Source organism: Marmota monax, unplaced genomic scaffold, assembly GCF_021218885.2.
Source record: "Marmota monax isolate L192 unplaced genomic scaffold, Marmota_monax_Labrador192_F-V1.1 WCK01_AAM20220418_F8-fsc00030, whole genome shotgun sequence".
Lineage (NCBI taxonomy): Eukaryota > Metazoa > Chordata > Mammalia > Rodentia > Sciuridae > Marmota > Marmota monax.
In genome coordinates, this window is record NW_026691988.1 from 2937369 (window position 1) to 3009457 (window position 72089).

The 72089-nt window shown below is 37.7% G+C and overlaps 1 pseudogene; it reads right to left on the reverse strand.

The window, feature by feature from the left end:
* Positions 1-38572: 38572 nt before the first annotated feature.
* Positions 38573-39174, reverse strand: LOC124095694 (small ribosomal subunit protein eS25-like; annotated as a pseudogene).
* Between the last annotated feature and the right edge of the window lie 32915 nt (positions 39175-72089).

Genomic DNA, 72089 nt, shown 5'->3' on the forward strand with positions numbered 1-72089 from the left:
AAAAGCAATAGCAGAATAAAGAAAATGGAGTTCATTATGAATCCATAGATTTATCAATTGCATAGGTACCTTATAAAAGCAAGAAAATTCAATTCTTACCGAATTTTAACTAATTTTTAACTAATTGTAAAAATCTCCAACTCTAATTTTGGTCAGTCTATTAGTTACTATAATTAAATAACTGAGAGAAGTAACTTATATAAAGAAAGATTTTTTTTTTTTTTTGGCTCATGGTTTTGGAGATTCAGGTCCAAGATCTGGTAGACCCATTGCTTTGACCTCTGGTGGTTGTGCCAGATGACAATGACAGGGAATATGTGGCAGAATAAAATGGTTCATTTCATAGTCAGGAAGCAAAAAGGAGGAAGACAGGCCAGGCTCCCCCAAACATTATACCATCTCCCAATAGCACCACCCTGGAGACCAAGACTATAACACATGGAACTTTGGGGGACATTCAACATCCAAACTGTGCAGTCAGTTATTTTAAATTCTTTCATATTATTTAATTGCTAAGTATTTCAGCTCTATAGTGCATATGTACAATTAAAGAGAGTTATTAGTTATAATGAATGTTATCACTTGTTTTCCTCTAAATTTCACTCTGTATCAGTTGTTTTCAACGTGTGGTCCTTGAACCAAAACTACCAGCATTATCTAGGAATTTCTTAGATATACAATTTTAGGGCCACAAATCTACAGAACCAAAAACCCTGGTTTCTGCCCCTATAGGTGATTCTGCTAAATTTTTAAGTTTGCGAACCACCATTCTATACCAGGTGGATGACTTCCAAATCTACCTGTTGTTCTCAAGTGTGTGATAAACAGAGGATTAGAGTCAGCACAACCCAAACATGTTTTTTTTTTAAAAATCAAATTTGTCATTTACTTAATGAAACTAGCTCTTAGTTAATGGGATCTGACCAATTGCCCTATATATTCATTGTTGTTGTATAACAAATCCCCCAAACTTAGCAGCTTAAACAAGAAATATTCTCTCAAGAAACATTCTCTCATTCTCTCACATTCTCATTTTCTGAGGGAAGTTTTCAGGACTCTGGACACAGCCTTGATGAATGGTTCAGGCTCAGGACATCTCTTGGGTTTGAATTCAAGATCCCAGCTGGGGCCATAGTCATAGAACACTTCTTAGAGCTGGAGAATCAACTTCTAGGCTGGCTCACATGGCTGTAGCCAAAAGGCCTTGGTTCCTGGATATGTGTGCCTCCCCCAGGGCTGCTCACTAGGAGGCCATTGCTTCCCCTTAAGCAAACATTCAAGAGCGGACAACCAAAATAAAAGGCACCCTGACATCGTGACCTAATATTGAAAGTCATAAGCCATCACTTCTGCCATATTCTATTGGAAAAAGAGAACAACCCTGGTACAATGTGGAGCAGAAAACACAAGTGTAGGAAAGCCAAGCCTTTGGGAAATCTCTAGGGCCATCTTCAAGCTGTCTACCATGCCAGGGCAAAACACCAGGTGATTTATAACTCCCTCTCACTACCATACACAATCCATTGCCAAGACCAATTCATTAGACATTGGCTACTTCCCACAGGTATCCTTTTCTTTATAGAACAAATAAAGTTTCCTAACTCACCCTCCTGTCTCTCTCCAACCTCTAGACTTTTCAGATATTCCCTCTTACAGATGAGTAACAGTCCTAAGGTACAAGTCATATCCACTCACAAAACCTTCAAGACCTCCGTGTTAACAATCAAGTGAAGGCTCCTCAACATGGCATTCGAAGTCCCCTATTCCCTAAGTACAATCCATCTTCCCAGGTCTACTTCCCACTCTAACTCTCCATCCTCTGCTCACTGTCAATGATAGCACAGCTCTCCTGAATCTCCATTCCTGATATAGCCCCTCTGTTGTTATTCTTTTCATCTGGAATATTCTTTTTCTACCCCCCAAGACCCAGATCAAATGCTGTTTTTCCTAATGCCCCACTCAGAAGGATTGGCCTCTTCTATGTATTTTATTAATCCTCCAATACAGAAGTAGTTGCCATTAGAGTTAGTAGTTGAAGAGTCCCTACCACACAAATACATTTTAATCTTCCCAGTGGGAAGGATTTTTAGTCTTTATAATTACCCATACAATAAAAGTGTTTGTCCAATTAAAATATATAATTTCAGCAGGCTCTTTCATCACCAGAGCTGCTTCACTCTATTCTCAACAATACAAAGGGAAGATATTTGAGGGTGAAATAATCATGACTAATTCCTCTGAAGATTCATTCTTCCTGCCAAGTTTCCCTTTACAGAAACTGCCTGTTGTATCCAGGCTGTTATTTTCATCTGAAAAAAGTTTTCCTAAGGACAGATGGAACAGTCTCCTGTACACAGCATAGAACCTAGAGATGTCTATGGAGATGGAGGTGGTGAGGCCCCACAAGGTCTGGCTCATATACAGGTTAACTAGGGTGATGGGAGCCTCTTCGGGGGGTTCACAAGAAGTGCACCTCATCAGATTTTAATCTGGAGAATTAACTCTGAAACAACCAATCACAGGCTGCCTGCCTAAATTGATGAGGTACACCAGCCAAACCAAGGGGTGATGGTGTTAGACTTGCCTTTGGATGGCAGAAGAAAAGGAGAGAAGAGAGTTATTGAAGGAGTAGAACTGGTTAGGTATGCTGACCGACTGATTGTGAGGGACAGAGGTGAAGGCCTCAATGGATGCCCAGGTGAAGAGTTTGTGAGTCAGGATCCTGTAGCAGCACTAGGTGGGGAGAACACCTGGGAGCATCTACTTTACTTGGCACCAGCATTGCTGTCATGTGTGGAGGACAACTCATTCTATGGGGAGGCCACAGGAGATCACAGGAAATTACATTGACCTTTCTTCACAAATGAATAGTCTCAAAATTAGATGCTTGCACCAACTGACTAAAGGGAAAGCTATTAAACTGTCAGGCAAGAGCTCACCATGGTTTTTATGAATTACCATGATTCATCTTTCCAGGAGAAGGATCTGAGCAAGAATCATTTCCGCAGCTTTTCAGGAGTTCCTGAAGGAGCATGCACTAAAACATTAGATCAAGAAGAATGATTCAGGAGAGCAATATCAACATTCAGGTTGGACATCTAAACACATAATATACATTCTTTATGTCTGATTTCGATTATCAAGCATGGTCATGTGGCTTTACTAAATCAACTTGACTTTTCTGGATAGAATTATGAATGTTCTTTCATTTGTGAGCTTAGGGATTATGGAGATGACAAAAAAAGCCACATGTTAAACAAAATCTTTATAAGTAAATATGAGCAATTGACATCAATTCTGAAGGCCTCACATAGTAACATGCTTTATGTTATGAAGAAGCAAAATTCTTATATGGCCTATTATATTTGAGAGCTAGTGGGAAAGGGGCCACTAAAATATAATATGTTGTACACAGAGCTTTTTGTAAACATTTGCATTTGAATGCTGTCAAAGGGAGCAAGTGTCTTGCAGTCACACCAACAGACATCCTTAATTCTCTCATTTATATTATTATCTGGCTTCCAAGTGGGGAATTCTGAAAAAGAATAACTGGGAGAGCTGGGAGTGGTGGTGCATGTCTGTAATTCCAGCAGCTTGGGAGGCTGAGGCAGGAGGATCATGAGTTCAAAACTAGCCTCAGCAACTTAGCAAGAACCTGTCTCTAAATAAAATTAAAAAATGTGTGTGTGTGTGTTAGTTAAAGAGTCCCTAGCTCACAAAATATATATATAAAACTCCACATATATATATACAAATAGATAGATATAGATATAGACAAAAAAAGGGGTTAGGGACATAGATATAGATAGAGATAGAGATAGAGACCAAAAAAGGGGTTGAGGACATGGCTCAGTGGTTGAATAACCCTGGGTTCAATCCCTGGTGCCAAAACCAAAGAAGGATAACCAGGAGAGCTAAAACAGGTGTCCTTGAGAGCTAATACAGATTACTGAACCAATTTGTAAGGGAGCAGAGGTATACCAGCATGGTCACACTGCAGCTTGCGGGTATCTCCTCACCCAGGGTCTGCATTGTTGGCCTGAAGTCCTGGTAGCCTTTACCTTTCTTAATCCCCTCAACTGCTTTTCAAGTACAGTTAGAAATCCCTAAGGAAACTTAAAAGGCCCTGAGTATCTGGCTCCTGCCCCAACCTCCAGCCAATTGTCCTGCTAGTTATTCAATCTCTAGGCCTCCAGCCATGCATAGCCTCACAGGCCAATGAGCAGGGCTGCTGCTGCACTCGTCTGCCCCATTTCCCATTAGGCCCAAAGCACTCATTTCCCAACTGCTAGGAGTTCAGCTGCTAGGCTCACAATTGATTCCCGCTTCTCTGGAAATTGCGCTCAGTGTCTCTCCCAAGGTCATGACTGCACTCCAGGACATAGAACTGGCCCCACGTAGGCATATAGAGGCCACTACTGGAAGTATCTCTAAAGGATTCTGCAACTCCAAAGCCTCCCTCACCTCCTTACAGATATAGTTCCTGAATGCACCCAATAAATATCTGACAGCAAATTATCGCAGTCTGATTCAAGGGAACCCAACCTAAGATACAAACCCTTCTCATGCTGCCCCAAAGCCTCTGTCCCCATTCTTCCTCTGTATGGAACATTGTTGAGTCATCCTCTTCTTTCTCTTCCTTTGAGGGTCTTACCTACCCCTCTTTCTTAGCTTTGGGATCACTTTATTCAGAATGTCTACCCTTAAACCCCATCTAAATCAGGTCCCTCTCTCCCATGCTTTCATGGAAATCAATTCCCTTCATCCAAGGGACTCTATGTGCAATTATACAGGCATTAATTTGCATGTTTGACTCATCAGTCTTATCTGCTCCATAGTAAACTTTGTAAACAGAAGGAGTTCAGTTCTTGCTTACATTGGCCTTCCAGCCTGCAGCACTAAATTTGGCTTATGTTTGGAATTTGACAAATATACATTTATTTAATGGATCAGTTGGTTGGTTGGTGAATGAATGGCTTCTGCTATCAGAGCTCTTTCTTTTTCTGAATCACCTTCCTGCTAATAAAGAGCCCCATTTTTTGGTGACCCTTCCTCACTATGAGGTTAAAGCACAGCCACATAATAAGCTGTGATCACTATCTTTACCAAGGTCACCTTGGGGGTTGTATTTTTTTATCTGACAAATGCTAATTTTATAAGGATGTTGAGGCTGAATATCAGGGAAATGTATCTCAATCCACCTCAACACTGCTTTTGTGGAAAACTTTAAATGGTTAATAGACAATAAGAAGAAAATTGTTTAGGATTAAAACCAACATCAGTATTTCATCAGGGTCTTTTAAAGATTTTGTAGTAAAACGTTAGGAGATGGATTTCTAAAATGAGGAGGAAAATAGCTCTCTTTACTTCTATTTTCAGAAGCTTTTGTTCTAGAAATTATTTTTAGCATTGGTAAATTATGTTAATTGAGACAACTAAACTGAAAAGTTAGTATATTTGGAACCAAGAGAACATATTTTACTAATGGATAATGATTTCCCAAAAGGATTTAAAATTAGACTTATTTTTTTTAAAAGATTTGTGTGTGTGTTTATCTAGGCAAAAACACCCTAAAGGTCAAGCAGACCAGAAAGAAAATCAACCTCCAGTCAATGCTCACTAAGCACACTCATTGAGCAAGGTGTGCAAGGCCAGGGTCACAGGGATCAGGAGAGACCTGACCTTAGCCTGCATGGCTCTAAAATCTGATGATGGATTCTAAGAGAAAACCAAAGCCTGATAGCTGGTAGCTGGCCTGGCACTACCATGAAGGCCTTGGTGCTGCTGGATGCTGGCCTGTTACTCAAAGCTCTGTTGTAGTAGTCTCTCCTACTGAACATAAATACTTCATAGAATAACCACATCAGTCAAGGACTCTCAGATTTGATGGGTCGTGACAAAGTCAAGACCACTTCCCCCAAGAAGTCTGAACTCAGATGAGAAGAAGAACACTGTCCAAATCACAAAAATGACTATTCAGCCCCTGGCCTGGCTGATATGAGAGCTGCTTCTTCACCATTTATAGCTTTAGCTTCACTTCGTTCCTCCTGTCATCTAGATGAGATTTATTAGATACCAATCACAGAATTGTCACTGCTGCCTGACACCATCCACTTCCTTGAACCATCTTTCAAATCATCTAACACAAGCCCACATCCTATAAGTCCTGACACCCTTTTACTGGGCCACCCACAGTTCTACTTCATTGTTTTACTTTATTGCAATGAGTCAATAATCCCCCATTAGTTAAACTACAGATGTAATACTGGTGGGTTTTGACTGGATGTCATTGACAACTCCTAACAAATAAAAAAGTAAAATTTAGAGAGCTATATAGGCATAGTCAAATAGCTTTGGTAAAGATTTGAGCTCAACATATATATACATGGGGTACACGTATATGTGTGTATTTCCACACCTTTACTCTGACACCAAACCAATAATTTGATAGTGTAGTAACATTGGGAACAAAACAACTCAGGAATCAAGTCCTCCTTTTATCTCAGTTGGGGAATGATAAAGACAGAAAGTCAAGAAATTCATCATTGAAGGATATAAAAGATCTGTGATCGTTTAAGCAGCAATTTTCAAGAACACTAATAAGAGTCTGGCTAAGCATAGTTGTCATGAGTAAAAGTAGGGTGACCCTTGAAGTACAATATGAGCCCTCAAAGATTTGGACCAATGCTTAGAGAGAGAAGTAGCTGAGGTGAGATACTTGCAAGGCCTGGGCATCCTGCTTTACTGCATAGCCCTTTATCTAAGCAGCCTGTGCTTTCTTCTCCATCATGGAAAGTGTTACTCACTTATTCAAATTTCATCTGTTTTAGTTTCATAGTACATAATTTTCTTTTCAGTCTATACATACCTTTAAAGGCAATAACATCTGAAATTCAGATTTGTCTTAATTTTTAACCAGAAATTTCAGAATTATGTAAGTGAAATAAATGCTCTTATGTATATTCTTTAAGGAAATATCAATGAGAAATCTGATTTATGCAATAATTGCTGATGAAATATGTCCTTGTATTTTTTTATGAATGACATATTTAATATGAGAACATCAGAGCATTGCAGCAATGGCATTAGCATTACATGCTACAGTCAGAGAAACACAATCGAAAAGGTGCCAAGTCTAACCAAACTGGCACAGTAGGCTATATTGCTCCACCTTGTAGCTCCAAGAAGTGGCCTCTTGCTTTCTATTTTTCACAAGGTTAAAGTAAAATGTTAGATTTTAAAAGGCAATATAGTTTGGAGGTTAAAAGCATAGGCTAAATTTGGAGAGACTTGGGTTTTTAAACCAAACTCTATTTCCAGGATCACACCTTGGACAAGTTGTTTGACCTCTCAAAACCTGTTTCCTCATCAGCAAAATAGGGAAAATAATAATAGCTACCCAAGAGAGCTCTTGTCAGCTTCAATGCACAATAACTATAAATTGTTCAGCTCAGTTCCTGGCATGATTATAGTTGCTATTGTGTTATTAGTGATCTGTACTCAAGTACAAAAAAAATCTCAGTTTTAAATAAAGGATTTTGAAGGCTCAAACTCTACTAGCTGTTTGAAGAAAACCCTATTTTAAAATATACATAAATATATTTTAACATTAGGTTTTGAACTCTGGTAGAAGAATTTAATAAATTCAATTTTTAGTCAATAAACATTCATTTTATACTTGCTTATCCTTGTGCCTAGTACTTGGGCAGATGAAGAGTTAAGAGAAAAAAAGAAGTCAAATAAGAAATGATTTTACGCTCATGTTAACAATTAACAAACATGGCTGACTTTGATAAATGCAATAATCAGTTTCCAATAACCTTTTCCTAATAACAGTTCACTTATGAGTGAAGCAATCCCAGTGGTCACATGGAGATGATCATTTTGAAACCAGAGTGAGATTTTCTTAGGAAAAGACTGGAATTTTGAGTCTGGAACAGTAATCTGAGTAGACAGATTAATATAACAGAGGAATAGACACAGAAAGGTATGAAAGATGTCAGGAAAATTGGGTATAGAAATTTATACTGGGAATGTAGAGAATGACTAAGGAATTCATGAAGCTCCCTCCCATCGTGGAGGGCCTCTTGTGTGCCCTATTGTGTTGGTGAACTTTTTGCTGCTGTGAGAAGGAAAAGTTTTTGGATTCAGGGTTTCAGAGTTCCTGTCCATGATTGGCCAACTTCATTACTTTGGACCTGAGGTAAAGCAGAACATCATGGTAGAAGGGTGTGGTAGAAGGAAGCCTCTCAGCTTATGGTAGCCAGGAAGCATATTTTTAAAATTAAAAATGATCATATTTCATACCCCATCTTGTCACGTCTTTTTTCACCTTACATGTTATGGATTCCTTTCCAGGTAATTAACTATAGTTCAATATCATCATTCAATAATTCTTGAGCAACGGGGCCTTGTGCTAGAATATACTAGGGAAATAGTAATGAGTAAAACTAGGTGGAAAATAGCTCTCACGTGGAGCATGATCAATGTAAAAAATTTCTTGGCACACTATTATGGTTTGGGTCTGGAAAGCCCTCCAAGACACATGTGCTAAAGCCCTTGTCCCTTGGTGCAGCAATGTGTAGAGGAAAGGATTTTGAGAAGGGATTAGATCCTAAGGGCTCTGACCTCATCAAAGGATATAAAAGTTCTGTGATCTGTTAAGCAACAATTTTCAAGACCACTAATAAGTGTCTGGCTAAGCATAGTTGTCATGAGCAAAAGTAGGGTGACCCCTGAAGCACAGTGTGAGACCTTAAAGATTTGGGCCAATGCTCAGGGAAAAAATTGGGGAATTCAAAGCTGGGTGGCATATTGAGAGGTGGTGGAAACTGTGAGAGGTAGGGCATATTTGGAGGAAGTAGGTCACTGGATAATGCCCTGGAAGGGTTTTCTTGTCCTGGTCCCTCCCTCTGTCCCTCCCTCTTTCCCTTCCTTCCTTCCTCCCTTCCTTTTTCCCTCCACCCGCCTCCCCTTACTTCCTTTCTCTCTCTCCCTTTCCTTCTCCCCCTGTTTCCCAGGTGCCGTGAGATGAACAGCTTTGCTCTGCCGTACCTTTCCACCAGGATGTTCTGCCTCATCTCAGGGCCAACATAATGGAGCCGGCCAACCCTAGACTGAAATCCCTGAAACCTTGAGCCAAAATAGACTGATCCTGCTTTACGTTGTTTTTCAGGTATCTGTCACAACAATAAAAAGGTGGCTAACCCATGCTCAGATTTTATTTATGCCCACATTTAAAATTTTTTTCTATCATATTATGATAAATATCCTTATTAGATTATCTCTTTATAAACCCTTAGACAAATTTCCTAGAAACAAAATTTCTGGGTAGAGGAGCTACATGTATTTAAGTGTTTTGAGGCATACTGCCAATTGTGCCCTTCAGAAAATTGCAGCAGTTTATATTCTTTTCATCAATGTTCTCAGCATACGCCTGCTTTCCACAACTTTATCAACCAGGATTTTAGCTTTTTTTTTTTTTGTCTTGGCTAATCAAGAGGTAAATTCTGATATTTGATTGTTATAAATTGTATTTCTTGATTACTGTGAAGATGAATATGTTTTATGTTTATTAGCTACTTATTTATAAAATATACCTATTTTATATAAATGTATATTTGCACATACATTTTAAGTTTATATATTTAAATATATGTGTGTGAATATATATAGTGTGTGTAAGTGTTACACACATATACATTGGTTTTCATTCATTCTTCACCTATTTTTCTATTGGTATATTTGATTCAAATGATTTTTAAGCAATCATTTCCCCCATTGAGTTCCAATGTTAGTCTTTTTGAAACATACAGAAATTCAAAACAGTCTCTAGTGGCAATTGGTATTTTATATCAGCAGAGTTTCCTATAATAAAGTTTGATTTACTAACCCTTCTATGAAAATGTCTATGGAATGTTATACTCAAAAGAGAATGTTACTATTAGCTTTAACTACTTGAATCTATTTTAATAAATCTGAAGACATCTTATACAAACAGCAAAACAGGATGTGCAGTTTCCATGGAAACAGAAGCTAATACTATTAAAAAAAAATAAGCCAACAAGAACTCTTCCTCTTGGGGATCCTCATTTGCAACCAGTTCCTTGAATAAGTTGTATATGAGAATTATACCACCTAAGACCAGTTAACATTGGAGATGCCTAAGAAAGACTTCACCAGGCATTGATCATCATGAGGGAAAGGTTGCTGCAAATTGCATAGCCTAAAAATTTGGAGTTTTATTTTAATTGAAATTTAAAAATAAAACCATTTTATCTGGGCTTCCAAGAGAAACTTGTTCATTTTCATGCTAAAACTAAAATACAAATTATAATGTGAGTATATGGTTTCATTTTCAATTTTTAAAATTTGTCTTATAAAGAAAACTTTTGACCAAACTTGGTGGCACACACTGGTAATCCCAGCTATTTGGGGGGGGGGGGCTGAGGAAGGAGGATAGCAAGTTCAAGCCCACCATGTCTCAAATTAAAAAATATAAAAAAGGATCTTAAGGTACTTCCACTCAGTGGTCAAATGCCCCTGAGTTTCATCTCCAGTACTACAAGAAGAAATTAAACAAATAAAAATAAATTAAAAATAAGAGCAAACTTATTTTGTAGAATCAATATTCTTACTGGCTTATATTATCAGAAAGTGGCCTTGAAAAATAAAAATTTCATATACAAAAGCACCAGGACCATTTTTAGAAGAATTTGAAATAATGATACAATTCAGGCTGTCTGAGTTCATAATCACCATTCAGAAATGCAAATTTTCCTATCCTAAAGAACATCTGCTTGGGTCCAAATCACCTAGAGCATGATGTGTCGTATATGTTCCCCAGATCCACAAATAAAGTCGATGATTCAGTTTTTAATTCCAAATTCCTTTTCAAGACTGTTACCTTTTCCATATGTTATAAAATGTCACCCTTGCCTGTGAAACACCTCAGCTTAGTGCTAGTGGTGAGTCCGAATTTTATATGCTTTCCTTTCATGCGGTAGAAAGAGAATTAACTCCCCTTCCTGTCAAACAAGGGGCAGGATATTGTAAAAAATAATTACTCCTTCACTTAAAAAAGTAAAACTATGTACTTTCTCATTTGACCTGCACCACTGTGATATGACTTCTACTATCACTTTATAGACAAGGAAAATGAGACTCAGAGAGCTGATGCCCTTGCCAGGTCTCCTGTCCCCAGGTGGAAGAGCTGGAACTCAGGCTCTCATCCTCAGTTTCTAAATCCTGAGATGCTTCCACTGAGTGACACTCCCACCCAGAAGTACAAAATCCTTACAAGTGCTGCCTTCAAGCAGGGGCCAGATACAGCAGCCAGTCATTCAAGGTAAAAATGACATCCTTCATGGGCAAATAGAAGAGTCACCTGTGTGCATGTGTTGCTGATGCTCCACCCTCAGTGGTGGTGGTGGAGATGGCAAAGGTGGTGCTATTGAGTTCATGGCCTGTAAGTTCTGATTGAGTTCTGATCTCATTTTATGTCACACATCCCTGTGTTCACTATGATCCATATGATAAAATGATTTCTGTTTCTTCTAATAATTTCTCTTCTAGAAACAAAGGGAAATAATTCAGGAAAACTCTGAAAGTAGCTCTTTCTTCAAGGTGATGATGCAGTTCAAGGGGTTGGATTCTAACTGGTGAATGACTGGATTCAAATCCTGGCTTTTAGATTTCAACCTAAGTTAAATTGATTCCATTGCTAACCTTCCTGTGTCTCAGTTTCCTCATCTGCAAAATTGATAAAATACAAATTATCATGGGGCTGTTGTAAAGATTATATGAGATGTCCCTCTAAAGCACATACCTGGTAACAGAAAGGACTCTCTAGTAGCTTATAAGTGATCATTTTTTAACAATAAAGCACTTGACATAAGCATTCAATGTCAAAATTGATCAATATGGGAAGAAATCAATGTTGAATCAAGGAAGGTGAAGGCAAGCATGGAAAATGTTGTGCAATCCTCACAATATGTCATAGGTATATATTATTGCATGCATATGTAATAAATATGATATGCTACACATAAAGTATTTTAACCGAAAGGTATGGTTTGGCTTTTCAGAGAGGAAGGGAAGGGCAGGCTGAAGAAGGGATAGTGAAGTGGGGGGATTGGTGGGAAAGCAAGCAGTATATGGGGTGGCGGGAGGCTAAGCTGATGAAACCAAAGGCTTCTGCAAGCCGACTGTGAGAGACAAAGCTGGAAACACAAGAAAGGACCAGGTAAACAAAGACTTTGAGAATTTCATCATTAATTCAATTAGCAGCATCTTCAGGAGGGAAGCCATCATAGATTCCTGGGCAGAAGAACTTCAGCTAACAGAGATCCTTGGTCTGCCTGGTTGTCTCCCAATATTCACTGAGGAAGGCTCACAACAACTTTTCTATAAGAGTTCCTATTTGATGGTAGTCAATGTACCAGGAGTTCATGTCTTTTCACCTTCCATTTTAATGACTCTAAAGAAGACTCACAGTTAAATGTTCAAGGTCATATGACTAGTAGATAGCAGAGCCAGAGCTCAAAGAGTGCATTGTCTCCAAGCCCATGTTTATTCTGCTATCCTTTTTAAGTTAAGCACTATCATAAGAAGGTCAGGGCAGGGATGGTATATGGGAAAAGAAACAGAAATTTGGAGTAATGGGCAAAGCCATAAATATAATAACCCCCACATCACTTAAAGGATCTAACTGCCATGGACAGAAGTTTTCATGAGAACAATTAGAAAATAACATTTCCCTGGAAATGGCTATTAAAATTACAGTAATATTATGAGTGCAGAATAGCTATATTATTGGCAAACAATGTACGAGGAGTCCATCCTGCCTGGTACAAACAGAAGTAAGGCAATATTAAGTCTCCGAGAAAAATCCTAAGTGGACCAGAAGAGCCAAGCATTCAGGATGGATACTCAAACATCCTGACCAGAGTGAACCCACCACAACCACCCTCACTGGGCACAGAGGCCACTGGATGCCAGAAGCTGCAACCCTGTGAAGCAGTGGGAACTGGTTCACCACCACATCACCAGAAGTGCTTCAGGGAATGGGCTGCCTTTCCATTTACTTACTGCCAATCTCTGATGGTTTGAATGTGAGTTGTCCCCCAAAAGCTCACGTGTGAGACAATGCAAGAAGATTTGGAGGAGAAATGTTTGGCTTATAGCCTTAACCCAATAAATGAATTAATCCCATTGGGGATTAACTGAGTGGTAACTGGAGCAGATGGGGTATGGCCAGAGGAAATGATTCACTGGGGATGTGGCTATGGAGTGTATATTTTGTGTCTAAAGAGTGGAATCTCTCTCTCTCTCTCTCTCTCTCTCTCTCTCTCTCTCTCTCTCTCTCTCTCTCTCCTTTCTGATCACCATGTGAGCTGTTTCCCTCTGCCACACTCATCCGCCATGTTGTTCCTGCCTCACCTGAAGCCCTGAGAAATGGAGCTATATATGGGTTCAGACCTCTGAAACCATGAGCCCTCAGTTGTTTTGGTCGGATCCTTTAGTCACAGCAGCAGGAAAAAAAAAAAAAAAACTGACTAAAACACAATCCAAGCCTCCATGGGTATAGTCTGATTAGTAGAACCCACATGCCTGTCCCAAGCATAAGCAAATCTGGGTTTGGAATTTTTATTCCATTTTCAAAAGACTTCAGTAACTAAAACTCGTAATTGGGGAAATTCTCAAAAGACACATCCATTCTCATTACATAAAGGAGTTTTGCAAAATTAAGAATCCAGCAGTATGTGTCCACCACTCTTCAGGGAAGAGGTATGCTGATGTATTTAGGTCTGCTTGCTAGGTATGTTATTTTAGAAAGGGAAGAGTGACTCACCAAATTTAATGAAATTGTCCATGAAACTGACACAACTCCCTGATTTAATTTATGTTCACCCAGAAACTTCTTTGTAGCCATTAAATTTCTGAAGTAAAATTCTCTACTGGAGATAGAATGAGCTTACCAACTACCAATAAAAGAATGTTCTGGTCTCTTCTGAATTTATATTTTATTGTGTTTTAATAGGTTCCTTCACTTGACAATGTAACAGGCACTGTACTTGGATATTGGATATCCAATGGCAGTCCAGTCTCCATCTTTGCCCTTTTGGAGATCATAACCTGGTGAGGACAATAAGTTGTCCTGGGGTGATAAATGTAAAGCTGACAGAATGACAGGAGGAGGAACCCTGAGGCCCTGCCTCTCCCAGCTGTCAAAAAGAAGACTGCATTCATTAGTAAAGAGTTTGATAATTAGGAGTCAACCAAAAGAGAGGTGGGAGGAGACACTTTAGGCTGAGGCAAAGAGAGGAACTTTCACTAATTCCATTCATTAACAAATATTTGCTGAGTGCCTTCTACGTGTGCTAAAGGCAGGGATATTACAGAACATGAGAGCGGGGGCGAGGGAGAGAAACAGGGATGGGGAAGGCCATAGCATTAAGACTGAAAGGACAGATGGGATTAACCAAGCAGGGACATATAGGCCAAGTCAAGAAGTTTAGAGTTTGCCCTAAGTGCTTTAATTTAACTTATTTATTTCCTGGTATTAGGGATTGAACCCAGGTCCTCTCTACCACTGAACTATATTCCTCCATCACCAATCTTTTTTTTTTTTTTTTTTTTTTGAGACAGGGTTTCACTAAATTGCCCAGGCTGTCCTTGAATTTGGAATCCTCCTGCCTCAGCCTCCTGAAAAGCTGGGATTACAGGCATGTGCCACCATGCTTGCTGGTGCTTTGTCTTTTTAAGTTGTCAATGTCTGGTTACATTCCTAGGAGTTTTCTACAAAATAACTGTCAGATATTATATGTGTTATGGCAATGAAAATTTGAGAACTGATACTATGAGATCATTAATTGCTTTTTTCCTAAGTCTGTATTTAAGTTCCTGAAAATTAAATGATTTGGGTTCATGGTTGAAATTACCTATCCAGGGAAGTGTGCAGTAATGAGGACAGGAATACCATCATTTAATCTAATTGGTCCTCACCATAAAGTAACACACTGACAACTCAGTTGACAAGCAGACCTCAGGTGAGTTCCTCCAGGGAGAACCTGGTTTGCTCCTGAGCAAGCTGACAAGGGATTCTCAGGACAGGCAATGCTGTGGGTCAGAACCACATGACCACAGACAGTGGTCTGCTTACCTCCTGATTCTCCCTTGCTTCTCTCCATGACACCTTTCAACAGACAATGATTGGGAACCCTGAGCATTCTTTTACATGAAAGATTTGTCCCTTTGTTTAAATCAAGTATTTGCATTACATGCAAAGGTAATTGTATTTCACATGTAAGGCCCTGCTGGCTCAACCTTATGGACTGCAAAGTCCTTCACATTGTCATGACTGCACAGCGAGTCTGAACATCAGTTAATATTCCTGCTATCATATCTTCCCTTCTCCTTATTCTTTCCAAAGTCATGAGGTTTTAACTTGGAAACAGAGCTTTCAACCAGCACCTTCTCTGAGTTCTCTGCAAGAGACAAGAATATATACAATATCAGGCATGCCATCATGGGAGTCATCCCCTGTTGAGTGCAGCTGGCAGGTGATATGTTTCATGATGGTAGGTTGCACCTAATGACAGTGTTTAGATACACAAATGTGTGCGTTACTTCTTTTCTTTTTCTGTTGTGTCTATTTTTTTCTGTCTATTAAGGATATATGGGTTTACATCTAATTTGCTTCTGCCCTATTAATCTCCCATTATCTTTATGCAAATGCCAATGCTTAATTATTGTTCAACTGGATGATTCTTCAGGGAGATGAACTACACAAAACTTGTGCTGCAGCCAGTATTATTCACTGTTCCCTGGATACTTGCCCCTCTGCTTCTCTTCAGGCCATTTCACTGTATGCCACACTTGACTACACAGCCATGTGGACCTGTGACCCTGAGAAGCCCAGCTTTAGCCAGCCTCCTCCAGAAAATCTTTCTTGTATTTCCAGCTCAAATAATACTCTCATTTCTCCACCTACAACAAAACATCTCTAAATAAATTTTTGTTTTTTTCTCTGTTGTGTCTAAATCTCACATGTTCTTTAAGACATAACTCCTATGTCACCTCTTCAATGAATCCTTTCCTAATTCCCCAGCATTACCAGGTCTCCACTGGACCTCCAAAAGCATGCTATGAACATTTCAATATCTTTCTAAATAGGTTAAAATCCCTCAAGGGAATACATGTTTTATTCTTTGCATTATCTCCAACTATCCAAATCACTTGCTAAAATAATGTGAGAGCACCATTGTGCATGCTTGTAATCCCAACGGCTCAGAATCGCAAGTTCAAAGTCAACCTCCCCCAAAGCGAGGTGCTAAGCAACTAACTCAGTGAGACCCTGCCTCTAAATAAAATACAAAATAGGGCTGGGGATGTGGCTTAGTGATGGAGTGGCCCTGAGTTTAATCCCCAGTACCCCCCAAATAATAATAATAATAATAATAATAATAATAATAATAATAATGTGAGAGATCTTGACATGCTTGTTATTCTGTGGTAATTATTGTACCAAGATATACCTATAAGAAGGTTCATTTCAGTTCTACTTGCAATGTCAAAAATTAGAAAAAACTAAATGTCTGCTTTAGTCCATGTGTCCTGACATAAAAAGTACCATAGACTAGGTAATTTATGAATAATAGAAATGAATTTCTCATAGTTCTAAAATCTAGGAGGTCCTAGACTAGGACATCAGCATATTTGGAATCTGCTTCCACAGTGGGCCTTGCCACTGTGTCCTCTGGAATGGACAAACACTGAGTCCTCATGGCAGGAGGAATGACGGCCTCATAGTTCTCTATAGCTCCTTTAGAAAACACAACACGAATCCATGAAAGAGGGAGAGATCTCAAGACTTGGATTGTGTCCTCAAAGTCTCCACCTCTTAACACTACCACAATGGGATTAAATGAATTTTGGAAGGAACATAAACATTTTAACCATAGCAATGTCCATTAGTAGAGAAAAGTTTAAATCAACCACCGTTCACCCCACTTTGGAACATATTGAAGTCAGCATAATAGAAACAAAAGAAGAAGTAAATAGATCCACATGACAATGAAAATATGTTCAAGATACATTCCTAAATTTAAAAATCTGGTCATAGAACAATTCATTCAGTGTAATTTAGTGATGTAAAATCATATTTTATTCTATGTGTACATATGTGGATGTCTTACATAAGAAAATGGGTGAATGGATTCATAGAAAACTGTTCACAGTGGTTACCTTTGGAGAAAGAGACAGATTGAACATTTTATTCAACAAAAATTAAGAGGCTATTTCTGTTTCAAGGACTGGACTAAAACCAATATTATAGAAGCTGTTCAAATTTGCATGAAAAAAGCAGTTATTAAAAGCTGTTCAATTGCATGAAAAGCACTTATTAAAACAGAAACACTTCCCTCAATAAAGTGGAGAAAATATTTTAAAATGACCAAGTTTCTACAAAATTTGAAGTTTCACACAATATATGTTGAGACTGATTTTAATCCCTTCTTATACAGATTTTCTTTTAATTCCTACAAAATATAATGTTAATTTTTTTAGCAATTAGATTTTAGTTATCATGTTAGAACTTTAAAGTTGTTTTTCCCCAAGAATAAGATTTCAAAATAGTGTTGATGAGCAATATGCCCTGGGCCTTGGTGATATCATCTTAAAAAAAAAAAAAAAAGAGGTTAATGACAGTGGTGGGCTGTTGGGAGGATCAAACGAGATCAGTCAGAAAGACTGTGTGGGCTGTGACCCAACAGGAAATCAGTAAAATGGGGGATGCTGCCAATTTACACTGATCAAGTACCTGATCTGCACAAGGAGATCCCCTTACTCCAGTTGCATGAGTCTGTAACATCTGGACAGAATAGTTCAGCTCTTTTCAAAGAACGCTTTCAAGTTTTAGGTGGAACATATTACTCTCAATGGATTCTGAGAGACAAATGCAAAAGGAATTTTGTATGAGAAAACATCTAAATAATTCAGTGGTTCAGGAATGCTAAACCACCATTCATTTTGCTCTTTGTGTTTCTGAATCTCCAAGACTCACCTGTCAGCTTGGAACAACCTTTCAAGAGAAAGATTAATCAAATTTAACTTTCCTGTGTGTAACAGGCTAGAGGCAAATGCTACATATATTCACAAGATTTGTTTCAGCATTGGTAGCAATTCTGTTCTGTACAATAGCATTGGATTTTTTAAAATAAATAGATCATGGGTGGAAATTGAGATTTCTTATTATTCTAAAATGAAACATCCTAAAAAAAATCTTCATGACAATCCAATGCTTAAAATAAATTCAAATAATGACTATATCACTTTTCAGAAAGGTTATAAGAAGAAAGCTTCCATAAATTGCTCCTGATATGATCAAACTCAGCTTTAAAGTAACACCAAGCAACTACAATGCTTTGGTATTTATGCCAGGGGAGAAAAATGGATGTAAGGTTGAGATCTGGTTTCATGAAAGAACATGTTTGCAAAAAGAAGAAACCCTAATAAAATATAGTTAACAAAAATGGTCAGATAGAGGGTTTGGGGTTTTTTTTAAGGGTTAAATGTAGACCACTTGCACAATGCCAGGGTTGCTGGAATTCAAAGGGAACATATGATAGAGTTTTTGCCCTCTGAAAGATGGCAGTCTAAGCAAAAAGACAGATTGCACTCCTATGAAATACAGAATTACACAACTTAGAAGTAAGCACTGAAATGTGTGAGGCATGCAGTCAATCCTATGGAGAAACAGGAATTGGGCAAGACCAGAGTTATAGGAGCTTTTAAACAACAGATATTTTCATTAAATAATTTTATTTTTAATATTAAAAATTTTCATATTAAAATATTTAAAGCAATTAATACTACTTATTAATTATTACCAATTTTCTAGCAAGTAATTTGAGTATCCTGAGCTTCCACTAATGCAGAGGTTCCCACACTTTTGAAATGTTGAACCTCCTCCTTCCGAGATGATACAATATAAATATCTTCCATTTGTTTAATTTACTATGTTAGAGATACAAAATTGCTTTATTTCTTTGAATATAGTTTGAATATAAAGCAATATTAGCCATAGTTTACTAATTTTTAACAAGGCAGAAAAATATCTAACCTGGTTACCATTATCTGAAGACCTATTCAGGTCCTTTTTCTCAGCTGATTCAGGGAATGTACCTCTTTTTGCTAAGTTATAATTATTTTATTATAGAAAGAGTAGAGGCTTTGGTAGTTTGAAAAAATTCATCCTTGAAGCTGTCTAACCTCTGTGACATTGAGCAAATGACTTAACTTCTTTGATCCTCAGTTTCCTTATCTACAAAATGAGATTAATTACTCCAACCTTGCAAGACTGTTCTGAGGGTCAGATGGGGCATATGAGAAGCACCTTACAGAAATGGAGACATAGATCAAGGAAGAAAGAATATAACTCACTAGCTAGCATATGAATTTTATATCAGTACTGATCCTACTAGCAAAATCTTCACCAGCCAAGCTACACAGAGTTTGTCAAGATTCACAGTACCATGTCAAGAATTTTCAAATCCAGCTGGGTGTAATCTCAGTTACTCGAGAGGCTGAGGCAGGATGATTGCAAGTTCAAGGCCAGCCCTAGCAACTAAGTGAAAGCCTATCTCAAAATAAAATTTAAAAAGTGCTAGGTATATACTTCAGTGGCAGAGCACTTCCCTAGCATGCACAAGACTCTGGGGGAAAAAAATTCTCAAATCCCAAAAGCTCAGAGATCTGTAAGGTTGTTGTTCTTTTTGTTTCCCTTCTTTGGTGGTAAAATTTAACCTGAACTAATGTGTGTTATTTGTTACCTTCATTTATCCTGTTTAGCATGAATGCTCACAGGCTTTTCTGCAGAAATACTGGAGTACTTGATTATGGGACTTTGCTGTAGAGCCAATTGACAGTGACCCTAGTACATGTTATATGCACCATAGTCTTCCTTAAAGTTTTCAATATAAGCAATGCATTTGTTCTAGGGATTTTGGATAAAGGATTATAAAATCCTCATATTTTCCATTGATTTTGTCTTACATTACTATAATTTAGATGTTTTGCATTCACCTTCTGTGTTTTTCTTTCTTACAATTTTTAAACCATTTTTTGAGGTATGATTAACATACAAAAGAAAATGTACACCTTTAATGGACACGACTTGATGAGTTTGGAGATTAGTATACACCCATGAGGCTGTCACCACAATCTGTGCCACAAACAGAACCATCACTTCCCAAAGCTTCCTTCAATGTTATGTATGTGTGTGTGTGTGTGATGATTTATGATAAGAAAACTTAACACAGGATCTACTCTCCTCACAAACTTTTAAGTATACAATAAAGTGTTATTAACCATAGACACTATGCTGTACTGCAGATCTCTAGGAGTTGTTCTTCTTGCACAACTAAAACTTTGAGTCCTTGGACTAAAGAAACCCCAAGTCCTGCTTCTCTCAGCCTCTGACAACCACTGTTCTCCTCTTTGCCTCCATGAGTTTAAATATTTTTTATTCTTTAAATAAGTGGTATCATATAGTATTTGCCCTCCAGTGTTTGGTTTATGCCACTTAGCATAATGCCCTCAAGTGCCAGTATTTCAGAAAACCAGTGAGGGGCAATGGGGGATGAAGAAGAGACAGACACATAAAGAAAAGCTGGAAGCAGGTGGGCAGACAAGCTCTGATGAAGCTTGTCTGACACAGAGGTAGTTCAGCATGTTTATTATATAGGTTTTTTTTTCATCAAAATGTTATTTGTGAGAAAGTTTCAGAAAAGCAGACAGATTTGAAGTTCACAGTGAGACATCAAGGTCATCTTGTTATGCCCAGAATTCTCAATTCCTGGGAGTTGGTTACTGAGCTCAAGGTTCTGACTGATACGGCTGCACACCTTTGCACATGGCCTCCTCTGGCCAGATGTCACTGGGCCATCTTGACCTGCACCTTCATACAGGCAGTTCCCAGCACAAACACAGCCATGAGGGAATCAGAAACCATGGCTCAAGTCACTGCTCTCCACACTCTAGGTTGATTCCAGGTTCATCCATGTAGTCACAAATGGAAGAATTTTCTTCTTATTAAAAATCAGAGTAATTGTGTGTGTGTGTGTGTGTGTGTTGTCATCATTATTCAACTGTTCATGAACATTGCTTCAGTGTCTTGGTAATTGTGAATAATGCTGCAAAAAACAAAGGAACATAGATACCTTTCAAGACCCTGATTTCAATTTCTTCAAATGTGTATCTACAAGTGAGACTGCTGAGTCGTATGGTAGTTTTAGTCTTGATTTTTCTAGAAACTTCCATATTGTTTTCCATAATGGCTGCACCTTATTTATATCCCTACCAACAGCATACAAAAGTTCCCTTTTCACCACATCCTAACCAACACTGGTTATCTTTTGCATTTGATTTTTTAAAATTTCTTTCAACTTTTATTATATATGATAGCACAATGCATTACAATTCATATTATACATATAAAGTACAATTTTTCATATCTCTGATTGTACACAAAGTGTAGTCACACCATCTGTGTCTTCATACATGTACTTAGGGTAATGATGTCCATCTCATTCCACCATCTTTCCTACCCCCATGCCGGCTCCCTTCCTCTCCCTCCCCTTTGCCCTATGTAGAGTTCATCTAATCCTCCCATGTACCCACCTCCTGCCAACCACATAATAAATCAGCATCCTTAATTCAGAGAAAACATTTGGCATTTAAATTTTTGGGATTGGCTAACTTCACTTAGCATTATATTCTCCAATTCCATCCATTTACCTGCAAATGCAATGATTTTATTCTCTTTTAATGCTGAATAATATTCCATTGTGTATATACCACATTTTCTTTATCCATTCATCTATTGAAGAGCATCTAGGTTGGTTCCACATTTTAGCTATTGTGTATTGTGCTGCTATAAACATTGATGTGGCTGTGTCCTGTAGTATGCTGTTTTTAAGTCCTTTGGATACAGAATGAGGAGTCAAATTGTGCTTTCGTCCTGAGTTTTCCAAGGATTCTCCATATTGCTTTCCATATTGGCTGCATCAATTTACAGTCCCATCAGCAATGTATGAGTGTGACTTTTTCCCCACATTCTCACCAACATTTATTGTTGTTTGTTGCCGAAGTCTGGCTGGGCAAATAACCGGGAGGTGACAAGCAACTTGTGAAGGTTGAAACAGTGGGAGCCGCTTTATTACGGGACAGCAGAGGTATATATACCTAACTGATTATACACAGCTTGTTTCAATTAACATCATCTAGTTACAGCAATCAGCCAATAAGGAATCTCCATCATCTTAATGGCTCAGTGGTGTTAGCTCACAAACCACTCCTCCTGGCAAACTGCCAGGTGCCATCTTGACTTGGTTGTGGCCCTCAACAGTTTGTATTCTTAATAGCTGCCATTCTGACTGAAGTGAGATGAAATCTTAAAGAAGCTTTGAATAACATGTCTCTAATTGCTAAGGGATGTTGAAAATTAAATTTTTACCATATGCACATCAGATAGGGCACTAATCTCTGGGATACATAAAGAACTAAAAAATCTTAACACCAAAAAAAAAAAAAAAGCAATCAATAAATGGGTCAAGGAACTGAACACTTCTCAGAAGATATACAATCAATCAACAAATATATGAAAAAATGTTCAACATCTCTAGCAATTAGAGAAATGCAAATCAAAACTACTCTATGATTTTCTTTTTGATAGCCATTATAACAGATATTAGGTGATATTGCATTGTGGTTTTAATTTGAATTTCCCTGACAATTGGGGACAATCAGCATAATTTTCTATGCCTGTTGCCCATTTGTTTATCTTCTTTGGAGAAATTCTATTCAGGCCATTCACCATTTTTTAAATTGAATTTTTTGTTTTTTTTTTTTAATTTTTATTTTATTTTTATTTTTAGCTATTGAGCTATTTGACTTCTGTATTTTAGTTCTTAACCCTCTATCAGGTATATTATTGCAAATATTTTCTACAATTCTGTAGGTTGCCTTTTCATTTTGTTTATTGTTCCCTTTGCTATGAAGAAGCTTTACAGTTTAGCATACTCCTGCTTGTCTTTTTATTAGTTTTTCTTGTCTGTGCTTTTGGTATCATACCCAAGAAATCATTGACAAAACTTATATCATGGAGCTTTCCCTCTATGTTTTCATCTAGTAGTTTCATCTAGTAGTTTTAGTTTCAGGTATGACTTTTTAGTTTTTAATTTATTTTGAGTTTTGTGTATATTGTCAAATAAAGATCAATTTTCCAGGAACTGTGGTACATATACATACCTGTAATCCCAGCAGCTCAGGAGGCTAAGGCAGTGTCGCGACCCCTTGCCCGCAAGGAAGACGCAACTCAGGAATCTTCTTTCAGCAGTTTACTCAGGCCCTTGATATTTCTTCTTCTCTCCTCGGATGCCCCTCCCAGCCTTAATAAAGCATCTCAAGCCCCAATGCGAAGCTGCCACGTGGAGCTTTCTCATAGGGTGGTGAAAAACCATGCGCCAACTCTCCCAAATAAGGAGTTGTTTGTCACAGACCACAGCGGAGCCAGCGCCATCTTGTAATGGCGACCATAGTCTGCAGAAACGGCAGAAGCGGCTCACCACAAGGCAGGAAGATTGCAAGTTCAAAGCCAGCCTCAGCAACTTCTGAGGCCCTAGGCAATTTAGTAGGACCCTGTCTCAAAATTAAAAAAAAATAAAAATAAAAGGGCTGGCTTATGGCTCAGTGGTTAAGCACCCATGGATTCAATCCCCAGTATCAAAAAAAAAAAAGAGAGAATAAATAAGGATAAATTTTATTCTTTTGCATGGGGATATCCAGTTTTCCCAATACCAGTTGTGATAATCTTTTTACCCTTGTGATTTAACTCTTGTAATCAGTTGACTGTATATACAAACCTGGGTTTATTTCTGTGCTCTCAATTCTGTTTCATTGGTCTGTCTGTCTGTCTTTATGCCCATACCATTATTGTAGATTTAGGATACATGTTGAAATCAGGAAGTGTAATGCCTCCAGCTTCTCTCTTCTTACTCAAAATTACTTTGAGTAAGAAAATTAGCTATTGAGGAATTTTTGTGGTTCTAAATGAATTTTGAGATTTTTTTTTCCCCATTTCTTTGAAAAATGTCATTGAGCTTTTGATAGATGTTGCGTTGACTCAGGAAACTGCTTTGGGTAGTTATGGACATTTTAACAATATTAATTCTTCCAATTCACACAAGTCTTCTACTTCTTTGGTTAAGTTTATTGTTATTTTATTAATTTTGTGGTTATTTTATCTGGTACTATTTTCTTGAATTCTATAAGTACCCAGTCATATTTAGATTACAAACAGATAATACCACTAACAAAACAGATATTACCACTACAAAAAATGTACATCCTATAACAGCATTTTTCTATACATTCCAAAGACATATATCTATTTCATTTTCACATTTTAAGCCAATCCTGAGCCTAGAAAAAATCAAGTATAAGCCTACTTGAATTTCCATGTTCATTCCAACTTAAAATTTTAGGCTTCTCCTGAATGCAGCACATAATCAGAATCCTTTAGGCTTTTGTTGTTGTTGTTGCTGCTGCTTTTAAGGTAATAAATATACCAGAAGTAAGAGAGTACTTGCATCCAATCAATTTTTCATGACCAGCAAGTTGCTTGAAGCAAGATTGATGAGTCAACTGCCAAAAGCAAAAGTAAAAAAAAAAAAAAAAAAAAAAAAACACTTTCCCTGCTGGTGAAATAAGCTAGTCCTCAGCTGGGGGTAAATCCCTAACTGCCAAAAGCTTCTCTGGGAGTCCTTAAAGGATTTAGTATCTCTCAGTGATACTATAAGCAAGACAGTAGAGAGAACAAGCAAGGATGTGCACATCTTTCGGCAAGTGCTAATCCATTTTCAGCTATGGTGTTCAAACCCTTTGTTTAGAACAATTCACAACACATTTTATTAGTATTTCATAAAAGAGACTCTGAAGTAATTGGAGTTAAATAGCAAAGTCGCTAATTATTTTGGACATTAAGCAGGTATTTTTTCCCCCTCAGAAACTGGAACTCTAGGAATATTCTTAAGATATTTAAATTGTCTAAAATAGAGTGGGTAGTAGGGAGTGCTGAATATTAGAAAGAAAACTAGAGTCTGCACTAGTTGGGTCTTTTCAAAGATCATCTATACTAACCAAAAAGAAAGTGCCAATCAATAAAATAGTCATTATTCTGCCACTTTTAGATTATAGCCACATAAAAACAAATAAATTGACTCAAATATTTTGTCTTCATGACACCTCACATCTGCCTGTTTAAAAGTGCCGGGGTTTGCCCAGCACCACAAAATTAATTGATTAATTGAAAGTGACTGGGCAATTGAGTGTGCATTTCACTTTTTATCCAAATAATGGAATGCTTCCATGCCTTAGGTTTATCTTATTTATCAGGTTGTCATGGCCACCTACCTGGGAATAAAAACAAAACAAAACATAAAAGAAAGTTCTTCACAAAATGGTGCTGTCATTACCTGCCTGAGACCACTGCCCAGCCTTGCTCCATCTGTACATCAGGCATTGTACAGCATTGTTGAGGACAGACCGGAGCTGGGTCTTAGCTTACCAACAAAGAAAGCACCTCTTGATCTGAGCCATCAAATCATAAATCTAGTTACATAAAAAATGTCATCTTCAGTGATGCTGGTCCAAAATAAGCCTAGACCTATAAAATTCTTGTTACAACAATTTCAATTTCCAGAGAAAAATAATTCAGAAGGCAAGCAATATTCTTTCTACAGATTCAAAATAATTTTGAGAATTTTACCACCCTACAATTATAAGGTAAAACAAACAAACAAACAAATGAAAAAACCATTTTTCAAATTCTTAAGGCAGTGAGACACTAATTGTTCACTTGCGGAAAACTAGAAGTCCTTTTTAAAAGAGCAGTGCATCAATTCTGAACTTGAAACAGCTTTTGGCACCCCGGGTGATTCATTATTCTTAACCCCTGTCACAGCACTTGCCCACTGGGCCTCAGATTAAATCTCAGAACTCAGGCAGCAGCACTAACTTCTGAGGAGAAAATGTCACTAGAATGCTGTTTCATATCAGTGACAGTGGCTTCTTCAGAAAATTAAGCTTCATTCCATGTCAGCAAGCACAGTGACCATTGACCCACCTCTGAGTTAGTTCAGCTAGCTCCCTAACAAGCAGAGAGCTTCATTCCAAAATCAAGTGCAACTGCAAAACAAGCTGAGAAACAGGACTCAGGCAGAGCACATTATAACCACCCTCACGGTTATTATACTTCAAAGCTATCATGCTTCTGAAGATCTGGAGAATATGGACATAATTTATCTACATGCCAATGGTGATTACTACTTAGTCATTCATTTGTGAAAGGTTCTCCCCTCCTTTGTACATTTAATTTTTTTTTTTAAATCTCCTCTCAATAGGTTTGCGTTACTTGAGTATTCAGGGGAAAAAATATAAGCCCTATTTTCAATCTGCAAATATATTCTCTCTTTAAATTTTAAAAACACATACCTGTGACATTTGCACAGTAGTGGCAGAAAATAGATATGTTTTGAACAACTATAGATAGTTGAATTTAAAAATAATTTGAAGAATATATGCTTATTATACATGATGAACTATTCATTATAGAAGGTGACCGACCGTAGGCCTGGGAAAACATAGAAAAGCATAAGAATAAAGCCTGGAAAAGTCAGTGGTCCATGATTGTACTCATTTGTATATCCAGACTGTGGGCCATCCTGTGAGTGATGACATCATGGAAAGATTTGTGAGGCAGATGGAAAAATAAAAAGCATAGAGACCATTTCCTTTGTAACGCCTTGGCTACTTGTGATTTAAGATCCCACCAAGACTTCATGGGAGGGAGGAGAGGAAGTTAAGAATAACAATAAAGTTTTCTGTTTTTTTTTTTTGGGGGGGGGGGGTTCCTGTAACCCCCTTTCTGGAGGGAGTAATTAAAAGCCATGTGTACACCCTCCAGTAGGTCAATGAAGTATGCGACTTCTATGTGTGATTTTGCTTTGAACATGACAGATTTGATTTTATAATAAGCTCCCTCAAAACTGTTTAAAAAGGCCAAATGTGTATATATCTTAATTAACCTTACTTGGACAAATGGCAAAAAAAAAGAAAGAAAGAAAGAAAAGAAAATACTAATGGGAAAATATTTTCACAAGAGACTAGAAATTACACTGCTTTAAGTTAGCAAGACTCATAGGAAAGGGTTTAGATGAAAGGCAAACGTTTCCTAAAAACCTGTTTCATACTTGAGACTCCTTAGATTTCTTAGCTTAGGACCCAGTCCCTGTGTGTCTGCACCCAGCATGTGCAGGTCCCCACACACTCCAGCAACCGTGAACGATTATCCTCACACTGATATTTTGCCTCTTGTGCCCACACAGACAGCAAGGGATTCAGAGAGGAATAAAATAATTTGTTAACAGAAGGCAGAATGTAACCATGCCTGGGAGGGAATGCAGCTCACTCAGGGACCATAAGGGTGGGAAGGATCAATTTTGACAGATCAGGCAAAGCCCTAAGGAAAGTGTGAAGTTCTAATCCAGTTCTGGTGGATGGTTCCCAGGATGCCAGGATGGCAGTGTTCAACTGCAATGCCTTATTTCAGTCTCTGATTAGGTGTAATCCTAATTTTGTTCCAACTGTTATACTCAATTACCTACAAAGTGGGACTTCAGTCAATCTCAATGAAAAGAGTCCTAATTAATGGTTTAAAGAACACCTTTCTGGCCAGCATTGTGGCACATCCCAGCAATTTGGGAGGCAGAATGAAAAGGATCACAAGGTCAAGGCCAGCCTGGGCAACTTAGCAAGGCCCCAAGCAACTTAATGAGACCCCCGTCTCAAAAAAGAAAAAAGGGCTGGGGATATAGCTCAGTGGTAAAGTGTCCCTGAATTCAATCCCCAGTATGGGTCAGGGAGGAGGAGAAAACAACTTTCTGTCATCTTTTTAAGATATCTGAATCAAAGGAAAACTTCCCATCATGTGGAAATATCCCTAGTCACCGAGCCTATCTGAGACTCACATCTATATTCAGGTTCAAAGCAAGGAGAATTGGAGGGCATCTTAAACAAAATAGGCTTTCTAGTAATACAAAATGCCAATTTTGTAATATTTGTGCTTTTTGACAAACCATAATAACCAACAACTACTCTGCAGATATATTGTAAATTGGTACTTGGTAGCCTCCGTTTAATTTTTCTTATTTGTTGTCTTCAGTTATACTTGACAGTAGAATCTATTTTGACATATTTATAAAAACATGGAATAAATCTTATTCAAATTAGGATCCCAGTCTTGTGCATAGAAATGATGTTGAGACTCACTGTGGTGTGTTCCTACATGTACACAGGAAAGTTGTGTCAGATTTATTCCACAGTCTTTCCTAACAGCCTTGATTTTAAAGCCTCTTTTACTCAAGTAATATTCTCAGTGAAACAGTGTTTTGTTCATAAAGACTTTTGTTTGTGTGCAAACACAAAAACAAACACCCTTGTCTATGAGACGGAGATATTAAGAAACAGGTGCATGATCTTTCTTGGAACCCCCAAATGCTGAATATATTGAACAAATTAAAAAAAAAGGTCAAGAAAGGGAGAAAAGAGAAAGGAAAGAAGGAAAAAATAGAAGGAAGGAAGGAAAAGAGAAAGGGGAGAGAGGGAAAAAAGAAGAAAAGAAGGAAGGATGGCAGGCAGGCAGGCAAAAAAAAGCAAACAAGGAAACTAATATGAAATTACAAACAAGTTTCATGCAGGTTCGCTGAAGCCTGCAAGCATGAGGCTAACCTGAATGTATGTTTTCTAGTCAGACATTTTGTTCCCCCAAATACCTCAGTTAATTGTACAGACTTATAAATAATTAAATTTACTTCAATAAACCAATGTATTTTGTTAAATTTTACTTGATTTATAAATATGCAATGTCTATTTATTAATATTGCATTTTTAATTTATTCCTCTGAGCCTAATATACTCACTCCAAAAAATTCTTGTTGTTCAAGAGTACACTTTTTACAGGCTGGAATTGTGGCTCAGCAGTAGAGCGCTCGCCTAGCACGGGCATGACCTGGGTTCAATTCTCAGCACAAAAATAAAGGCATTGTGTTTTGTCCATCTACAAAATTCTCTCTCTCTCTTTAAAAAAAAAAAGAGTACACTTTTTTACAAAAATGTCTTAAAATATATTGTTGTTTTAAATAACATTACAAATTAGAACTCTGAAGAACACTGGGTCTCAGATTCCTTAGTACTGTAATTACTAGTTTAACATATAATTTCATCATGTCTTCTTGGTATAGATAATTAAGGTTTCTATGCTAACATATAGTAACATTCCCTTATCTCTAGAGTGCAATTATGTTCTAAATGATAGTAATAAATCCTTAATATAACCAAACACTGATAACCAAACAAAAGCTTGCTTTGAATAGCTTAATATGTTAAAAATCACAAAATTGCATCTTTCAGTACTGCTTTGGTTAAATTATAATTGTATTTCTTGCTTTTTATAAACAGCATTAAGTACACAGTGACTACATTGTTGTTCATTCTAATTAAGTGTTTGTCTGATGCAAGTGTTCTTTCTGATGTAGCAGTTTTATTCCTCCTATTCAGCATAGCACTTATACCTGATCTCTTTGTCTGATGTAATAAGGCATACATTGTTCCACAGAGATTAAATAAGCAAAGAAGATTTCATCTAAAAAAGCTGGTGTGAAACCTTATCATATGAACAATCCATATGCCTAAAGAAGACAATTTGCATAGTAGGCACAGGGCTTATTTGTCCACATTTCCCTTCTGTATTCATTATCAGAGGTACCTGATGGGCAGGCATGCCTGGCTTCCAGGCAATGCTAGAAACAGTGTTTTTGTTTTCGTTGTTGTTGCTTTTGGAGGGTGGGGGGGATTGAACTCAGGGTCATGCGACCACTGAACCACATCCCCAGCCCTATTTTGTATTTTATTTAGAGACAGGTCTCACTGAGTTGCTAGTGCCTTGCTTTTGCTGAGATTGACTTTGAACTCTCCACCCTCCTGCCTCAGGCTCCCTAGCTGCTGGGATTGTTTTTAACACCAAAGTAACTTTTATATCACTTTTGAAAGCCTGAAAATAAAATGCCTGTTAAAACAGAACTCATAAAATGACCATTATCTATAAATACAACAAAAAAGAAAAAATGAAATGCACATGCACTAGAGGTAACAGGATGAGTGTGGTTTTGTTTGCTTTGTGGCATGGTCTAGCAATTCCTCCTTCCTAGAGCCCTATAAATCTCTTCTGGGAGGGGCCTCAAGGGTTCCATTTTGGTTGATCTCCTGCTCTATCACTGATCTGCTTCTATCTTCCAGGCACAGGAGCTGGTATTCATGTTGTACCAGTCACTTTGGAGTTATCATTGACCACAATTAATTGGGAAGCTGTCTCAGTTTACTTCGAGTTGCTCAAGTTGTGGTTTTGACCAAAATCAGAGCCACCCGGTGTATGTAGGTCTTTGCTGAGCAGTGTCTGTGCTAGTGCTCCAGAGGCAGTGCTCCAGTTCTGCAATTTTCACTGGTTGTGAAATATTTATAAATATTGTAAGCATTTCTGTCTTCAGGGAGAAGAAATGCAAAGACTCACCTTATGACTGAGCATCCTTACCCTCAACCATTCTACGCTCCCTGCCCCTGTCCATGTGGTCGAGACTGTCAGGGCTAACATTTTGTTTCTTGAGCTAGATGCCTGTTATAAAGGTGTATTCTGTTTGCGAAAATCATTAAGCTGGATACTCATGATTGTTGAATGTTTTAAAGCGTATTTTTAATAAAAAGCTGAAAAAAAAATCTTGTGCTCTGACAGGATTTTTCTGGATACCAGCTTCATACATATAAAGCAGAGAACTATAGTTTCTAGGACATTCACACATTACTTTCCCTAGATATTTACAGACATAAGTGAGACACATTTTCAGCTTTAAAAATATAGAGGTTATTTCCCTCAAATATGCCATAAATTATCTTATCCAGAGTACATGAGTAATATTAATAACATATTTGTATAAGACATTGAAAAACACAAAGTGTCTTCCCTAAGGGTTCCCTGCTGTCAATCAATTCCATGCCTCCTTGAATGACTTGTATTCATTTTAGCTAGTCTCAGAAATGGAAAGGGGCCTCAGAGTGTTATATAACAGCTTGACTAATGGCCACCATGCACAATGAAGTAAATGTCCTGTTGCCTAGTGACTATTATTCAAGGCAATCAGAGTAAACAGCAAATACCATAGAAATTTTTGAACAGCTGCTTGTTGACCCAGATACAATATTTGTATGGTTTATGAGTTTGTCAGATATAATAGGGCCCTATCATATTCTACAGAATAGAAATAGCTCCTTAATTATTCATCACTATTCCTAGAAACAATTTTTTTATTCTTAATTAGAAAAACCTTTGAAAAGGAGTAATAAGTTCCCAATGGGAAATTAAAAAGTCCCTCAAGTTTTGTTTTTAACTCACATATAATGAAAATCTTTTCTGCAGAGGTGCATTTGAACTACTACTAACTACTGGATTCTGTAATATTCTTTTATATTTCCTACAGTACTTACATATGATATTTATTTAGTTGTTGGAACTATCATAAGTCAGGGTACAAGAAAATTCACTTGAGTCTCTGCAGGTGATTAGACTGGGACACAGTAGCCTAGAAAGTTCCCCCTCCATACTCCCCAAGGCTCAGCCAAGGTTTACTGCCCTGGGAGAGCTGCCCTGACAATACTGGCCATGGTTCCATGTGCCCCTCACCATGGCACCTTGTTGTTGGTTGTTGAATTAATGCACAGTTCTGTTATCATTGTTAACACATCGGGTTTCAAGAATTGGTTTATATCCCATTGCCACAGTGATTACAAGCTACTTGTCAGAGGGACATGGCCCATTCATCTTTGAAGGAGCCTGATTAGAATAGGTAAGTGCTAAACAGATTTGGAAGGAATAAAATAATGCCTTCCTTTCTGCTTTAACACAATCCAATAGCTTTACTTAATGTTTCTTGAAAACTGTTATGGATTAAATGTTATTTTAAATTATTTAATTTATTTAAATTATTTAATTTATTTAAATTATGTTGCAGCCCTAACCCTCAATGTGATGATATTGGAGGTGGTACCTTGGGAGGTGACTAGCTTTAGATGAGGTCATGAGGATGAAGGTCATGTGATGAGATTATTGTGCTTATAAGAAGAGGAAAGGACCCCTCTCCACCATGTGATGATATAGTGAGAAGGCAACCATCTTCCAGTCAAGTAGAGAATCCTATGCTGCTAGGTTCTAGCAGGGTAGCAGAAAGCAACCATGCTTCTACACTGGTCTTGGTCGTCTAGTCTCCAGAACTGTGGGAAACATACCAGAACTTGATGTTTAAGCCACCCAGGCTGTGGTATTGTTATGGCAGCCCAGGCTAAGACAAAATTCAGGTGCTTATCTAAAACTTTGATATTGTGTTCTTTTAAAGAAATGGGAAAAAGATGAATAATTCAACAAATTGTATACCACAATTGGCTAGGAATTTGAAGGAAAAACATAAATCTTTTACTCCTTGTGCTACATAAATTCTGGATGGGACAAGTATTTAAATGTTAGAAGGAAGGAAGGAAAGATGGAGGGAGGGAGAGAGGTGGGAAAGTTGGCCACTGGAGACTGAAAGTCAATAGTGGTCAAAGTGTTTATACTTCTGGAATGTGGGGAAAGACTTTTTAGGTAGGATACAAACCCCAGAAACCATAAAAGAAGATCTTCTCATGTAAAAACTTTTTAAAAAATGAATTCCAAGAATAGCCATACACAAAGTCTCTTAAAAACAACAATATAACAAGAAAATGGCAATAATTATGATGAAGGCCTAATTTCTAAAATAAAGGGAGGTCTCACAAATCAATTAGAAAATGACCGAAAACAGGGCTGGGAATGTAGCTCAGAGGGTAGAGCACCTACCTGCTACCGTGGATTTGATTTCTGGTACCGCCACCACCACCAGCAGCCCCAGAAAAAAGAAAAAAGAAAATGACCAAAAATAAAATAGAAAAATTAACAAAGGGTATAAAAATGTATTTTACATGGAAAAAAAATACATGGGGTCAGTAAATACATGGAAAGATGTTTAATGTCACTGAAAACTAAAAATGCAAATTAAAATCACAATATACTATATTCATCTATCAGTTGGCAAAGATTGTTAGGGCTTCCTTATTTGTTAGGAAATGGGAAAGCATCCCTTCCATTAAATTTTCAGAGTACAAATTAAGGGTAGGAGCCATCTGTCAATATCTTTCAAACTTTTGATGTACTTTGACACTGCAATTCCACTTCTAGGAATTTTTATTTAATTTATTCACACACATAAATGCATGCATATTAATAGAAGACAGGCTGCCAAATCAAATTATACAAGTATACAAATGTGTTTGTTCTAATACAAATGGAAATTTACTACAGTTTCCTCTGACTAAGGGCATTTGAAAAAATGGTGTGAAATTTTACATTTTTGTAAATTTTGCTACCATTTAGCTTTTTTAGAAATGCATGAATTTCTACTACTTTTATAATTTCAAAAAAAATAATCAAAAGTCTAGGAAATGTTGCCAGTTTACAAATCTGTAGAAATTAACATGATGCAATCTATGTCATCTAAAAGCAAAACATTAAAAAAGAATAATCCAAAATAAAAGAATTTCAGCAAAAACAAAGAGCTTTAAATTAAAGTATTGCTGCAGCAACAAATAACATGTGTCAGGCAGTTGACAAGCCCCATCTATAATGGAGACACAGAAGCCTGGAAGCCTGGGTCACACCTGCCACTCAACCCCCTATCAGTAACAGAAAGGCTGGTGGTTAGGGGGAGCAGATGACAGAGTGGGCACATCAATAGAGTAGGAAAGAGAAGCATTTCCTAAAGGCTGAGGCAGGGAAGAGAAAGATTTCAAAAAGGAAACAAAACAAAAACAAAAAAAAAAAAACCAAACATCATTTCTGACCAGCTTAAATGAGATCAAGAACAGTCTATGACCTTCAGTAAAGACTTTTTTTTAGAAATAGATTCTATGCCCCAGAAAATCATCACAGCAAACCTTATGTGTTTCTTTATTTTAAACTTAGCCTCCATAAATAAGCAACAGATGTATTTACACTTGTATTGTCTGCAAGTAGATGATGATGGAGTTGGGATGCTGAATTAGAACAAATATCCCAAATGGAATTTTTCAGGCCAGCGGTGGTGGAACTGTAGCATTTCCTAAGCTTACACGTATTGTATCTTCACTTTGGGCCATTTTCCCACAAGGAAAGATTGTTTATTTCAGAGGGAAGAAAATTATTTGAAACCATAATGTGTCCTATGGGAAAAAAGAGTTGTACGTCAGGCGTAGGTTGATCTCCACTTCTCTCAAATGAAAGCGCCCTCTAAATATCGATTTTCTGAAAAAAATAAAAAAATAAAAATTTTTCTCCATGTGGCCCCCTTCCTGAGAGATGAGAAATGTGAAAAATTACAGCTGTCTTGTCTTTGTGGACAACTAGAAATTGCTGGTACTGATTGAAGTGAACCATACTCAAGGTCAGAATGAGTCCTTCTTGGTTGGAGGTGAACATAATCAAATGCATGGTGATTCTTAAAGTTACCTGACGTTTTGATTCTTACTCCTTTTTTCTCTTTCTTCCTTTCAGGCCTCTCCATATCCACCTGCCGGTCCTTTTCTCTGTATATTACATCATACACATTAAAGATACATTTGCATATATAATAATAGTAAAAATATCTGTTGGGATTTTATTACAGTTTTTCACTATCAATGGTAAGTTATCTAGCAATTAATGTCTTTCTAATAATTGTTAAAGTGATTCAACTTCTAGGTAGGAAAACCATATAAATCAGCTAGTGGATTTAGTGGATTTTAGTATCTATAGAGGGACTCAGACCTAAAGCAGCACTGATTTCCGTGGCCATGTAATTCAGTAAGGCTTAATTCTCAGCTGCTCTTCATTGAGCAACAAGCAGCAATATTTCCAAAATGTGAAAGAAAGGGCCTTGACGTGCTTTGGATACATGTGATATGGCAATGACTATTCCTGACTTCATTGCTTCTTTGTTACATATGGCACAGAGTTGAAAATCAAAAATTTTAAATGCTCACTATCAAACATCATTCAAACATGAGGTACAGTAATATTGTTGAGTCACATCCAGTGATGCTCTATCTTATCTCAGCAGATTTTTAAATGATTTTCTGAACTGTGCATGATGGCACACCCTTGTAGTCCCAGCTACTTAGGAGGCTGAGGCAGGAGGATAGCTTGAATGCAAGAGTTAGAGGCCATCCTGGGCCACACAACAAGACCCTGAATTTAAAATGAAATAGGAAGAAAATCTTTGCCAACTACATTTCTGACAGAGTACTAATATCCACTATATAAAAAGAACTCAAGAAACTTAACACCAAAGAAACAAATAACCCAATTAATAAATGGTTAAATGAACTAAACAGACTTTTCTCAAAAAAAGAAATGCAAATGGCCAACAAACATATGAAAAGATGTTCAAGATCCTTAGCAATCAGTGAAATGCAAATAAAAACCACATTGAAATTTCATCTTACTCCAGTTAGAATGGCAATCATCAAGAAAATAAATAATTTAAAAATGTTGAAGAGGATGTGGGGAGAAAGGAAATCAGTATTCCTCAAAAGACTAGGAATGGAGCCACCATATGACCCAGTTATACTACTCCTTGATATTTATCCAAAAGACCCAAAATCCATATACTATAGGGATACCTACTTTCCAGTGTTTATAGTGGCACAACTGATAATAGCCAAGTTATGTAGCCAGCCTAGGTACCTGTCAGATGAAGGGATATAGAAAATGTAGTACAAATCCTCAATGGAGTTCTATTCAACCATTAAGAAAAATGAAATTATGTCATTTATGAGTAAACTAATGGAACAGGAGAATATCGTGCCAAATGAAATAAGCCAAACTCATAAAGTCAAGGGTCAAATGCTTTCTTGCATATGTGGAAGCTAGAGAGAAATAGGAATAAAAGGGGATCTAAAACAGTACAATAAAGGAACAGGATCAAGTGTAAAGGAGAAAGAGGAGGAACTGAAGAATGAAATCAACCAAGTTTTGCTATGGGCATATGTGACTACATCACAATGAATCCTACTTTTCTGTGTAATTATAAGGCATCAAATAAAAATAAATGGAAGGAAAAATAGTATAATATAAAAGAAAATTTAAAAATCTACTAACCTAAGAAAGCTGTTGATTTGCCTTCTTTGATTTACAACAAACCTCCTTTGCTTCATGTTTAAACTCATTTTCTTCTCACTGTTCCTTTATTCATTATCAGTAAGGACTTCCATACTGGCTTTTCTACTGAGACAAGTGCTTTAAAATTACAAAATAATTTCTTTCAAGGAGGTGGTTAACTCCAGAGATTTAACTGTAAAACTGTGGTGGGCTGGTCACCCCAGGCCTGCTGAGGATTAGAGATTTTAGGTAATCAGAGAATATGGCCTTCTGCTTTCTATTTGCCATTCAATGCCTTGAAACTACTGCTCTTGTGGCTGATCACCTAAAATGTATTTAGGAGCAGGCAGTTTATGAAAAAAGTTAATAAACAACTGTTATTTATTGTCAAATAATAAAGTTATTCCTTCAATCAAAATAATGGTGTATGTAAGTATATAAGTACAAGTAAATATGCATGTATTTATAGCAAAAATTTGGAAGGACATACATTTTTAAAAACTGGTATCTTTGGTTAGTTCTTTTGAGCTAGTTTCTAGTTTTATGCAGACTAGTTTTACTTGCATAGTAATAACAAAAAAAAACAATTTAACTTCTGAAGATCTTTTAAAACATCTTTGTGTTGATTGTAGATGCTTTTTAATTTTTATATCTGATATATTCAATCACTGAGTGGTGACATCACATTTTACAAAACATAATACTGAACTTTATGAAAAGAAACTTTTAATTTTAATTTTTCTCCAATTATCTTTTAATAAGAATTTGATAATATGTGTGGATATAGGAAGATATGTGAAGTTGGACAGCTATGGACTACTTAAAGATGGAAGTAATGGAAGTTAAAAGATAAGTCATTAGGAAAAATACAAAGGACTTTACGATTTTGTAATTATTTAAGTTGTAATGGTAGAAGGGACTAAGCAAATCATCATGTGCAAATGGCACAAACAAAACCAGAAGTTCTTCCTTTAAAAGGAAAGAAGAAACAACTTTGGAAATAAAGTTGAAATAATAAGTTATAAATATACTACACTTTTTTCTCTTGATTACATTAGTTGGGTTATTGATCTTACATAGGATATTAGTCAGGATTCATCTAGAGCCAATAGGAGAGATAATATATGTCTCCTGTTGGAGATATAGATGATTCTAAAAAGGTTATTTATTTGCTTAGTTTACACCATGAGAAGCTAGATAGTCCTACAATGGCCATCTGCAGGCTGGAGAGTGGGAGGAACCAGTAGCTGCTCTGTCCCAGAAGCTGGGAACCACAGGGATCAATGATGCCTCCCCAGTCCAGGACCTGGAAATTCTGTGGAGAGTCACTGGGCAGAGTCCATTTTGGATGAGTGAAGAAGCTGGAGCCTGAAGTCATCAGATGATCACAACAGCAATCAAGAACCCTCTCAAGATGAATGTAGCTTGTGTCTGCTGCTGCTTCCTTGTTCTTCCAACCTATTGGACTGTGCTGTCCACACTTAGCATGGGTCTCCACCTCAGTTCCCTGTCCCACATGCCAATCATTCCTAGAAACACCCACATGGAGACACCAAAAGACTCAATCTTGAGCATCTTCTTAACCCAATCAAGTAGATAATTCAGATTAATCATCACACCTAGGAAAAGAGAGTTCAATAAATTTGTGAATCTTAATTTACCATCCACTGAAATTAAGGTTCCTTCCACAGGGAGACAAGCACACCTCTGTGCTATAGGCTCCCTGAATTAGACTAGTAATCTTGTAAATGGCATGACATGGGTGAGCAAGAGGAGAAAGAGAAGCCGGCCTGTAACTACAGTGATCTCCAAGTGCAGAGCAAACGAGATAAAGAAACCAGCTGTGTGAAGTCACTTCTAAATTAGTGATACCTTTTCCACAGAAGTTACCACTAATAACTGCTTCCACTGAAAATTGGGATTTATTAAGAACCCAGCACCTCATGCATTTTGCTCTGTATGGACTATGTTTCCAAGAAACACATTGACAAAATCAATTTGGCACCCCCAAAATTGCATCTCTCCATAAACTTGCTCGGTATGATGATAGTTAAAGGAATCAACAGAAAACACCAGAGCACGTCCCAGTAGCTGAAACATGGTGAAAAATGAAATCAGAACTTTGTTCTATATGCTTGGTTTTTCTCAGATAACTTTTCATTGTGAAATAAAATCCCTACAGCAAAAGATGCACAACAAAGGTACGCCCAGTACTTTGAATTATCACAAAGCAAACACCTTGATAATGTATTTTTTACTTAATAAAGTTATAGTTTTCCAAATGTAATTGGTAAGACCTGTTGATGCATCTTCACCAGCAGCTGGGGCATCTCCACCCTTTGTGTTTCTGGGGTAAATAATTTGAGCTCTGTGCTTTGAAACCAGTTTGATGAATCCTTTAGTTCCTGAAGGACTATCTTGGCTAGGGAGTTTTGAATCTCAGTCTCTCAGAAACCAGGGGTTATAAACTTATAGTGGGGAACTTCCCTACAGCTTGTCATAAGTTAACGTTGTCAAACAAGCTAGATTGTTAAACTTGTCTGAACTTTGCCTTTGGACCACTTCTTTTTTGCCTTGTCCCTAGATTTCTTAACTGGGTCTTTATCTTTTGTGGTCAACTTTCCAGCCTCTACTTGTCATCCTTGGGTTGCATCACAAAATTCAGAGAGCAGGTGTTGCCACCACAGCCTGAGATTTCAGGAAAAATAATAATAATCTTTCAAAGCAATAGAATAGCATCTGACATTATACACCCATAGATGATTCCTCCCAATTACTGCCTTTCTTTTCCTCCCACTCAAAGATAACTACTATCTTGACATTTAAGTTAATCACTTGCTACCTTTCAAAAATATGATTTTAATATATGTAAACACCATAGTTTTGCCCAATTCTGAATTTGAGATAAATATAGTTGAAGTCATGTAGTATGATTCCTTGTGTGTCTGGTTGCTTTGGTTCCATGTTCTGTTTATAATACCCATGTAATTGCATGTAGCTGTAGATAGTCTTTTTGGTTTTATAGTTTCATAGGGTTTTGTTATGTTTATACTACAACTTTATTTCTCCATTCAGCTATGGGTGAACTTTACAAGCCACATTATTGGGAACATTGTTGTAGGTATGCCTTGCTATACAGAAGGACTCATTTCTAGAAGTGGAATTGTTGGTCACAGGGACACACATCTGCAGTCATAATTAATCATGCCAAACCGACTTCCCTTTGAAGTGTTTGTTCAGTTTCTATCCCTGGGAGCAATGCACGGGAGTCCCCATGGCTCACATTCTCACTCAGATTTGTTGCTGTAGGATCTGCAGTTGCTTATTCTGGCTAACAGTCATTTATTGTTTGTATGTGTTGCCAGGAATTTTATCCACTGTGCGGCTTGCTTTTTCACTCACTTAGTAATGTCTTTTAAAGAATGAAAGACCTTAATTTTATTGTAGCAAAGTTTATTATTTATTTGCTTTGGTGGTTAGTATTTTTTGTGACCTGTTCAAATAATCCATTCCTACTCTTATATAATAAAAACGCTGTCACATATTATCTCCTAGAAGATTTATTATTTTGCTTTTCGTATTTAGATCTACAATATACATAATTTTTTTGTGTGCATAATTTGAAAGAAGATCAAATTTCTGGTTTCTTCTGTGTCAATATAAGTTTATCCCAGCACCGTTTATTGCAAAGATTATTCATTCTCAGGGCCAACTGCCTTGGGTTCCTTGGGCTGCTGGAACAAAGCACTACAAACTGGATGACCTAAAACAACACAAACGAATTTCCACATGGTTCTGGAAGCTGGAGGTGTGAAACCTGCTCTGGGCTGGGCTGGGCTTTCTGTGAAGGCTCTTGGGGACAATCCTCTTCTCGAGGCTTCTGGCGATCCTTGATGTTCCTTGGCTTTCAGCGGTGGCACTCCAGTCTCTGGCTTCGGCATCCCATGATGCTCTGTGTCCAGGTCTCTGTGTCTAACCTTTCCTCTTGTCAAAAGAACAACAGTTGAATTGGGTTTAGGGCCCACCCTAATCTAGTTTGGCCTCCTCATACCCGATTACACCTGCAAGGACCCTATCGGCAAAGGAGGTCACATTCATAAGTAAGGAGGTTGAGGGAGAGTCATTGGGGCCATCATGGAGGCAGGCTACCACAAACATGTGGCATGTTAGCTTGGCACATGAATGTCACATGAACACAAACACACATAAGGTCATCTCAAAAGAAAGAAAGGCAAGTATTCATCACAGTTGTTAACATATATGGTTATGGTTTTGAAATTATATTTCATTTAAATCCATCTTCTGTCTTGATAAATAAATGCACAAATGTGAAACCTTTTTTAGAATAAATTATCTTAGAAATATTCTACCATTTTATAAAGTTTCTTTTTAGATAAATGCTTATTTAAATATACTTTTTTAATGTCAAAGATAAAATAATTGAATTGTTGTACATACACATCAACACACACAGAGAAATCATCCTTCTGAATTAACATATCCCTCACAATGTAAAGAGGCATTCAAGACTCACAGTAGAGCAGGTTGTTAGAATTCTAACTTTAACCCTTTCATTTTGATTTGCCTGTGGTCACACGACTAGTAGCAGAGTCAGGACTGGACCTAGGACTCTATACCCACAGTCAAGTAAGTGTACCAATTACACAATAGTCAACAATGGCTTTCCTGACCATGCAATTATTTGGTGAATAAAACACTGCTAATGACTAACTTCTATATTTATTTTATTGACTATTCAGTCAATAATATTTCCTATGAGCAGAAGACTTCATTGACCTGTTTACATTCTTCCTAAGAGTGAAATCCCCCAGCCCCCCAGCTGACGATTCTTCATTGCTACTCTATGCACTATTATTCCCCCTTTCTCAATAAGTAAAAATAATAATGCACATTGCATCTCGGGCTATTAGAATTCTCATTCGTGCTGCAATTTGTCATTTTGAAAAGACAGTGGGAATTTTTAGGCTTAAAAAAGCAAGTGATTTGAGTGTGTGTCCATCCTTTGTGTACACGCTTCTAGAGCATTTGCAGAGAGACCTGTCATCCTGGTATTTTTGGTAATGGGTTCCACGCCTACGAAGTAATGTACATGTTCACTGCAGAGCAGTGAATGAAGTGGCCTGTTGTCAGAGACTCTGAGCACAGCTGGGTTCGACTTGCCTAGCAACAGGGCTCTAATGTGACTCTTTTATTTTGTAGAATTCAGGCCTTTAAAATACTTCATGGCATTTGAAAACCTGTGTCTGTCTTACTGTGCACCATGTGGTCAACACCATATGCTGACAGATGAGAATAGAAGCCATTACGAATTAAAGTATATTGCGTCTAGAGTAAAATGGAGCAAAATATAAAATGTTCATTTTGTACTCTCTCAGGTAGATGATAATTTGAGTATTATTTGCCCATAGGAGAATAGAAGGTTATAAATGTTTTGTTGCACTCACAACAAAAGAAGCAGAAATAGGAATACACAGTGAGTTCATTATAAAAGAGAAACTGTCAGCTTTGAACTAATCTTTCACTATTTTAATTTCCCCTAATTGACCTTCTAACAACTTCTCAGACTAAGTTTATTTGGTCTACCTGTATTCTTTATCTTTCATTCAGCTTTAACCCTGAAAACAAACCCAGGGGAGGAATTTAGTGCACATTTATTTCCTCTCATATATCTAGCTCTGCATCGTGATGTGATTGATTTGGAGATAAATAATCTTTAGGTATTTGCCTATTCAAATTGAAAATTTTTTCACCTTTTTTTCCTTCAACCTTTCCAGGCTCTTTGGGGATGTTTTTATTTCTAGAGGTCAAAATAAAATATTCTTCAATCAGACAGCTTTTATTAATGCTTGCAAAATCATTCCATATTCTTTTGAATACTATGATTCACTTATATTAACCTACTTAATCTTCAGCAAAGGCAAAATCAACAGGAAGAAGAGATGGGATAGTAAATAAAAAGACTTCATCTCTTGTTTTTGAAATAAAAACTACTTTGTGGACATGTCAATACACTATTAGTTCTACAGAGTATTCTCATCCTTTGATCACTTTCAATCTTTCTATCCACTTTCAGTCTTTCAATATACTCAACATCAGAGCCCAAAGAAGAATGCAAATTTTATAAATAATTAAATACAGCATAATTTTGATTTTAGAACTTAAAAAAAATCTACTAAACCTTACATTGTCATTAAGATGTGCCCTAAGAGTATGTGCTGTATAAGACATACAGGTCTGGGGCAGGGACCAGACTGGAGTTGGTATACCTACATCCTCACACTTTAACTTAGGGCTCCAAAGCAAAAAAAAAGCAGACAGCAAGGTTGAGTCTCTTGGCCAGAACAAAGAGACATAAGCCACAATCATGGCTACCATTTTTGAGAGACATAGATTGTGCATAATTTTGCGTAAATAATAACTTCATTATTTTGACTCCTTATATGAAATGTGAAAATATCTCAGGAATTTCACTTATTGTCCTAGTAATTTGTAGAAGTTTACCTGACCACAAAGCCTGCTCCATCCACTGAATCATGATATACTGGAATTCTCTAGAATTCACCATAAAATGCAAGGCAAAATGAAGATCTGAGATGAGTGCTCCAAACAGACTTTAGAAGGGATGTCCTTTTAATATCTGACTCAAGTTTTAAAGAAGTTGCAATTATCCTAATCACCCAATGTTGAGACTAATTTAATCAATCAACACAGATTTATGCTTTCAACAGCAACACTAAAAGCATACATAGCCAAGATAAAAACAGTACAGGTTTGAAACCAACCAAATGGCTTTCCATCTCAACTCTGCCGCTTACTAGGCATGTAGATGTGAGTGAGCTCATAACATCCTCACGTCAGGCCTTCCTCATCTGTAAACTGGGATATTTCTAAACATACTTTGTAAGCCACTTGTGCTTAACTAGAGAGTACAACATAGTTGCCACCATGGGACTGAATTTTTTCCAAGATCATATTTTCTAATACATTAACAATTTGTTTAGAATGAAACCATCCTATATCATTAATATGCACCAATATTTTTTTTCAGTAAATATTGGTAGCAATTGGGTAGTGGAGTAGTACTGGTACCAACACATACACCTATAACCAGTGAAGTTATTTTCAAAAATAAATCTATTATGGATGTTACTAGAGATTGTCACCATTATTATCATAGATTCTGCCTTGTCCTAGGATTTCATCCTCATGGACATTTACTGTGAATTTTGGCAGCCACTGGCTTCCCTAGCCTTGCTCACTCCACCTAGAAGGACAGTCAAAAGACAGAACAGTTGCAGCAAGTTCCTGCTCAGACCTCAATGAACTGGGTTGGGGTATGTCTCGGGTTCGAATAGTATCTAAGAAAATCATGCAAATGAACACATGCTTTATCCTAAAAAGGGTCTATCTCCAGTAAATCTTTTGAAAAGACAATGTCATTTGTCATGTTATAAATTTATAAATCAATATGAAGACCAAACTCAGATCCCCCAAATTTTTAGGCACAGTTCCCCAGAGCTTGACCACCCAGCCTCTCTAGCTAATTTCTGGGCTTATGAGATAGAAAAAAAAAAAATACTTGAACATGCTGGAATTTTAACTACCCTGCCCACCTTATATCCTGTGTCATTCCCTCCATGTGGCCCCCTTTTCCATCCCTAGCAAGGGTCCTCTTTAGCAGGCCAAAGTATTGGGGGCTCTTGTGTTGGAAGAACAGGAGGTGAGTGTGGGAAAACAGGTGGGCAGCAGGTAAAATGTGTGACTGACAGCTGGGGCAGATTTTAGGAGGAAAGGGTGCAAGGTATTAGAGAGAGAGGCAGGGGAAACAGAATTATGATCAAAATACAGATTTTTAAGAAATATTCTAGGATCTACCCATCCCTTTGAGGAATTCAAGAAAACCATGTAAAAGACCAGTTGTTTGGAAATACTACTGATTGCATGGGTTGGGACTTTGTCCATGACCATATTCACATTCTGGCATTGATACATAGTGATCATCAACTTATAAGTTTATAACAGTAAATTTTATGTTTTATAAAAGCCACAGTGCCCCCCCCCAAGGGGGCACACTTATATCTCTCTCCTGGGTTTTGATAACCACTGTATCCTCACTCCCTCAAGCCTAGAAGTCATAGTGTTTCCACTGCCCCAATTCCATAGACCTGCACTAGTTCTGTGGTTCCCCCATACTCCACCCACACCTTTGTAATTACCCTATTAATACATTTTCATCAAATTATTTTAATTTTAGTATGCCATCTGCTTCCTGGTTGTACTCTGAATAATCCACCAGTCACTCAACTTTGTTCTATAATCTTACATCTAAACCCTAGAAAACTGAGCATGATGAGGTAGAAATGAGCAGCAAGACCAAGAGCCTGGCCGTTCAATAGTTTTATATCCTTAAGAAGCTGGAATTGGCTAATTCAAGGGCATAAAATCTATTTGCTTCGGAAGAATCCAAAAGACTCATTTCAATCCAATTTTTGTTACATTGTCTCCCCTGTCCCATGTTTTCTGCAACAGAAACTGTTTTTCTTCTCATTTGGCTTTATCATTGCTACCTTGAGTTTCCACTTCTTCTACTTAGTCAACAGCTGAGCACACAAGACCAAATAGTGTCCTGCTGGGCCAGGCTGGACTGTAGCCTCTGCTGAGGTCACAAACTCTATGCTGTGAAGCCACAAAGGCATGACAAGTCTGTGGTTGGGGAGGGGTCTATTGGAAGCAGGAAAGGATCTCATCTTTTTGATTGGCTCCATCCCCTTTAGAAGCTCCAGGTTTCAAAAATGGCACAAAGTATGACACAAACATACTTCTGAGTTTATTCCATATGAAAATAGTTCTCTATAATTAGTCACCATGAACCACATAATCGGGAAATCAATCTTGGATATTAGGGCAGAAGCCATCTTCACTAGGGTATTTGCTGGGCATGGGCTAGTAGATCACTTCTTCCCACCACCTCCATTTGTTTTGCTTTTTAGTGAGCTCCTTGAGACAGGGAAGTGACCCCAGTCACCTTCAAATTACAAGGGCCTAGCACCATACCTGATAAACAGTAGGAGGCTATTTAATTAAATAAGTGGACGGATGAGTGAACAGTTGAATGAATACTCATGCTAAATGAATATGGTGCCTTCCTCATGGCTCACTCCCTATGTATAGTCCAGAAGCCATGCTTGGTTATGCTCTGTACTTCAAAGCCTTCTATTGTGTCTCATCAGAACAAATTATCTTTCCACAGGAGACTCTATACCTATATTTTGTCAGATGTTATATTAGTCTATTTTATGTTGATACCTAACACTGGGTATTTTATAAGAAAAGAGGTTGTTTTATCTCTTACATTGGGAGGCTGGAAGCCCAAGATCAGCTGGCCCTATGTGCTTGTCTCTGGATGAGGGCCTTATAGCAGATGGCATCACAATGGCACATGCAGAAAAAAAATCATATGGTGAGACAGGAAGTCACAGAGATCCAGGGGCTATGCTCACTCTTTTCATAACAACTCACTCCAATAGAGAAAACCAGGGGTCCCAAGAGAACTACCTTAATACTTTCTGCAGGCAGCAACCACCAGTCCTTACCTCCTAAGTGTCCCATCACCTCTCAGGACTGCCACTCTGAGAACCAGGCCTCTCGGACATGAATCGCTGGGGGACACACTCAAACCACATCTGAACCATGGCAAGTCATGAGCAAGAGGTCTCTTTATTTTATTTATTATAGTTTTGTTTAACATTCCTATGTGCTTTCAATGAGGTTTCTCTACTAACCAGAATGGCTCATAACTAGACAATTGTTACTCAATCAGCCTGAATAAATAATCTTTCCTGAAGATTTTTGAGATGTTGTTCTGACTTTTCTCCCAGTGTAGCACCACCTCACCAGCTCCTATGGAGTTCTCCAAAAACAACTAGGCAGGAGTGAATCACAAGCAACTCAAATACCACTCACCGGGTCTCTACTGCACCTACTGCTTAGTTATTGCACATCTAATAAGCACCTCAATCTGAGAGGTAATGCTTACAGTTAGTGATAAGAGAGCACATGTATATGGTGTTTATCAAGTGCCAGGCACTATCCTAGCCCTTTATATGTTTAAAGTTACTTAAAACTTACAACAACCTCTAGGGCAGAAACTGGGGCAGAAGGTGTTAAGGGACATCCTGAAGGTCAGATAGGCAAATGAGCCTAGAACACAAGCCTCTGGCCCCTGTGGGTTGTCTATGGAACTACCCTGTCATAATGTAGGACATGGGAAGAAGCAGATGTTCTTTGTCCTCTCAAACCCATGATCTCCAAACCTAGAGACTCGCCTCCAACAAGATCTTGAATAGAGAGCAACTGAGACTAATAGGCAACCAAGACTCTTGAAAGAACAGTGGATCTGTAAGCTTAGAGGTCAGGCTTTAACAAATACAATGATCTCCAAAAGCAATAAAAAGTAAAGGCCTTTTGTGTAAGGGAAATCCCAAGGGCACTGAGGCCCTGCAGTGCAGTAACCCCAGTAGGCTACATGAGACTGTTGTATGACCTTTGAGGGTTAGCAGAGTCATAGAAAAGAAATCACAATCCCTGGCAGGTGAAAATACTTGCTGATACTTAAAGGAAATGTCTGCTGAGCACACATGGAGGTAGTTTAGAGGACAGGTGCCATTTCAGTGAATGGACTCCCCAGAAACTATAAAAATAAAATAAAAAAAGGTCAAGTCTCTGTATGTGCTGTGTCTCTGTGTTTTCTCTCCTTATGATGAAACCAGTTATTGCATTTGGAACCCATTTTAATTCAGTTTGGCCTCATCTTAATTAATTTCATACACAAGACCATATTTCTTAATAAAGTCACATTCTAAGATTTCAGGTGGACATGAATTTTGAGGGACACTATTCAATAACAAGCATTAATAGTAGTTATTCTTGGCTTGCCACAGACAACAAAAGGAGGTATTCTGACCTGAGTTTTATATTGGAAATTCAGAATACAAATGTATCCCATCCTCCAGCAGGATAGCATAAAAGAGATTATTCCTTGGTGCCTTATGAGATATATAAAATAGTTTTGTATGCAAATATGGAAGTTGTAATGTTTCTCCTTTTGGCTTCCAGCAAAATCATGTGTTAAACAGGAAGCTCAAATGGTCACCTAATGTTCTTCAATTGAAGCAGCTGGCTAAACTGAAAGTAAATGCTGCACAGCTAAACATGCAATGGAATACATTTGGGGCACTCAGGCTTGGCTCTATAATGATTATAATTTCTCTCTCCTGATAGTGAGAACGTGACTATGTGCTGCTTGATTTGGTTTTCCAAAGAGCACCTGAAGGCTCTTTATACATTTAGAATGGCAGGTGACTTGGTTGATTTCTTGTAGGTAGTTCATTTACTCAATGAAATGAGAATATCATTGAGTCAAAGACTCATCTAATTAGCTGGCATAATATATCAAACACAACTAATTTGGTTGTTCTCAATGCCACAGCACTTTTTTAAGGTCACTGCCAAGGTGTATGCAATTAGCAACTTGTCTCCCCGAAGGAGTAGTCTGGCCAGACTAAATTGTTCCTTGGTGGGAGAAGTAATTTGGCAACAACCCGCTGTGTTGTTATAATAAGCAGCCTAGCTGTTATCCTCTTTGGTTTTTTTTTTTCTGTCTAAATTATCTTTTCTTGCTTCCCCACCCCCCGCCTGTTTTGTTTTTAAACCAGTTCTTTGATTCAAAGAAATTTGCCATTTTATCCAACTTACTATAGTTATATATTTGAAACATCAATAAACACTATCTTCAAAAGCAGTTTTCAATAAGAGTGATTTAGATTGCAGCTTTATATTTATTTTATTTTTCTGCCTTGATGTTCTTATATACAAAGTGGTTTCTGGAGGAATCTAACTTAAAACTAAAACAGATCCATTGGTCCATGAGGTATTTTTATCTTAAATTAAGGTAATAATATTTAGCAATCCTAGTATTAGAGAATCCTTCTTTGGCAACTTACTCCTTCTTTCATTCCACGATATCCTCTCTCTGGTTCTTCCACTGACTCTGCCCTGACTGCTCTTTCTGAATCTTTCTAAAGATCCTGAGCTGCCTTCCTTTCTTTGCTAGAGTCTAGTCCCTCCCTGCATACTGTCCTCAATGGACACTGTCCAATCCCAGGGAATCATTCTTGGATGCCTCACAAAATCAATGCTGGAACCTCTTGTGAAATGGATCTATCCACTGTATACAAGACACAGGCCACAGACAAGGAAGAGCCAAACTGGATATAATCAAGTACAATACATGGAAAATGTTTTCATAAAAGTACTCAGGAAGGGGATTAATTCTTTGCAGGTTGAAGTTATTGGAAAGACTCACAGGAAGAAAGATGGTGTTAAGATATACTTCATGAGCTGGCGTGATTTTTGAAGGCAGAATAATAAATAGAACATTTCAGACCAGGAGAATGGCGTGAACAAGGTAGAAGAAGGGAAATGAGAGAACGTGTTGGTAAAGAGACCATCCCGGCTGGCACAGCAAGTGTGTTAGGCTTCAGGAGGTGAAGTTGGAGCAATAAAGAAAACCAGACTGTATAAGGGATTGAAAACACTGAAGGTCATCCTTGAAAGGTTCCTAAAATCCTGGCACACAATGATGCATGTGGTATGTTAAGCAGATAGGCCTGGTGGGAGGGTAAAAGACGAACTGCACAGAGGAAAACTAGTTCCACAGCAGTGGTGGCAATTAAGACATGAAATCAAGAAGATGAGGCAGAAATAATCCCAAAGAAGAATCAACAGATCCCCACGGCAGAGTTAATGTAGGAGATAAACAAGCAGGAAAATGAGGAGCAATGTGATGAAGAAAAAAAATTACAAAATCCAGGAATGAGGTTGTCACTACCCGACCACTGAAGGAATGTCACAGCCTTCCTGAGCATCCATAAAGTCAGGGAGTGAGACCAACAACAGTTAAGGTTCCCCACCCCAGCTTTAATGCTCAGTGGTGCCCTCTGCAGGCTTAAAGGGAAGCTCAGTCTTACCCTGGTGCTTTCTGCCCCTCTGTTCACTCATGGAAACTATCATCTTATCTTATTGGGGTATAAAAAATTTTGTTAACTTTGAAATAAAGTGCTAGGTGAGTGATTTTTTTTAACACACATTTTTCTGTGTCCTATATCATTGTCTATTCAGCATCTCTGGCTTTTGAATGATGAGTAAGGGGAGGACAAAAGAAGAGTATATTCTCCACAAATGTGTTTCTGATGCTTGATCTGCTTTGCAAGCAAATCCTGAAATGTAAATAATCAGGATTTCCGTATAGATAAAAAGGGATTTAGGAACATGGATTTAAAGTTTTTAATTGCCATAATTTAAATGTTCAAGAACATGGTATGTTTAAGAGGCTATTCCCATGGTCCCTGACCCTTTCAAACTTGTCTTTGTTTCATCTCAAAGAGAAGACAGAGCTACCTCCCCTTCACTCCTCTATAAGCCACAGTGATAAGAAAGAGAAAAGGAAAACAAGATACTGTAATTCTTCAACTTCTGCTCATTTTCTTTGTAGGGAGCTTTAGGATACTTTAGAAGATGACAATAATAGTTTTTATTTCTGCTATGACAAATATAGTGATTTAAAATAAAACAAATGTATTCACTTACAGTTCAGTAGATCACAAGTCTGAGACAGGTTTCAGCAGGATCAATCAGGATGTTGGCAGGTATGCTTCTCTTCTAGAGTCTCCAGGGGAGGACTCATGTCCTTGCCTTTCTAGTTTCTAGAAATGGTGCCCTTCTGCCGTCTTTGAGGCCAGCGCTTTGTATCTCTGATCATCCTCTCTGAGGCATGTCTCCCTCTGACCACAGCTGGGAAGGTTCTCCAGAGCCCATGTGGTTACATTGAGCTCACCTGGAAAATCCACAATAAATCTTCCCTTCTCAAAGTACTTAAGTCAATCACATTATGAAGATCCTATTGCCATGTAAGGTGGTGTATTTACAGGTTTCAAGAATAAGGATGTGGACAACTTTGAGGGGCCATTATTCTGCCTACCACAATAATTAGTCATTGGCTATAGTCATACATTCATCTTGAAGATAAGTTTATGTGGTAAAACTAGGTAGTAGGCAAGAGAGAGCATACTCAATGAAATACTTGGGTTATAAATCATGTAGAAGTATAGGCACAACCTAGCATGTCTTGCTATGATCAGCTCTGCTATCAGCAGCATTAAGTCACCACAGTCATAGGAATTATTAAGTATAAGTCATATATATACACATACATGTTTATATATGTGTTTATATATACATATATGTGTATGTTTGTGTATATATACATTTTTTTAAACAAAAGCCAAGGTTTTATAAATCTCCTTTTATTTACCTACTACGCAACATCCAGAAGCTCATTTAGAGGAACTTGCTATGATTAATGAGACATTTTGGATAAAATAAAGGATATCTTTCTGCTCTTTAGAATTATCAACATTTTAATTTTTCTTATTTCAGACTATATTCTGAAATTCTTGGGGATTTTAAAATTGTATTTCAGTCTCCTGGTTTTAACAAAATCTGAAAATGTTCCTGATGTTTAAAAAGTAAATCTTTAAAAGCTATTTTAAAGAAATATTATAAGGGATGAGTATGAACCACAAATCAAATAGTCTGTGAAACATCCTGAAACAAACAAAGGTTTAATTTCTGCCACATCTGGCAGCTTAATTTGGATGGATGGATAGTGACAGGGCATTGGGGAAATGTGTTCTTATAAGGCCTGCAAGGAAAGCGATGTAAAACCAATCCTTTCTTTAAACTCCTAAACTTAGGCAATCTAACAAAGCTCTGTTGTTACCTCAACATTCTTTCCTTTTTTACTTTTTGATTCATTTTCAACTTGTAAAATGGTATGGAATTCTATGTGCTTTTCTTTCTTTCCATTTATAGCTTGATTGCATTTACTTTCTGTGTATTGGAAAGAAAACTGGTAATGTGTTTGCATTGTACTGTGTGCTGACTTCTGCTGAACTGAAAATAGTGGGTGCAGAGCTTTTGAGAGCATATTCTGTTCAAACCATCATCTACAATGAGGGCATATTAAGATTGCTAGTAGAGTACATGAAGTAATAGCTCTTTTCCTTCTACCTACGATCTTTGCAAAGGATTTTTTATTTTCAATAACTATTTTGGGAAGTTGGATTAAGGTTCAGAAGGTGGTAGAATAAAGGACTGAAGAGAAGAAAGTTGCTTCGGGTTTAACCTGAAGTTCTTGACACTGCTGAGGTGGAAACATTCCTTTTGTGTTCTTGAAGTCAGTGGTGAAATCCGTTGCCCGCTAAAAGCTTTGTGGGGAGCAAAGGATGTATTTTGTTTTTCTGTGGAAATTATGACAAGTCTGAGCACTTCACCTGCTCTGTGAGCTGTATCACAGGGCAGCAGATTAACAGTTATTTCAGGAAAACTGAAACTCAGAGATCAACATGATTAGGAGAAGGTGATTGGGGCTACCACCACGGGCAGAATGAACTTATGAGATTTTTATAAACAGAGAGTCTAAGTTGACATCTGTGTTAGAGAACAAATCAAAATATCCCTTCTTTTGAAAAATACCTTATTAATGTATAATTGACACAAAAAAACTATATATTTAACATATTCAATTCAAATTTGAGAATAAGCACATACACATGAAACTATCACTGTCATTAAGCAATAAATATGCATCACATCCTAAGTTTCCTCAAGATATTTCTGAGTAGCCTCTCACCACCTTGCAAAGCCATTTTTTAATTCAAAGTATTGTTAAGTCAAAATATACTAGGTATATAACAGCTAAGCACATAACATGTTTGCTTATTTCTCCAAAGTGAATACTATAAAGGTACACATGAACCATTTTTAAAGTATGCAAGAAAATACCCATGCAAGGTCAACAACTGGAAACCAATGTATTTCTTAATCTTAACCATAATATTTGGGGAAATCCTAACCACTATAAAACTTTAAACATCCCCCATCTGGTTCTGTACATTACATGCAACTGACTTTGACTGATTTCTGTCCTCTCCCTCATTTCCATTTCAGAGTCCCACACTTGCAGCATGCCATCCACCCACCCCCTGTTGCAATGTGTTTTCCTGATTCACTCTGATGTTCCCTGCAACCTGATGTGCTTGCTGGTCATTCCCTGCCATCACACATTCTACCTCTGCCAAAGACAGCCTCTGGGTGGAATCCATTATCTTCTCTCGTTTCCTTTTAGACTTTCCCCATCTACTTATTCAACCCTCGACTGGCATCTTTTCCTTAGTCTTCTGACTAGCTTCAGCCTTATGGCTACGGGACACCATAGTATCTACTAGGGCCTACTATGGCTTTTAGGAAAAGGCCGGTTGTGTTTTGTTTGACTACCTCTGTCTTTATCTCTAGTTTTTGTTTTCTCTCCCAAAACCCTAGCTGGGTAAACCCAACTTTTGATTATTTTGTTCTTTAAGTCTCTTTATGTGTCATCACCTGTATATAGGTGACCCCAGCCATCTTCAATTCACACTCCAGGTTAATGATTTTCATAAAATGCACCCTGGATTTTTCTGTCCTGTTTTTATCTCCTCCATAAAGAATTATTTCTTGAACAACTTCTGATGCTTTCAAACCCTCTGAGTATATGGATAATTTCAAGACCTATTTTAAAATCTGGTATTCCAAAAATTTTGTGTTACTTCCTAGATGTAGGTGGCCCTGGCCATCTTTAACTCTTATTTTACAGAAAGTCTGAGTATCTCCCCAGTTCCTAGAGATAACTTGCTAGGAAGAACAGAAACTGAGCTACCTCAGCAGAAACTGAGGATGTAACAAGAAGGTGATCCGGTCTATCAGGGACAGAACAGATGAGGTGTGAAATGATTTTATGATATATACATATAGGTATACTATGTGCATATAAATACATCTATAAATAAAAAGTTTTAAAATGCTATTTGAGAGAGAACTTTATGGAAATAATGGGAGGTATATTGTAAGAGCACTTGAAGAGCAGAAGGTTTGAAGGAAGTAATGTTTGCAAGGCTTTTATTCTTTTTCATACAGTTCACAACAGATGTTTTAATTGGCCATTTTGTGCAGGATAATACACTAGGTAGTACAAGAGATTAAAAATAAGTGGAAAACATCCCTGCTTGTAACAGTTGACAGCCCAGACCACTAACTTCAAGCTGAGCCATAATAAAAGATGAAGTGTGTGAAATTTCACAAGCTCCCCTGCCAAGGAGGGAGAAGCTTCTTCAGATTGGGCTGAGGTGGGTCTTCAGAAAGAGCTTCACAAAGGAAAGCAGCATCCCTGTAATTCTTTTATCTTTGATAGTACTTAGTATTCAAAAGTAAGAAAAAAAATTATTGAGTGGGTGTGGGATGGATGGATGGTGGGTGGCTGGGTGTATGGATGGATGGATGGATGGTGGATGGGTGTATGGATGGATGGTGGCTGGGTGGATGGATGGATGGTGGATGGGTGGATGGGTGGATGGATGGATGGTGGGTGGGTGGATGGATGGATGGAAGGTGGATGGATGGTGGGTGGGTGGATGGATGGATGGAAGGTGGATGGTGGGTAGATGGGTATGAAATTTGAGTAAGACAATAATGGAAGGAAACAAATTCAATAGGCAAAGGCTGTATGTGTTCCTGGTCACTGGTGTGATGAATGGGCGCTCGGCTACCTCAGTCGCAGGGGGTAGAGACGCAGTTTCAGAGAAACACATGGACACTGGGAGCTGGTGAGAGAGCTGGCTGATGAGAAACCGGAGTTGGAGTCGATGTTCAACAAGTTCAGTCGATGTTCAGCAAACTCAAGCTCATTTATTTTTGGAATGCATACAGCTTATGGGTTCAGGTAGGGCATGCCACCAATCACACATAAACACCTTAACATCTATAAGCCAATCATCTTATGCCTAATGTAACCACACTATGAGGAAGCACTAAATATTGCTGTCATGATGGAAGGCAGTCTGGAAGGGTTTTTGTCCCTAAGGGGGAGGAGCTCTTTGAGTTGGAGGATTACATGCCCTGAAGACTTGACTCTCAGTTTCCTGATCTGGTAGTCTAGTAACTTGGCAACGCTGACCACAAGTGCTGAGGATGTGGTTTCACAGACGCCTTGCTAGATCGGAGTACCCCGTCCTGCAGGTGTTCCTGTCAGGCCTGTACAAACATAGGTTTTCCTAGCACTCTGAGCTGCTCATAGCTACTAGCTGTGAACCGAAAGTTATTCCAACAAAAGGGTATGAGAGAAAGATGCTTCTAGTGGAGAGAAAAACCTAAGAAAGACTATAAGATGAGAAATCAAGCATGGTGTTCAGGGCAGAACAAAGTGCTCAATTAGAGAATATGAGAAGAAATAGTCAGCAAAGCAAATCTAACAAGGTCATTCAGGACCTTGAGAATGGATGTCCCAAAGCTGATATTAGTTGGTGCAAATCCATATAGTGGCAGCAGCTATTGAAATGATGGAAACTTCAGCATCAGTTGGTAGGTGATGTAATAGTAACTTCAATAAGCAATGTTTGTTGAAAATTTAAACTGCAATATGAATTCACTAGTTCAAGCTAATATTTGAAGGCTGTTGCATTAACCGTTTGTAAATGAACTTCCTGTCACACATCACAATATCTGAGAAACATCCCCAACAGGTCTACTGGTCCAGCCAATGTCGCCTGCCTATGCAGCTTTCTGCATGTTATTTCAAGACACTCTGTGCTCCAAGAAAATCACTATTTTATCATCATCTGTAATGACACTGTTTTCTGCTTCCCTATGGTTTACTTTTTCCTTGGGTTACTGTCAATGCCCTGTGATTTTTCTTCTGTAGATTTTAAGTGTCTTAATAGTTAATATTTGCATAAATATTAAGACAAACCCTTAGGAGGCAGAAGCAAAAAAGTGTAGATATGTTTGTAACTTTTCTTGGAAGAATCCTAAGCATGCTCTTCTAAATGTGCAAAAGATCAAAGAAAACTTAAAATGGATAATGAATTTCATGGGGATTATCTACTGGTTTGGTGCAAAAAATCTACTGATTGGGAGACCCAAAGTTCCTCTAACACAGTATAAAACTCAGTAGATGATGTAACAGATGATATATATTTATGAAGTAAGAAAAAATGATCATGTCAACAAAATTATGTGGGGATCATTATTATTGATATTGACAAATACTGGATGCAACTGATGCTCCAAATGATATCACTCAAAACTGAATTTATTACATATTTATATATTATGTCAATTGGCAACCATGTCCTATGAAGGATGTGGATCCAATAAAGAAAAATTATAGTATAATAACATCTATTATACAGTAAAAAACAATCTGACATTTATAAATTTGCTAGAACTTTCAAAAAGTGAATGATAAGGACATATCATTGCATACTTAGTTTTTGGCTGATAATGTGTCTGGGTGTGTGTATGTGTGTGTTTACACACTGAAATAAGAAAACAACTTATAAATTTAACTTTATCAACTATGTATCAAATTTTATATAAAATGTTTTTAACATTGTGATTAAAACAAGAAATTCAATATTTAGAGACAGTTTAATGTTTTTTGTGATTCCTGTGAAGATGGAAAAATATATATGAAATGATCTATCAAATGTATGGTCAGACTCAGGAAAAATGGCTTCAATGAAAAATGTTTTCATTTTCGGAAAACTTTATTGAATTTTGTAGGAAGTACCATTGGAGAAAGCCTGGAGTTTTATCCCCAAATTTATAAAAAATCCTGGTTGTTTTAATCTGGCACTTCATCTCTGAATGGTGCAATAAAAGTTGTAACTCAAGTAAATCCGTTTAAACCCTTTATTTTAAAAATGAATTAAACATCACGGAGAATTAAATATTATGAGAACTGAGATTTGAAATAACAAACATAGGAAGATTATTTGAATCTGATTATCATTCTCCAGTGTTAGAATTGCAAAAGCAATCTGAGTACTGAGCACAGTGTTTTCATTCTAATAGAAATTGTGAGAAGGGCTATTGGAAAAAAAAACAACAACAAAACAGCTTTTCATCCTGAAGTAATTGTGACTGGTGCAAACATTGATTTCACAGACTATCAGCTCCATGAGAGCTCCTCCTTACCTATCTTCCTCACCACTTCTCCCCAAGCCTGGAAGAGGCCTGGGACATGGGGCAGTTCAATACAACCCAGATAAGGGAGTGAAGGAAGTAAGGAAGGAATCCTAGGAAAAGAAGAGGAACACTGAACTGAGATTGGGGAAATTATATTTTTAGATATGTGGCTTTAATAAATGTATTAGAGATTTCATTTTTTTCCTAGGCTTCTGAGAAATGTTTTGTTTATTAAAGTTGATGTTTTTAATAAATATATTTAAAATATATAAAACTAAGTGAAGGAACCTTTGAAAGATAATTGGAGATTCTATTTTTAAGTAACATATAATCATATAAAATATCAATCCAGGAGTAAAGACATTAGATGGTAAACAGTAAATTACATGAAATATTTTATTGCTTGATCACAAAATAGAGAATTCTTAAATTCTTTGAAATCATTGAATTCGAAATATAACATACCTTTAAGGAGTTTTTTTTTTACACAGTGCACAAAGAGATTCAGAGTAGATAATATGTTATTATAAAGGCTGGAAATTTTGAAATCGATGGATACTGGCTCAGCAGAAGTTGAGAGAAGATTCAATACTGCCAATATTATCCTTGAGGATAAGAGAAATTTTCTACTTACTGAGACCACAAGTCATACTAGGAGGAAATTTTTGAAATAGTTGATGTCAGATCATGTTTCAGATCAATGTATCATCTATCTAGTGATGGCCATTTTCAAATAGAAAATCATACCCATAACTTCTAAAAATCAGCAGATGACTTGTTAATTACTAGAATGTTTTGATGACCAAACTGCACTACAAATGGTGTTGCTTGGATAAGGTGGATAGATTGAAAGATACAGAAATGTCTATGTTTGTATTTCAATCTATGTACACATAGAGAGGATAGAGTGAGACAGAGCCAGCCTGCTCACACTAGATTCTAAATACTTTGAATATCACTAGTTTCATTCAATAGTCCAGTCCTCTGAGCAGCATAACAGAGGAAAGTGGGTGGATGGATGTGAGCTGGAAACAGACCTGTGTTCACTCCCAAGTGTGTCATTTACCAGTTAGGTGGCCACAGCAAGTTATGGTATGAATAAGCACACCTGTTTCACAGGGCCTTGGTAAAATCTCACTGGGCTCCATTCATGTTTCCTGGGCTGTCTCAGGGCTCTTCCTCATCACCAAGAAAAATCACTCTGAATTCACTGACCAGGCTGATACTGACTCCTGACTTCCTGGTGTTTTCCTACCCCATCACATTTCCTTTGAAGTTCTGAAGGAAAAGTTAAAATCACGGTTGCATAAGTGCGTTTGAAAAGTCAGGAACATTCACCAGCAGCTAGCTGTGTGTTCCCTAAGACTATCATGCTTGGTTCCATGTTGACTTAATGCAGGGCAAGCTCCAGTAGAGCTGCTCTTGTTAACTCAACAGTGCCTGGTACATAGAACAGTTAAAACACTCTATAATGAATGAAGGAGGGGATTTATGGCTTTTAGAGAGGAAAAAAAGAGAAGCATTGAGCTACTGGGAAGAGGAAGCTTGGAAGATGGTGTCATGAAATTATGACTCACACTTGAACTTAGATGTGTTATAAATATCAATATTATTTACTTGTTATTTATAGTTTCTTCCACTTATTTAGGAAGCCTCTAAGCTCCCACAGAATAGCAGGAATATTATCTAAAAGTCAAATGTGAATTATAGCTTTCAGCAAGTCAAAATTTAAACTACTATTTTCAAACTGAAGAGCAAACCCATTAGTTGGTCATGACCCTTAATATAGTGGGTTAGCATCATGGTTTTTTAAAAAGAGAGAGAATATAATAAAATAGAAAATATCAGATTGTACTACACATAAAGTCAACATCACATGAAACTTGATTCAGGTGTGTGTGTGTGTGTGTGTGTGTGCTCTTATTGCAAATCTGCTGTTTACATAAAATTACTGAAAAGCTAGAATAGTCTGTTTGGCTGTTCTTATCTCTTTTTAAATTTTTTTTTAATTGTAGATGGACACAATACCTTTTTTATTTTATTTTATTTTATTTTTTAATATGGTACCAGAGAACGAACCCAGTGCCTCACGCATGCTAAGCAAGCACTCTACCACTAAGCCACAACCCTGGCCCCTTGTTCTTACCTTTTTTGTATGAAGTGGCTCCATCTCTATCTCCTGACCCCCTTCTTTTTTCTAAGATGTAAGAGTTGGGGTGTGAAGTATAGAGAGAATGTTGTGAGTGTGGGTCCTCAGGCTTGTTGTGGGTGTTACCAGATGGAATCTAAGAAATTTAAATAAGCCCCTCTTTCTCACCAATACCCACCTTTCAAGCCTACTGTTTTGCTGCAAAATCCTAAAAATGTGAATGTCATCTTATTTTTCTTCTTTGTAGTCCTTCTATAAAACATAGATCGCCTCTCTTTACCCTAGGAAAAAGGATACTGAGGCAATTTTAAACTTTTCTAAATATTATCCTATCAACATTTAGGAAAATGAAGGGGTCAGCACTTCTCCCAAAGATTTTGAGAACAAGTGAAAGAAAGAGAAAGAGCTCTGCTCAGCACGATTGTGGGAGTAGAAGAGACTAACAGCCCAGAGCACATTCAGGAATCATCTGAGAAGCCTTACAAACCACCCTGTAGCAGAAGTACTTGGCAAGCAGAGAAGAGAACAAACTAACTGATTTGACACCCATCCCTCCTCCACCACCTCCACCATCATTTGAGAGCGGCATACTTTCTCAGTTTTCTTTGGATTCCCTGGACTCGCCTGTCTACTGAGAAAAGACAATTTCCAAGGTGTTGGGGTAAACACTAGTCAGTGCCTAGGGAAGCTTGCAGTGAGGTAAGAACTCTAAAAAGGTCAAAGTATAGAAGTTCATTGGATTAGACAAAGGGGCATGAAGGGAAGGGAGTGGGGTTGGGAATAGGAAAGACAGTAGAATGAATTGAACATAACTTTCCTATGCTCATATATGAATGCACAACCAGTGTAACTCCACCTCATGTACAACCTCAAGAATGGGATCCTAATTAGAATAAATTACACTCCATGTTTGTATAAAATATCAAAATGCACTCTATTGCCATGTATTTCTAAAAAAATAAAAAATAAATTTAAAAAAGTTACAGTGAAGGAAATGATGGGGCACTGGCCACATCCCTTGTCCCCAATCTTCAGGTGAGAATCAAAGCAAGTGACCTTGGTTGTAAAGTAAACCAGTGTACTAATAAGCTTCTGAAGAAAGCTACCTGCACAGTGAGCATGCAACCTGCCCTATAAGTTCCCCCTGCTCATAGGGGTGGTGTGGCCCTTCATCGAAGCCCAGCCCCCGGCCACAGTGGAGAGCCAGGGTAATAAAATGTCCAACCTCTCTCCATGGAGTCCTCCAAGTTCTTTCTTTGGGATCAGTAAATAGTGTGCATGGGTCATACGAAGCCCTGGGACTACACACTATGGTAAATTAGTGCTTTAAAAAATCAGCCATTACATTTTTTTCCTAGAGTCTAGTCACTTCTGCAGGACTAGAAAGCTATATTGCAAAGTTCAGAGAGCCAGTAGTAAACTCCAAGACTTTTGGGGTCCCTAAGAAACTGATATACAAACAGACAGTGGCCTGGCCATATAAAGATACATTTCTTTATATTTCAGAGCTGAAATTAATGAAATCGAAACAAAAGAAACAATTGAAAAATTGACAAAACTAAAAGTTGGTTCTTTGAAAAAATAAACAAAATCGACAGACCCTTAGCCATGCTAGCGAAGAGAAGAAGAGAGAGAACTCAAATTACTAGCATACGGGATGAAAAAGGCAATATCACAACAGACACTTCAGAAACACAGAAGATAATCAAAATTATTTTGAATCCTTATACTCCAATAAATTAGAAGATAGTGAAGGCATAGATAAATTTCTTAAGTCATATGATCTGCCCAGATTGAGTCAGGAGGATATAGACAACCTAAACAGACCAATATCAATTGAGGAAATAGAAGAAACCATAAAAAGACTACCAACTAAGAAAAGCCCAGGTCCGGATGGGTATACAGCAGAATTTTGCAAAACCTTTAAAGAAGAACTAATACCAATACTTTTCAAGCTACTTCAGGAAATAGAAAAGGAGGGAGAACTTCCAAATTCATTCTATGAGGCCAACATCACCCTGATACCTAAACCAGACAAAGACACTTCAAAGAAAGAAAACTACAGACCAATATCTCTAATGAACCTAGATGCAAAAATCCTCAACAAAATTCTGGCGAATCGGATACAAAAACATATCAAAAAAATTGTACACCACGATCAAGTAGGATTCATCCCTGGGATGCAAGGCTGGTTCAATATACGGAAATCAATAAATATTATTCACCACATCAATAGACTTAAAAATAAGAACCATATGATCATCTCGATAGATGCGGAAAAAGCATTAGACAAAGTACAGCATCCCTTTATGTTCAAAACTCTAGAAAAACTAGGGATAACAGGAACATACCTCAATATTGTAAAAGCAATCTATGCTAAGCCTCAGGCTAGCATCATTCTGAATGGAGAAAAACTGAAGGCATTCCCTCTAAAATCTGGAACAAGACAGGGATGCCCTCTCTCTCCACTTCTGTTCAACATAGTTCTCGAAACACTGGCCAGAGCAATTAGACAGACAAAAGAAATTAAAGGCATAAAAATAGGAAAAGAAGAACTTAAATTATCACTATTTGCAGATGATATGATTCTATACCTAGCGGACCCAAAAGGGTCTACAAAGAAACTATTTGGAGTAGGGGCAGAGCAGAGCTGCCGCCCGTGCCCGCAAGGTAGGCAGACCTGCGACCGACCGGTGGAACAGACCCAGCGGCCGGCAGAGGTGGTAGGCACGTCACCCCAATTGGAGTAGGAACAGAACAGAGCCTTCGCCGGCGCCCAGAACAGGCCCAGGGGCCCGCGGGTGTGGTAGACAAGTCACACCAATTGGAGGGGGAGCAGAGCAGAGCCGCCGGCCGCGCCTGCAGGGTAGGCAGACCTGCAACCGACCGGCGGATCAGGCCCGGTGGCCTGCCGGCGTGGTACACTCGTCACCCCAATTGGAGTAGGGGCAGAACAGAGCCGCCGCCCGCTCCCGGAACAGGCCCAGTGACTTGCTGGCGTGGTAGTCACGACACTCCGATTGGAGTAAGGAGAGAGCAAAGCCGCCGCCCGCGCCTGCAAGGTAGGCAGACCGCCGCCTGACCCTGCAACGGAGACTTTTCAACTATACAAGAGCAATATAAATATATAGGGGAAAAAAACATTTCAAAAACACAACAGTTTCACCAAGCAGAAAGAAACGCAAGCAGTATGAAAAGACAAGGAAAGAAAGGACCACAAGCAATGCAGGTCAACTCAACTTTAGAAGAGATAACAGCTGCAGCAGATGGAATGTCAGATAAAGAATTCAGGATATACATGCTTCAGATGATCTGGAGTATCAAGGAAGACATTAGATAGCAAAATCAGACAATGAAAGATCACTTCAGCAATGAATTACACAAACAAATACAGGAAGCAAAGGATCAACTATACAGGGAGATAGAGGTTATAAAAAACAAACAAACAGAAATCCTAGAAATGCAGGAAGCAATAAACCAACTTAAAAACTCAATGGAGAATACTACCAGCAGAGTAGAACACTTAGAAGATAGAACATCAGACAATGAAGACAAAGTATTTCAACTTGAAAAGAACATAGACAGCTCATCAAGACTGTTAAGAAACCATGAGCAGAACATCCAAGAAATATGGGATAACATAAAGAGACCAAACTTAAGAGTCATTGGGATACAGGAAGGTACAGAACTCCAAACCAAAGGAATGAGCAATCTATCCAATGAAATAATACGAGAAAACTTCCCAGACTTGAAGAATGAGACAGAATCCCAAATCCTAGAAGCCTACAGGACGCCGAATGTGCAAAATCATAAGAGATCCACACCTAGACACATTATAATGAAGATGCCCAACATACAGAATAAGGAGAGAATTTTAAAAGCTACAAGAGAAAGGAAGCAGATTACATTTAGGGGTAAGCCAATCAGGATAACAGCTGATCTTTCAACACAGACTCTGAAAGCTAGAAGATCCTGGAATAACATATTTCAAACACTGAAAGAAAATGGGTTCCAACCAAGAATTGTGTATCCAGCGAAATTAAGCTTCAGGATGGAAGATGAAATTAAAACCTTCCATGATAAACAAAAGTTAAAAGAATTCGCAGCTAGAAAACCATCTCTTCAAAACATCCTCAGCAAAACATTACAGGAAGAGGAAATGGAAAATAACAATGAAAACCAACAGTGGGAGGTAGGACAGTAAAGGGGGGAAAATAATCAAAGAGGAAAACAAACCATGTTTAGTAACAGAAATAAACAAATATGGCTGGAAGAACAACCCATATCTCAATAATAACCCTAAATATTAATGGCTTAAACTCACCAATCAAGAGACACAGGCTAGTAGAATGGATCACAAAACAAGACCCAACAATATGCTGCCTACAGGAGACGCATTTGATAGGAAAAGACATACATAGGCTGAAGGTGAAAGGTTGGGAAAAATCATATCACTCATATGGACTTCGGAAACAAGCAGGAGTGTCCATACTCATATCAAATAAAATAGATTTCAAGCCAAAGTTAATCAAAAGGGATAAAGAGGGACACTACATACTGCTTAAGGGAACCCTACACCAACAAGACATAACAATCATAAATATATATGCCCCAAACAATGGTGCAGCTATGTTCATCAAACAAACTCTTCTCAAGTTCAAGAGTCTAATAGACCACCATACAATAATCATGGGAGACTTCAACACACCTCTCTCGCCACTGGACAGATCTTCCAAACAAAAGTTGAATAAGGAAACTATAGAACTCAATAACACAATTAATAACCTAGACTTAATTGACATATATAGAATATACCACCCAACATCAAGCAGTTACACTTTTTTTCTCAGCAGCACATGGATCTTTCTCAAAAATAGATCGTATATTATGTCACAGGGCAACTCTTAGACAATATAAAGGAGTAGAGATAATACCATGCATCTTATCTGATCATAATGGAATGAAACTGAAAATCAACGATAAAAGAAGGAAGGAAAAAGCATACATCACTTGGAGAATGAACAATAGGTTACTGAATGATCAATGGGTTATAGAAGACATCAAGGAGGAAATTAAAAAATTCTTAGAGATTAATGAAAACACTGACACAACATATCGGAATCTATGGGACACATTGAAAGCAGTTCTAAGAGGAAAATTCATTGCTTGGAGTTCATTCCTTAAAAAAAGAAAACACCAACAAATAAATGACCTCATACTTCATCTCAAAATCCTAGAAAAAGAAGAGCAAAACAACAGCAAAAGAAGTAGAAGGCAAGAAATAATTAAAGTCAGAGCTGAAATTAATGAAATCGAAACAAAAGAAACAATTGAAAAAATTGACAAAACTAAAAGTTGGTTCTTTGAAAAAATAAACAAAATCGACAGACCCTTAGCCATGCTAGCGAAGAGAAGAAGAGAGAGAACTCAAATTACTAGCATACGGGATGAAAAAGGCAATATCACAACAGACACTTCAGAAATACAGAAGATAATCAAAAATTATTTTGAATCCTTATACTCCAATAAATTAGAAGATAGTGAAGGCATCGATAAATTTCTTAAGTCATATGATCTGCCCAGATTGAGTCAGGAGGATATAGACAACCTAAACAGACCAATATCAATTGAGGAAATAGAAGAAACCATAAAAAGACTACCAACTAAGAAAAGCCCAGGACCGGATGGGTATATAGCAGAGTTTTACAAAACCTTTAAAGCGGAACTAATACCAATACTTTTCAAGCTACTTCAGGAAATAGAAAAAGAAGGAGAACTTCTAAATTCATTCTATGAGGCCAACATCACCCTGATACCTAAACCAGACAAAGACACTTCAAAGAAAGAAAACTACAGACCAATATCTCTAATGAACCTAGATGCAAAAATCCTCAATAAAATTCTGGCGAATTGGATACAAAAACATATCCAAAAAATTGTGCACCATGATCAAGTAGGATTCATCCCTGGGATGCAAGGCTGGTTCAATATACTGAAATCAATAAATGTTATTCACCACATCAATAGACTTAAAAATAAGAACCATATGATCATCTTGATAGATGCGGAAAAAGCATTAGACAAAGTACAGCATCCCTTTATGTTCAAAACTCTAGAAAAACTAGGGATAACAGGAACATACCTCAATATTGTAAAAGCAATTTATGCTAAGCCTCAGGCTAGCATCATTCTGAATGGAGAAAAATTGAAGGCATTCCTGCTAAAATCTGGAACAAGACAGGGATGCCCTCTCTCTCCACTTCTGTTCAACATAGTTCTCGAAACACTGGCCAGAGCAATTAGACAGACAAAAGAAATTAAAGGCATAAAAATAGGGAAAGAAGAACTTAAATTATCACTATTTGCAGGTGACATGATTCTATACCTAGCAGACCCAAAAGGGTCTACAAAGAAACTATTAGAGCTAATAAAGGAATTCAGCAAAGTGGCAGGATATAAAATCAACACGCATAAATTAAAGGCATTCCTGTATATCAGCGACAAATCCTCTGAAATGGAAATGAGGACAACCACTCCATTCACAATATCCTCAAAAAATAAAATAAAATACTTGGGAATCAACCTAACAAAAGAGGTGAAAGACTTATACAATGAAAACTACAGAACCCTAAAGAGAGAAATAGAAGAAGATCTTAGAAGATGGAAAAATATACCCTGTTCATGGATAGGCAGAACTAACATCATCAAAATGGCGATATTACCAAAAGTTCTCTATAGGTTTAATGCAATGCCAATCAAAATCCCAACGGCATTTCTTGTAGAAATAGAGAAACCAATCATGAAATTCATATGGAAAAATAAAAGACCCAGAATAGCAAAAACAATGCTAAGCAGGAAGTGTGAATCAGGCGGTATAGCGATACCAGACTTCAAACTATACTACAGAGCAATAGTAACAAAAACAGCATGGTACTGGTACCAAAACAGGCGGGTGGACCAATGGTACAGAATAGAGGACACAGAAACCGATCCACAAAACTACAACTACCTTATATTTGATAAAGGGGCTAAAAGCATGCAATGGAGGAAGGATAGCATCTTCAACAAATGGTGCTGGGAAAACTGGAAATCCATATGCAACAAAATGAAACTGAATCCCTTTCTCTCGCCATGCACAAAAGTGAATTCAAAATGGATCAAGGAGCTTGATATCAAATCAGACACATGCCGTCTGATAGAAGAAAAAGTTGGCTACGATCTACATACTGTGGGGTTGGGCTCCAAATTCCTCAATAGGACACCCATAGCACAAAAGTTAATAACTAGAATCAACAAATGGGACTTACTCAAACTAAAAATTTTTTTCTCAGCAAAAGAAACAATAAGAGAGGTAAATAGGGAGCCTACACCCTGGGAACAAATCTTTACTCCTCACACTTCAGATAGAGCTCTAATATCCAGAGTATACAAAGAACTCAAAAAATTAGACAATAAGAGAACAAACAACCCAATCAACAAATGGGCCATGGACCTAAACAGACACTTCTCAGAGGAAGATATACAATCAATCAACAAGTACATGAAAAAATGTTCACCATCTCTAGCAGTCAGAGAAATGCAAATCAAAACCACCCTAAGATACCATCTCACTCCAGTAAGATTGGCAGCCATTATGAAGTCAAACAACAACAAGTGCTGGCGAGGATGTGGGGAAAAGGGTACAATTGTACATTGCTGGTGGGACTGCAGATTGGTGCAGCCAATTTGGAAAGCAGTATGGAGATTTCTTGGAAAGCTGGGAATGGAGCCACCATTTGACCCAGCTATTCCCCTTCTTGGTCTATTCCCTAAAGACCTAAAAAGAGCATGCTACAGGGACACTGCTACATCGATGTTCATAGCAGCACAGTTCACAATAGCAAAACTGTGGAACCAACCTAGATGCCCTTCAATAGACGAATGGATTAAAAAAATGTGGTATTTATACACAATGGAGTATTACTCTGCATTAAAAAATGACAAAATCATAGAATTTACAGGGAAATGGATGGCATTAAAGCAGATTATGCTAAGTGAAGCTAGCCAATCCCTAAAAAACAAATGCCAAATGTCTTCTTTGATATAAGGAGAGTAACTAAGATCAGAGTAGGGATGAAGAGCAGGAGAAGAAGATTAACATTTAACAGGGATGAGAGGTGGGAGGGAAAGGGAGAGAGAAGGGAAATTGCATGGTAATGGAAGGAGACCCTCAGGGTTATACAGTGGAGGGGGTAGAGAGAGAGGAGGGGAGGGGAGGGGAGAGGTGGGGAGGGGGGAGGGTGGAGGATGGGAAAGGCAGCGGAGCACAACAGACACTAGTATGGCAATATGTAAATCAATGGATGTGTAACTGATGTGATTCTGCAATCTGTGTATGGGGTGAAGGTGGGAGTTCATAACCCACTTGAATCAAAGTGTGGAATATGATATGTCAAGAAATTTGTAATGTTTTGAACAACCCACAATAAAAAATTAAAAAATAAATAAATAAAATAAAACAATAGTAAATTAATACACATAGTATAGAACAACTTTGTCCCTCCCACAATAGAAAGAAAAAAACACTATGTTCATTATGTAGGTAATTATACATATTAACTTTATATTTTTGAGAAATTGAGTTAGTTTATAGATATGATTTTGTATGAATTGTAACGGCAACATCTCTATACTTTATTATTCTCTCTTTCCTTTCTAATTGAAAAATCAAATCCATACTTATGATTTGAAAACACAAATAATTTCTAAGAGTCTATGTGATGCCCATTAATAGTACTGCCCAACTCCTATTTCATTTAAATATCACAATTTAGAGACACTGCCGTCCTGGGGCATACAATGCGTGCATGGCAGATATCAAGAGTGAAGGCAAATCCCATTTTTATGACTTTTGGTTTTTAAATCCCAGGAGGCTTTGCAGAAAGAGACTGACAAGAGGGACAGCATTTTGGAAGGGTAACTACAACTGTGGAATGACCTCCTTCTGGTTGGTTGTATTTGACAGGACTTTGGTCTGAAAGGCACTGGACAGCTCTTCAGCACTACCTTTGGAGGACATTTTAGACAGTAAAATCATCAACAAAAAAATATAAAAATTTAAAATTAAATAGACTGTGGAATGGACACTTATTTATAATATGATAAAATGAAAAGCGGAGTGTCACTTTGTTCAATTCAACAGGCAAGAGCAGTGAGAAAGATGGGAGGAGAACAGAGAGAGAGTGACACTGTGGAGAGTCAGAGCCTGGGCTGTGATGTGTTTATGCACAGCCTCACACGCTTCCAAGAACCGCTGTTCCTTATGATGCCTGCATTGCATTAGTCAGGGTTCTTCAGAGAACCAGAGCCAATAGGGTATGTATGGATATAGATGCTCTTGACTTATGATGGGGCTACAGCCCCAAAAGCCCATTGTAAATTGAAAATATAAAAAAGCTGAAAATGCATTTAATATACCAACCTACGGAAAATTACAGCTTAGCAACTATAGAGTATTGGTTGTTTCCTTGTGGTCATATAACTGACTGGAAGCTGGGGCTTGCTGCCATAGACCAGTATCATAACAGAGGATAATAATTCATATTACTCACTGGCAAAATGATAAAAATTCAAAACTCATAGTACAGTTTCTATTGAATGCATATTGATTTTGTACAATTCTAATGTGCAAAATTGTAAGTGGAACAAGCCAAAAATCATTTATACCTAAAAGAAGAGATTTATTATGAGAATTGGATCACCTTACAATGGCGGTCAGGAACTCCCACGATATGCCATAAGGAAGCTGGAAATCCAGGAAAGTCAATGGTGTGATTCAGTCTGAGTCTGAAGCCCTGAGAACCAGAGGAGTCTATGGCATAACTCCCAGTCTAAAGACAAAGGCCTAGAAACGGGGATGCTGGTGTAAGTTCTGGAGTCCTAAGGCCCAAGAACCAGAGCTCCATTGCTCAAGGACAAAAGAAGATGGATGTCCAGCTCAAGAAGAGACAGCAAACTCATCCAATTCTCTACCGATTTGGTTTTTGGGTCCTCAGTAAATTGTATATTGCCAAGACCAAAAAAAAAAAAAAAAAAAAGATACATTTCTGACCCACAACCTGCAGAAATCTGCAGGAAACCAGGATTGGCCCAACTTGCAGGAAGTCAGTGGTATGGTTTGGATAGGGTTTGAGCTGGTCCTCCAGTGGCTCACGTGTTAGAAGCATGGTCCTTAGTGTGCCAACCTCGGGACCTAGTAGAACCTTGAAGAGGCAGAGACTAGTGGAAGGCAATTAGGTCATTGAGTGTGCCGCGCTCAGATGAAGTTGCTACTGGTCATAGAGTGAGTTAGCTGCTCTCTTGAGATTGAGTTGCTATAAAAATGAAAACCTGCACCTGAATTACTCTTCAGTTTCCTGTCTCACCATGTGATCTCTCCCTTTCACATGTGCTCCCACTATTGTTACACCATCCACCATGGGCACAGCCAAAAGGGCCTTCACCAAAATTGATAGCCCATCTGATCTTGGACTTTCTGCCTTCAAAACTGTGAACTAACTAAAACTCTTTTCTTCATAAAGTACCCAGCCTTGGGCATTTTAATATAGCAAAAGAAAACAAACTAAAACAGCCAGATTCCTGTCTCTTATAACAATCCAGAAAGCTAAACCATAATTTCTATAACACCCCAGAGTGGACAGGATTTTATAGCTTCCTTAATTTTTGTTTCCATTTCCAGATTAGGGACAATCAGAGAAAGTCATATATGTTTCCCTGACAAATCACATAAAAGGTCCCACTTCTCATTAACCCACCACCAGCCTCCCATCAGGGTACACCTGAAGCCTTCCCTCCTTCTCACTCGAAAGCTTCCCACTCCTCTGCCTGCCTTTGAGCCTCTGCCAAAACACACATGATGGTGGGCAACTCCCTTGCTATATATAGAAAACTCTGAATAGCCTTTGCTTTTCTCCTGTAGTAGTTCCATTTCATAATGCACAGACCTCTGGATTATTATTATTTTGGCAGAGGGGTTGTAGGTAACTGGGGATTGAAGTCAGGGGCACTCAACCACTGAGCCACATCCCCATCCCTATTTTGTATTTTATTTAGAGACAGGGTCTCAATGAATTGCTTAGCATCTCACTTTTGCTGAGGCTGGCTTTGAACTCACCTGCTTCAGCCCCCCAAACCACTGAGATTACAGACGTGGGCCACCGCACCCAGCTTTCTATTGGATTTTTTGTTTTTTAAGGAGAGAACATATGGCCTTTGATTGTTTATTTCCAGAAGGGTATTTGGTCTGATTTTATTTTTAATTTTGATACTAGTCCATCACATAGGTTAGAATAGGTCTTAAGTTAAGAATTATTCATTTATTTCTTTTGGGAGATTCTTGGTTGCAAAGCTGAGGCTGTCAGAGAGGACAAGTTTCCCCTCCACTGAGCTCCCGTGGAGGAAGAGGTTTGCTGTGTATCATTTTGCAATCATTTTATAAATAGCCCACCCTTCAGCCTTTTGTACAGCTGAGATTACAGCTTAGAATTGCAACCCAGTGAAACCTTATGACAGAGCTTCCTATTATTTTATTTTGGTTGATGTATTGCATTTCTAAAATACTCTCATGAATAACCCTACATATAGATTGACTTAAGAGCTGACATATTTAGATATAAGCATTATTTAGGCTGGTATGTATTATTTATTTTCTAAAAGCATCCCAGACTTGTCAAAGAATAATAGATTTATATAGGTGGAAAGAAATTACAGTATAAATCTATTGTGAACTTTTCATGCTACAGAATTAAATGTAATACTGAAATTAATAAGTCCTTTTATCTTACAATTAAAGCCTTTTAGATTTACACTTGAATAAGTATGTCAAATAAGACTTTGAAATGAAAATTTGTTAATAGTTTCTTCTCTAAAAATTCAGAATATTTCTTACCTTTATTTTTAGATAAATGGTGTTGAATGCGGGGGATATGAAAATAAAATTTCCAAGTGTTTCTAATCAAAGAATTCATATACAAGGCAATGTTCTCAAGAGCAATAAGATCAAGAAAGGTTAAAGGAATTAAAAATTTCTAAATGGAACAGATTCAAAAACATATCATTTCACCCATACCATACAGTTCAATGCACACTTTAGTTTGAGCTTCTAGACAATACGCCATTGTGGACTCTCCTGCCTACATTGCAAAGATTTCATTTTCTAGCGGAGAAGAGAGGGCAAATAATTACGAAACAAATTAATGAAATAATCGTAAGCATTAATCAAAGAACCCAATGAAAAGATTATGAAAACTAACCAGCACCCAGACCAATGGATCATCAAACTTAGATCGGCTGACATCACTACAAAAATCTCATCCTGGAAAAAAACTCTACAGTATATATAATCCAATCCTTATCCTGGCTTGCAAAAGAAAAGAAAGAAACAGTGAAAAGATTTGACAGAATGTTTAACCTTGAGCAATGTAGAAACACTTTTACTCACTGGTACCTTAGAAATGTGTCATCAGCGCACATTGAAGCATTATAAGAAACCGTTTTATGACCCTCAGCCCAGCATTGCTATAAAGATGCTGCTGAGGGCATCGTTCACAAATTACTGCCTGTCCTCTTTGTTCAGACCCATGGGAGAAATTCCTCTTTGTTCTCAACACCAGGAATAGCTGTGCTGTTCCTGAACAACTGGCTCATTTGATCCTGTGCACACTGAATGTTATAACTGATTGCATCTCTTTCCCTGATTTGGCACCAAAAGGCTTAGGTCCAAATTTATGGCCTTCTTCTGTCAAGGAAGCCACTGTCCCACATGTGTTTTGTATACTGAATTCAGTACTGCTTTCATTTTATTTTTCCTGTCCCTAATTTTTCTCTGTCATGATTTTCTCATGCACTTATTTTTTTTTTCATTTTGGTTTATCTTATTACAGTGTATGTGTTTTATGAAGGACCTTAAACGGTTTCCAAAATCCAGCATATGCCATGTATAAGTGGTATCTAGGTAACTAGATACAACCAATTAAAGTTGAATCAGTAATTTCGTGTCACTGTTTCAAAGTCTCATGTTCCATACATACTATTTCTTTTCTGGGAAAACAGTTCCACTAATCCAACTAGAAAACACTCATTCTTCCAGGCTCCACTGAACAGCTAAATCCTCTGGGAAGACTTTGCTGGTCACAACCCCCTGTGGAAGAGGTGCCCACTTGCTCCTTTGTGTCACCCTCAATTGTGGCATTTCTTCATATACCTGCCCCAGGAATTATCCTTTTGGGGGAGAGACTCTGCTATATTTAAATCTATAACTTTCTGTATTCAAATCTATGCTATATTCTGATCTATACCAATCACCACTAGTATATGGGAAGAAAAAAAGGAAGGAAGGAAGGAAGGAAGGAAAGAGAGAGGAAGGGAGAGAGCTCTTAAGGAGCTGCAGAGAAAATTACTCAACTCAAAAGGGAA